This window comes from Carlito syrichta, unplaced genomic scaffold (assembly GCF_000164805.1).
Source record: "Carlito syrichta isolate Samal-C Ts95f unplaced genomic scaffold, Tarsius_syrichta-2.0.1 Scaffold303838, whole genome shotgun sequence".
NCBI classification, from domain to species: Eukaryota; Metazoa; Chordata; class Mammalia; order Primates; family Tarsiidae; genus Carlito; species Carlito syrichta.
The window spans coordinates 328,973-401,061 of NW_007247934.1; the positions used below are offsets into that span (position 1 = coordinate 328,973).

The 72,089-nt window shown below is 34.5% G+C and overlaps 1 protein-coding gene across 1 annotated transcript; it reads right to left on the minus strand.

The window, feature by feature from the left end:
* Positions 1-25,730: 25,730 nt before the first annotated feature.
* LOC103261615 (bifunctional heparan sulfate N-deacetylase/N-sulfotransferase 4) lies at positions 25,731-57,437 on the minus strand. Its single transcript, XM_008059209.1, has 8 exons — positions 57,261-57,437; positions 45,339-45,435; positions 40,919-41,042; positions 38,829-39,003; positions 32,112-32,282; positions 31,009-31,118; positions 27,693-27,795; positions 25,731-25,850 (listed from the first exon to the last, which is right to left on the minus strand). The coding sequence occupies exons 1-8, from the start codon at positions 57,429-57,431 to the stop codon at positions 25,731-25,733; spliced, it is 1,071 nt and encodes a 356-aa protein (XP_008057400.1). The 5' UTR covers positions 57,432-57,437.
* Between the last annotated feature and the right edge of the window lie 14,652 nt (positions 57,438-72,089).

The window sequence follows — 72,089 nt, forward strand, 5'->3', positions numbered from 1 at the left end:
CCCACACATACACACAAAAAAATATAGTGATGCTAACATGCAAGCTAACCAACCACCTTATTGGTGTGCTTTTCCTGTATACAAAGATATGATTTACAGAGAGAAGAAAAGAGAAGAAAAGGAAGAGAAAAAAAGGAACAATACAGTAGGAATAGAATTAATTCATTAAACTAACAGAATCAATGAGGCACGCTCTGAGACATTTCGTTTATGTCCAATGTCCTTTCAGGTCTGATTTCTAGTTTTATTTTCAAGCTAGTAAATTAGTTTGCAGTTAGGGTCAGTTGCCCCTGGTCTGCTGTGAAGGACAGTTCAGATCACCCTCCGTTCACCACTCTGGCCTATGTCTTTTTCAAGCTTGTTTCTCCTGTTTCGTTGTTGTTACCTTGAAGCACCAGCAGGTGGTGCTATCTCAGCTGCTTGCCCCAGAGGGGGTTGGCCGGACAGGAACCGGCAGAGGCGGGAGATGGAAGCCTGCCTCAGGGCACAGGCAGGAGACTCACGGCGGGCAGGACTCTCAGTTGCAGGAGAGGTGGTAGCGATCTCAGCAGATCTTCCCTTAAAGGGGCTTCAAGGACTGAAGTCGTGGATCTCCTCTGGCCCGGGTGGTGCGATGGGCTACCGGTGGCAGTGGCGGAGGTGGCGTCTGTGCTGCAGTGGCTGTCCAGTCCGCTGCGATGCCCCAGCGGTGGCAGCAGCCAAGCTCCGTATGAAGAGCAGGCTGCAATGTTGGGGTCCGCAGCCCCCGGGCGAGAGCCAGAGACCCACTGCAGTTCTCCTTTGCAGAGGGTTGCACAGACCAGGTTGCCCCATTGCCATCTTGCCAGAAGTCGATTTTGGTATTTATTTGTATCCATAATTACTTAAAACAAAAATTTCACCTTATTTCTATTTCCCTAGGAGTTGGTTTAAGTAAAGGTTTCATTGCTGCTGGTATATTGATACCAAAAAAATTAAGCTGAATTGGAAAATTTTGGTTAACGATATTTTTGATATATAAAAACTGCATTTTGAGAAAAATTAGTGCAGTTTCCATTCTAATAGTTTTTTTTATTTTAAGCAAATCAATGTCCGATATTTTCCTTCTTGTAACTAGCTTCCATGCTGCTTTTTGTAGGTACTATTATATTATTAAACGAATTTTGTATCTTTTAAAATTTGTTGGGTTAAAACATTAAACATTGTGATTTCAAAGTGTAAAACACTTGATACTTACATAGCTAATAATTGCATAGAATAACAGTTTGTAAGCATAAAAACAGCTTATTTAATGTGACAGCTGAACCCTGTAATTTGGGTCACATTTTTGTATGGTGGACACCAAAATGGTGGGATATTGTAGACCAGAATTCACAAGTGGTACCAATCCCTGTGGATTTTAATGTTTTAATGTTTGTGGTACCACTGTAGTTTGAAAACAAATGTCTTTTAACTGATCACTTGGTATACCAAATTAGAGAAATTTTGGGATCCCCAAAATAATAACATCCAATCTTCTCTTCATGTTGTGTATATAGACACTCTTGTGCTAGTTTTAAAGAAACCTATCTGAACTTATAAAATAGCCACTTATTTCATTAAGTTGAATTTTTAAAAGCATTTTGTTCACTCTTGCCTTCTTTAATTCCTTCCTCATTCCCTTTTTCTACTGTCTGGGTTAAGGTACTTATTTCTCTATAGAAACCTGTATATAGTTTTATCAGAATTTTAACATTTCACATTGAAAATGACTAGTTATTTGTTCTTTTTCCTTTATTTGACTATAAACAACTTGAAGATAGAAGCTGTGTATTTTTCATCAATGTCTACTAGTCTTTAAATATTTCACAACTCTATAAAATCTGTTAGGTTTATGAATGACACTGGTGTATGTAGTTACAGCTGAATGTCAGTTGCACTAAAAGTCTTTAGTCAATTTTAAACACTTCTGGCTTCAACTTGGGGAGAGTCTTATATACAAGAATGCTTTGATTAAACGGGGAATATTTTAGAATATTTGACATTATACTACACATTTAAATTAATAATATGAAAACAATCAGGTGGATATTGATTGGCCCTGGCATGGGTGGGTTAATCTTATAATTTTCATTCCTATGATTTTGGCCCAAGTTCCAAGGTTCCAAGAGGTATGTGTGTGTGTGTGTGTGTGTGTGTGTGTGTAAGATCATATATACAGTTTTAACGTGTACATTTAGTTTTTCTAACTAGTCAAGCATTATGATATGTTTTAAAAGCAGATCAATTTATTTTATTTTGTTCTTTTTTATATTCTGTATGACAAATCAATAAAAATATATTTACAAAATAAATTATTAAGTTATTATGGTAATAGTAATACAGCAATTAGGTACTGTTGAATAAGTCATAGTAAGTCATAATAAGAGTACATTTTTATTGTCTGCTATCCTATTATTTGAAATCATGATTTGTGAATTGAAATGCTACTTTAACACTTCTTCCCAGGTATAGCAATAATTTCATTCAATAACATTTAATCTTACATGTATCAGTGTCTTCTTGTTAGATAAAAATAAGCTATAAAATGTAAATTTGAACTTAGATTTCTCAATTCATTTAAAATAATTTAGTTTAGCAAATATTTGTTGAAAACTTGATGTTGTTTTTAGCACTGTTCTATATGCTGAGCAGCTCTCAGTCCAGGCTTACTATACATAAGCATTTCTAAACTCTGCCACTGTTACTGAAAAATTTGTTTGTGTTATCTGGCAATCTACAGAATTTATTTTTCTATATCTAAGATAAATATATTTATCTACAGATATATTATCTTAGTATTGTATTGACACAATACTAAGTGGTCCCAAGCTTTGTAGTATACAAAATTATTTCATAGAATTTTGTAGGTAGATTAGGTAGATGATAGAGTAACCTCACAAGTTCCTCCAGTAATGGTCTTAATGAATTCACTCACACTCCACAAATCCTTCATATATGTTTCTTTTTTATTCACACATATGTTTTACAAGTTTTAGGTTTTCTTCCTAATTACTACATTTTGATAAAGTTTGCTACAAATAACAATGATAAATTTAACAAACCTAAATTACATTAAGGTTAAACATTTTAAATGATTAAATAAGTGTACTTCAGGAAGTTTGTGATAGGATCACACATCTTCTAAGGAATGAACCCATATGAAGTTAAATTGTCTAAATTTAGTGTGTTTTGTTAATTTGGTGAACTATGTTCAACCTTTTTGAAATCTTAAAGATACAATAAACATGAGATATGGCTATGTGAGGGAAGAAGAAAGAATTAAGAATTTTTGATTTTAATATTTTCCACTTAAGAAACATAAAGAGATCAAATACTTTGAATTAATTGTTTAAATAAAACTAGAAAACCTCAAGAAAATACAGAGAAACAATTTAATAAAATCAGGAAAACAATAAATATCCAAAATGAGAAATTTAATGGAGTGATTGAAATTATACACACACAAAAAATCAGAAATTCTGAAACTGAAAAGTACAATGAATGAAATAAAAAATACAATGAAAAATATCAATAGTAAAATTGATCAAGCAGTAAAAAAATCTGTGAACTGAAAATATACAATCAGAAAAGAAAAAAATGAGTAAAAAGTAATGAAGTAGAATAATGGGATTTCTGAAGGAGCACCTAAACCAAAAATATCCAAGTTATAGGAGTTCAAGAAAGAGGAGAGAGAGATAAAGAAGTGGACACGTTATTTTTAGACATAATGGAAAAAAAAACTTCCAAAGTCTTTGGAAAAATATAAATATCCAGGGACAAGAAAGACAAAGACCTTTCTAATAAGGTTAAATCTAAATTAGGCCACATCAAGATATATTGTAATCAAACTGTCAAAAATCAAAGTTAAGAGTCTCAAATTAGCAAGAGATCAGAAACAAATCACATCTAAGGGAATTCCAGTAAGGCTGGCAGCAGACTTCTCAGCAGAAATTTCTTGGTATAGTCATTATGGAGAACAGTATAAAGATTTCTCAAAAAATTAAAAATAGAACTACCATATGATCCAACAATCTCAAGACTGTGTGTTATATCCAAAAGAAAATAAAATTAGTATTTCAAAGAAATGTGGAAGCATTATTACAATAGCCAAGATATGGAATCAGCCCAAGTGTCCATCAACATATGAGTGGATAAAGAAAATGTATATCAACATTATGGAATACTATTCAGCTGTAAAAATGAAGGTAATCTTGCCATTTGCAACAACATGGATGAACCCCAAAGAAATCACGTTAAGTGAAATAAGTCAGGCACAGAAACAAATACTGCACTGTCCACTATTATGTGAAATTTTAAAAATTTGAACTCATAGAAGTAGGGAGAAGAATGGTGGTTTCTAGGAGTCAGGTATATGTGGGCGAGGGGTGTTGGAGAGATGTTGGTTAAAGGATATAAAATTTTAGAAGCAAATTCAAGAACTTGTGCAATATGGCAATATAGTTAATATCAATTTAATGTATATTAAAAATGGATTAGAATAGATTTTAAGTGTTCATTTCACAAAACTAATAAGTGTATGAAGTAATGTAAGTGTTAATTAGCTCTACTGAGACATTCCACGATGTATGTATATTTCAAGTGTATTATGTTTTACATATAGTATATATAATATATTTTCCATATATTAAAACATCATTATATATGACAGCTATATATAATTTTCTTGTACATTAAAAAATAATTTAATTATAAGAAAATAACAAAATCAACTGGAAAACAATGAAAACTTTAGGAAAAACCCCACAAAATACCAAAACACAAAATAATTAAAAGTTTTCCATAGCTTTTCTATGGGAACAATAATTTTCTCACCCTTTAGAAAACTTTACACTTTAGAAACTTACACTTTAGAAATTACACCGTGGAAAACATCCCTCATGCATGATATGACCTAAATTATAAAATACATGGAGAAAATTTGAAACCAATATTATGACATCTCTAAAATCTTATTTTATACATGTATAAAATAACATCTATAATCTTATTTTATAATATAAGCTGATACATAAAAGAAGATTTAAGTAAAAGACAATACTTGTGATAACAAGGCTGACTAATTTTATGATATTTTTTTGTTAATGCAATCCCGCATAAAACAACAGTAGGATTAACATGTTTATATACTTGATATAATGATAGTTAAATTCTGTTGGAGAATAAACAAACAAGAAGAGAAGAGAACCCTTTTGAAGAACAAAAATAATTCCAATAATGTAAACTAAAAACTATAGTGGTCAACACAATTTGATATTGGCATAGTAGATATTTAAGTCAAAGTGAATAAATGGCTTAGCTGTATAATTTAGTATTTGATAAAAATGACACTATAAACAAATTGAGGGAATAAAGAAGATAAATTTAGACAATGGTATTACCTGATTTGTAAATTATGTGATAATGTGGAAAAAAACCCAACATTTTTTCCTGCAGTAACAAGTAGTGAAAGACATATTAACATTTAATATAGCCACTTTCCAAAAAAAGTCTAATACATGTAGTCATAGAATAATACATTTGAAATAATTTTATTAATATGTTGGAAGCTAATTTGTCTAATGAAATTGATATTCTCTGTAATCACACAGTTGTAGATTATTATCAATATACACAAATATATCCTAAGTTTAAAATGTGTTTCTAATCATATATCGATCAGTTAGTAATATATAACACATAGACAGACAAAATTTTTTAGCTATGCATTTGGTCGTCATGGACAAAAAACAATTTTTGTTACATATTTTAGCTTCTTTAGTACTAGGAAGAGCAATATTTAGCATAATATTATGCACATATTGTGTTAAGTTTTCCCTATTATTTACTTTCTCCAAATTTCTTGTTCACTTTAGAGCGCTAAAATAATATTTGTGATGAAAATAATATGTCAATTGTCCAAACTTATTTGTTTAAAAATGATTTAAATATACTAAGAAGGAAAACATAATTTTTCTTAGTTTTTCACTTGTATTTTTCCCTTGTTTATATTATAAAATTTTTTTGAAAGCAGGATTTACAGAGAGGACAGAAAAACTCCCACAGTGGAGGGAACCCAAGGGGGTTGCCCCCCAATTTTTTTAAACAAAATTATTTATTGCTCAATTTTTACTTGATAAGTTATATATAAGAAATAACTATCACCTAAATAAATGAAAACTGTCAGGTGCTTAATCATATAAGTTCTGTGCTTAAACATTTATCTTTTTTTTTTTTAACTTGTTTTAATATTGAATTCAACAATTTGGCTTCATTTTTCTTCTTTCTATGAATCTGAAACCAAGAACTATGAAGCAGAACTCCAGTCTTTGGAAAAAAAAAATACTGTCAGTGTGACAGAGAGGAAGTACCAGTTCACCAACTCAATCCAATTTAGTTTCTTTCTAACAAGGTAAACAACAACAATGAAATAACCCCCTTCTAGAATTTAATAACTGAAAATATAAAGCATCTTATTTTATAGCCCTATTGTTCTTTCTTTGGGCCCTTGGAGATGTGAGTAACATCCCCTATTTTCTGGATGCCGCTTACTCTACAAGGTCTGCCCTGACTTGAAGAATTAGGCTGATTTATTTGACCTTTCTTATTTTTTCTTGGCTTAATCATAATACAGTCTTTCTCAAACAGGTACCTAAATGCAGCCTTTTAACATGCCCCACATGCAAATCCAGTACTTCTTTTCTTGGCTTATCTGTGAATCCTTGATTTTCTGTGATTCTAGTGGGATAAAGCCTAGAAGTCTCTGCCTTTAAAAAATGTTGTAAAGGAAAATTGGAAACAATGCAATTGGCACCCTTGTTGGAGCAGTGACTAGGTCTGCAATAAATCTCTAGAACTTATTGCCTCAGCTTCGAAGCTTTGAAACAGGCCAATTTACTTTCCTTTCTGTAGGGTCTAATTCATTAGACTCCTGCTATAAAACTTTTATTGGAGAACTTGAATCATAAAGTCAACCAGAAAGAAAGGATTTGGTGATAAGTGGTATAAGTGTCATAATGTGAAGAATAAAATGCTACAGACAAAATAAAAGTATTTATTTACTGCTTTTAGAAGTGAAACAGCTTGAAAAAGACAAGACTGCATTCCCAGTGATGATAAATTTCTGTTTTGCAAACTTTACAATGGTTTGGCAAAGTGGCATGCTTGCTGTACTAGAGACATGGGTATATTTGTACTACTATAATACAAACACATGCATAAATATACAGGCATGCATTTATGTGTGAATGGGTACATATGTGTACATTTCATCATACACACATACACACAGGCATACTATATATTTAATATAATACATATGTGCGTTCTGACTGGGGCAGAAGACTTGATTTGGAAATGAGGAAATTACTTCTTTTAAAGAAGTTTGAGATAGATATTAGCCTCTTGCTCACATGCTTCTTCCTTAGCCCATAAATTTGATTAATACATTTATCTGAATTATAAATAAATAAATACATTAAATAAAAGAAAACTCCCTACACAAAGAGACAACAAACCAACCAACAAAACATTAGTTGCCATTTTCTATCAAGTGCTGTATTCTTTCTCTCTTCTTTTGATAAAATGCTATATTCTTTCTTTTCTTTCACTATTAACCATCATATCCTTTAGAAGCAGAAGGAAACAAAAAGCTGAGATTTTAGATTTTCTTTATGAATTTCCTGGAAAATTTTAAATATTCTTGAACACCTAAATTATGTGAAAGTTACCTCTGTAAGCATTTTACTCCAATTACCCTATTTATTAGAAAAAAATTTCCTATTAAGAGAAACTTGCCTTTATATAAATTCTGCTATCTTTTGTGACAGGTTCTTGAGACCAGTATATTCTCAAAACCTTTCTACGTCTTTATTTATCTCATCTACACCCAAGCTCTTGTTAAAAACATTTCTAGTTTCTTCAAGTGTTCTTCATTCGTGTATGTAGTTTTCCTTCACTATCCTGGTTTCTTTTTTAAGTGCATCTTTTACTAATATTTGTTGAGAGCCTCATACTTGTAGTTAGTCTTCAGTCAAACATAAAATGAAATAAAAACTCCAGATATTTGAAGCCTCAAAAATTTAAAAAATCTGAATTCTGCTCAACTTCAGTGATAAGAAATTGAAAGAAGCCTTCAGTTATAAAGGCCTATTACGATTCAACCCTTTGACAAAGATAAGACTGAATATGACTTTTCCATTAAAGCCTGATGACTTTATGGTAGCTGTCATTAAATTGAGGGAATGGAGAGAGAGAGAGGAAAGAGGAGAGGGAAGAGGGGAGAGGGGAGAGAGGAGAAAGGAGAGAGGAGATAGAAATAATATGGTTGGTGCTGGAGACCAGCTCCAGGAGAGAGTCAGGGCCTGAATGGGGAGAATCAGGAATGGTGGAGAAGAGCAACAGGAGTCACCTTTGTGGGTAGAGTTCAAGACTCTGCCAATTTTTATTCTATTCTTACATGCTTATATAGTTTTTTTACTGACCCTTGTACCCACAAAAATGCAACACATGTTACACATTAAATGCTTACATCATGTTTTTTCTTTTTGTTTATGGGGAAGTTGACCTTTACAAGTTTCATTTTGTTCCTTCCTGCTACCGGTGGTGTTATTTACATCTGGATCAACAGACAGGAACTGAACAACAGCTGCCAAAACTTATTAACTATGCCTTCTAACCTCTAAGTCTTTTATTTTTGCTAATCTATCTCCTTTCTATAATACAACTTAGTGGCACTATATTGGCTTATTCTTAAATTTTATATAATTCATTTATCTTTACTTTTTATATTTACTCTTCTCTATCTATTACAAATTTATATTTACTAAATTTCACCTTTATTCTACCTTATTAATCTTAACTATTTTGCCTATTTTCTTATAACATGCCGTAATTCAAAAACCTAAATCTAATCTTATACTTATATACACTTTTACTTCTATCTATACTATTAATATGTATTTAATATATTTTATACCTATTTCTAATTTTATTTACTCTATTCTTTTAATCTAATTACCTAAACCTTATTCAAATCTTCAACTAATTTATTATCTTATTTCTCTTCTTTCTTTAATTATTCTATAATCCCTTTAAAATCTAAAATCATGTCTGCAGCTTGTTTTTCTGAAATGCCGTTCAAAAACATTCTCTTACGTCTCAAGGGGGAGTATTTTGCTCATTTTTCCTACATTAAGTTTCGATACATAGTTTCACAGTTTTCTCAACATCCTGGCACGTCCTGATTAACGTGCTATTTGTTACAAGGGAAGTGTCTGTTAGGCCTATGCACGCATTCCTTTAAGACTAAAGGGGCCCGTCAAGAGGATCCATGGGGCTCTGAATCCATCATGGCCGCTTCCCGCTGGGGCTCTGCTCCCAGCCAGCATTTTCCCCATATTCAGGTAACTTCCATTTTGCCTTATTAGGGGTTGTGGCTTCCAGCAGGTTGGGGCAAGAAAATGATGGAATAAAGCAGAGAGGATCATCCATGCTGTGGGACTGATTACTGGCCAATACTACGAATGAAGGCAACTAGAGTAGATACCTACTCATTTTTTGAGGTAATTATATGGGCAGAAAAAATTATAAATCCAGACTGTAGGAAAAAATACTCCTCAAGGGTAGAGATGAAAGTTACTATTAGTTCCAAGTTATCAAAACTCCAGTATACCAAATGATCAAGGGAGTGTCTTCCAGAGAAGATCAAAATTTAGGCTATAATCAAGAGAAAAATTTCCACTGACAGGAACTTCCTGTTGTAGCAGCAGAAATTACTATCTGTTGACAAGTGTGTGTCTGCCCTTCTTCCTGTTTCCAAATGACAGTCCCTGGTCCATGACGGTTCATCTGTCTGTGATTAGAAAAGATGACTTGTACATGGATTGCTAGGCCACAGAGAGCCATATCTGGAACTGAAAGAGAGGTTGACACATGACTCAGAATTTTCTATGTCAAGCTGAATGAAGTTACCAGATAGGACTTTGTGTTGTTTTCCTTTGGGAAGGGGTGAATGTGTTCTGTGTGGGAGGAAGAATGCAATGGGTATTTGGTGGCTAGAAAGGTGGACTAGGACAGAAAATGTCTAGCTATTCAGCAAACCTATTTATCTTTCCTTTTGGCATAGAGCTGGACTACATTCCCAACCTTCCTTCAGTAAAATTTGCCCTTGTAATCAAATCTTGTCAATGCAATAAGTGCTAGAGTACTATGTTTCATTCTGAGACCCATAAAATACTCCTCAATGACTCTGATTCTTGATTTTCCTGTTTTGCAGACTGAAAGTCCAGTGACTAGAGTTACAATAACAGCCATATTTGTGTTTGAAAACAACAGAGCCTAGAGCAGCTTGGGTTCTTAAAAACAACATGGAACAAAATTTCCTCCTTTCCCATTGCCCCTCTCTACTGATTGGGTTTTATATGAATGCAAAATAAACTTCGATTGTGTTAAGATATAATCCTCAAAATTTGTCTTCTACAGCATATTAGCTTGGAAAGATTTTATTAAAACAGTGTACTTAACTAGTTGGTTTTTGGACTTAACACAACTTCGTGATGAATCCAGATCACAGTATTGCCTAAGATTGACATTCCTTCCAAATTTTCTATATGCAATTAGAAAATTTTTAAAAATCTCTTTGGAGGGTACAAATAGTTTTGGTCTGGGTTTTAAGTGTTCCTACCACCCTTGCCAGTGCACATTTTACCCAATAGGTGATTGTTTTTGCTCCTTCACCCCTTTCCTTCCTTCCCCTCCTGCATCTTCAGTGTCCATTGTACAATTTTCTATGTCTTTGCATATCTTTAGTTTAGTTCTCACTTATAATGAGAACATGTGGTGTTTGGCTTTCTGTTCCTGAGTTATTTCACTTAGGATGATGTGCTCCAATTCTATTCAAGTTGCAAAAGACATTATTTCTTTTTTTTATAGCTGAATAGTATTCCGTACTGTATATTAACCCCATTTTTATTATTCACTGATTGGTTGATGAGCATTTAGATTGATTCCACATCTTTGCAATTGTGAATTGTGTTGCAATGAACATGAGGGTGCAGGTGTTATGTAATGACTTCTGTTCCTTTAGACAGATACCTAGTAGTGGGATTGCTAGATCAAAAAGTAGATCTACTTTTAGTTGTTTGAGAAATGTCCATATTGCCTTCCATAGACACTGTACTAATTTAAGCTCCCGTTAACGGTGTATAAGTGTTCCCTTTTCTCAGCATCCATGACAACATCTATTGTTTTTGATTTTTTAATAATGGCTATTCTGATCGGTGTAAGGTGGTATCTCACTGTGGGTTTAACTTGCATGTCCCTGATGATGAGGTTGTTGAACATTTTTTCAATATATTTGTTGGCTCTTTGTATATCTTCATTTGAGAGATATCTGTACATATCATTTGCCCACTTTTTAATGGTGTTGTTTGCTTGTTTCTTGATGATTTGTTTGAGTTCTTTGTAGATCCTGGTTATTATTATTTTATCACATGTATAGTCTGTAAATACCTTCTCCCATTCTGTAGGTTGCCTATGTGCTCAGCTGATTATTTCTTTTGCTGTGCTTTTTGGTTTAATTAAGTACCAGTTATTTATTTTTGTTTGTTGCATTTGCTATTGGTGTTTTAGCCATAAATTCTTTGCCTAGGTTAATATATAGAAGAGTTTTGTGATTTTCTTCTAGAATTTTTATGGTTTCAGGTCTGATTTTTAAGTTTTAATCCATTTTGAGTGAATTTTTGTATATGGGGAGAGATAGGAATAAAGTTTCATTTTACTGCATGTAGCTATCCAATTTTCCCAGCACCATTTGTTAAATAGGATGTCCTTTCCCAAATATATGTTTTTGTCTGCTTTGTCAAAGATGAGTTGGTTGTAGGTATTAGGGTTTATTTCTAGATTCTCTATTCTGTTCCATTCATCCATGTGTCTGTTTTTGTAACATTACCATGCTGGTTTGGTTGCTACAACCTTGTAATATAAATTGAAGTCAGGTAATGTGATGCCTCCAGCTTTGTTCTTTTTGTTTAGGATTGCTTTGGCTATCCTGGTTCATTTTTGGTTTCATATGAATTTTAGGATTGCTTCTTCTTAATTCTGTGCATAACCATGTAGATAGTTTGATAGGATTGCATTGGATATTAGATTACTTTGGGTAATATGGTCATTTTAACAATATTCATTTGTACAACCCATGAACACAGAATGTTTCTCCACCTTTTTGTGTCCTCTACAATTTATCTTATCAGAGTTTTGTAATCCTTTTTGTAGTGCTCTTTCACCTCCTTGGTTAAGTATATTACTAGGTATTTTAGCTTTGGGGCTGGTATTGTAAATGGAATTAACTTCTTGGTCACTACTGGTGTGTGGCAGTGCTACTAATTTGTATGTGTTGATTTTATATCCTGAAACTTTCAAATTCATTTATCAAATCCAGGAGGAGTCTTTAGGATTCTCTAGGTATAAGATCATGTTGTCAGCATATAGAGATAGTTTGATTTCTTCTTTTCCAATTTGGATACTCTTTCTTTCTTTCTTTCTTTCTTTCTTTCTTTCTTTCTTTCTTTCTTTCTTTCTTTCTTTCTTTCTTTCTTTCTTTCTTTTTTTGCCTGATTGCTCTGGCTGTAACTTCCAGTAATATACTGAAGAAAAGTTGTGAAAGATATTCTTACCTCGTTCCAGTTCTGAGGGGGAATGTGTTCAACTTTTCTCCATTCAGGATGATATTAACTACGGGTTTGTCATATATAGCTCTTATTATTTTGAGAATGTTCTCTCTATGCCTATTTTGCTGAGGGCTTTTATCATGAACAATAGCTATATTTTATCAAATTCCTTCTTGGATCTATTGAAATGATCATATTATTATTTTTTAAAATTCTGTTTATGTAAGGGATTGAGTTTATTGACTTTAATATGTTGAACCACCCTTTTATCCCTGGAATGAAACCCAATTGATCATGTATTATTATTATTATTATGCTGTTGAATTCGGTTTGCTAATATGAAGAGGCCCCTCCAAAACCGGTATGGTCTTTTGAGGGTGTTGAAGAGCTGTGTTGATTTTTTTTTACATCGGAATTGTTTTCCTGGTTTGTTCTTATTTGGGTAGACTATTTCTTCTTATCTGATTTTGACAGGGAGCTGATGTAAGGACTGTAGTCTTCCCTTGGTTATATGTAACATTGGTGTTATGAGTTTCTCAATTGCCAGCTGTAACTGCCCTGTACTGGGAAACTGGACTGACTCACAGCATACTGAATGGCCATAGTTGCTTGGAAAGTGGTGTTTTCTGGGGTTTAGGATCAGGTTTTCCCCAAAGCAGAGGTATTATTTCTGATGTGGTGGACTCATAATGTTGACCTCTGGCGACTAGGTGGTTCTTGTGGAATAAAGCCAGCTGCTGGCCGGGCTCAGTGGCTCAGCCTGTAATCCCATGCTTTGGGAGGCTGAGGTGAGTGCATTGCCTGAGCCTGCGGGTTTGAGATCCGCCTGGGCAACTTGGCGAGACCTCATCTCTACAATAAATCAAAAATTAGCTGGGCGTGGTAGCGCGCGCCTGTAGTCCCGGTCACTCTGGGCTTTCTCCTTGGTGTTTATTGCTTCATGATATGTCCAGCTAACCTAGGTGGAGGGGGGAGCTCTGGGGACTACCCAAGTTCTTTGTCCGTTATGAGCCTTCAAGGGAGTGTGAGGGGTTGGAGGAGGAGCTTGAGAACCCCACAACACTGCACTTTTGGCTACCCTAGTGGGCATTAGGAGGGAATTCAAGGCCACTGGAGTAACAAGGCCACTGGAGTAACACTGTTGTGCAGGGCAGGAACAGAAGGGTTTACACTGGGAGTAAGAGATTGCTGTGGCAAGAGTTCTACCCGACTTCCCACCTTGGCCTTAGGCAGTTCATCTTGTGAATGTCAAAGTAAAGCCAGTCATAGGCCCTCAGTGTTCTCAAGGAAGCCTGCCCCAGCCAGGAACTCTCTTCAGTGGAGGAGTTTGCCTTTGGGGCTTGTCACCTCCCATGATGACTAGAAAATGGCTATACCACCTGCAAGTGTTGGTCTGGAAAATGATGGCTGGCACAGCTTAAGGCTTTCTTTTTTCCTATACCACTCCAGGTGGGCTTTGACAGAGCACAACTGTGGGTAAGGAATTTTCTTGTGAGGGACTAGAGTCCTACAAAGCTCAGAGAGCCTTACAAGTCCATGGCAGGAGCACAAAACTCCTAAATTTCCCTCACTCACCTTCTCCCCTGTTTCTGGAGGCTGCTGGTGGACTGTGGTGGTACAGGCAAGAGTCTAGCTAGTTCCAACCTACGTCAGTGGATTTTTCTCTTCTTTGCATTCTGAGATTATCATCATGTTTTTAATGAGTTGTGAGGTATGCTGTTGGTCTTGTTATTCACTGGGTGCTGAGGAAAATCTCTCTATCTTAGTTTACTCCGTAGAAGAAACACAATCTAGCTGCCTCATGTCTGCCATCTTAATCCATAAGCAATTTTCTTAATGATAAATTCCAGGTAAGGCCCATAAATCCCAATGCCTTCAGTCTCTAGACAACTGCAAGTAGGAAGATAGGAGACAGGACATCCAACTAGAACTAGAAAGAACTTGCTCTTCCTAAAGGCAATACAATAATTCCAGGCTAGTGTAATCTAAAGACTACAATGTTGGGACCTTTAATTTATCTTTATCTGAATATTTTAATGAAAAATATATTGGATGAAACTGAAGAGTCACTTAAAATTTCTATTTTATTTATTTATTTATAGACATTTATTCATGACTCATGCTCTTTGAATATGATATGTCAACTGTTTGCTGAGTTACTAAACTTCATTACTTTGTGGTAAATATTTCTTTTGTTGGTTCATCAAGATATCAAGAGAACTGTTGGCTGATGACTGCTGAATTCTAGAACGATGTTTTACATATATCTAGATATGTAAAACCTCAAAAGTTTGAAATATCTGAATTCTTCTAAACCTCAAAAAGTATAGTCTGAAGACCACGGGCATCAGAATTACATGAGAAATTTGGACATCCTATCTCACCTCAACTTACTGACTCAGATTTCTGAAGAGATAAAACTATGAATCTGCATTCTTTTTTTTTTAACTTGGAAAATATAGTTTATTTAGAAAGTAAATTGGAGAGAGGGAGAGAGAAAGAGAGGAGATTCACCTCCCCAAGGTAGAGGAGAAGGCTAAAGCTGGGAAACATGGCCTCGTCATAGCTCAAAGAGCACACCAGAGTTTACCAAAGCAAAGGTCGAATCTGCATTCTTGACCAGCAAGTCTTATTATTTAGTTCCCCTGATGTATTATATTTTTCTGATCTAGGATTCTAGTATATAAAAGTAGATGATGTTTGCTCTAAAGTGATGACTTCTTTAGTTGAAAAGTTTCCAGTCTATTTTTTGTTGGTAAAAGATTACATAGTGACTATTTTAGGCTTTGCAGGCCACCTACAATTTCTGACTCATATCCTTCTTATTTTAAGAATTTTTTTACCATCTTTTAAAAAATATATAATCATTTTCAGTTCATGGATTGTATGTATAAAGAGGGGCCCTGACCCTCGGACCATGATATGTTGAGACAAATCTTTCTCTTCAACATGCCTGTATACTTTTTCTTAAATGAAAAGTTCCTGACTTGTACTTCATGAAATTCTAACCCTAAAGGATGTTGTATAAACCAACAATATGCATAAATAATTTGTGGATATATTATACACTATTTCATCATCACGGAGATTCACAAAATGCATCAATATAGTATACATTAGTATATCCAGATTAAAGATGTCTGGTCAGTTACTTTAGTTTTTAGCAATACTTCTCCAATATGAAAGAAGTATTTGCTTTCTCCACAAAATTCCTATTAATGTCTTGAGAAATAGTTTTCATGGAATACTTTTGGGAAATTTTAAACACTCTATTCCAGAATCTTAGAATCTTGCCCATGAGTAAATATTAAGTTCAGTGATCTGTAGTTTACAGAATACACTTTTAAAACCATTTTTGAAAGAAAAGTACGTTGATATTTTCTAATCTCCAGCCTTCTAGAACTTCTTTATTTTCCATTATTTCTCAATAATAGTATCTGAACAGTTATATGCTAGTGTCATAAATATAAGGATCTACTTTGCATGTTCTCTCGGTGTTCCATTCTTTTCAGGAGACTTGAATTTAATGAGAACGATTCAGTTTTTTATTAAAACTTTTTTTTATTCATTCACCTTAGATTTCATTTTCACTTATTACTGCTCTATCTTTAGATTCTTATCCTCAGTTTTTATACAGTAGGAAATGAGACTCAGAAGAATTCCATAATTTAGTCAAGCACATAAAAATAGTTGACAGAAGCAGAATTGAAAAATACTTATATGCTGCATGTGATCATCTTGTTATTGCCCTATTATTATCTATAACTACCTTGTGGTTGCAGAGTCTTATGTCTTAGAATATGTTAATTTTAATGTACTTAATTGTACATAGAGCCAATACTTTTAGAACATAATCTTAAAAAGATGTATTGTGTGCCAATAAATAGAAATGCAAAAAGTTAATAATAGTAAACACTCTTATATGGCTGTTACGTGCTAGCTACTGTTCAAGGTGTTTTTATATTCTATAACTTACACAGTCTTCTCAGTAACCCCGAAGGGATAGGTACTGTTGTAATTTGCAATGGTTAAGGTCAGAAAACTAGCACAGTGAGGGTAAGCAATATGCCTGAGAAACACCACACGATCAGTAGTGTGTGATAGTTCAGAATTTGAACTATCACTCTGGCTTAAAAGGTCCATTCATTGCACTATACAGCACAGTACCTCTAATCGAAAGCATTTTAAATAGCTTAATAGATTTTGTCATGGAAAGCACAAAGGATTGATGCAAGTTGGTTCATTTTACAGTAGTACAAAAACTGCTTAATGATCGCATTATTTATTTTGATTCAAGGTAGTCAAGGAATGCATTGGTTGGAATTTTTATCTCTTGTATATGTGTCACTTGTGACAAAGGCATCATAACTTCTTGTTATTTAAGTCTATTGCCATAATTCTTTTTAGCTTTGTCATGCTATTGAAATGGGATTCACGTGTCCTCAGGGTCTCATCTACTGGGAACACTATTAATCTCTTTAAGATTTAATTATAGGTTTATGTATGCTTAATTTTATTGGCAGACTAAAAGCTTCTGTGTAAAAACTCAATGGGAATTCCAGGCAACTTCCTGGGAACATGCAAGAGAGAATTACAGTTGACCTGGACATGAGAGTTTAGTGCATAGACTGCTACCTGGAAGTGCAAAGAGAAAAACATATCTTCAGCTTCACTCGGTAGTATGTAGAGTGAAGAGAGCTTATTTTATGTAACCTAGACAAATCTAAGTCTGCTGGTTTTGAATCTCAAATGCCAAGTGGGTTACAATAAGCCCATCGCCCTCAGCAATCCCCATCACATACTACTGTGTCTTTGACTTATGATCTATTTTCATCAGCAAGCAAAATAGTAGGAAAAAATAAGTATTCAATGCAACATTTCCTCTCCTGATTTGTATGTCTGTGTTTCATGTATAAAGTGTTGTCTCTTGCTCTAGATCAAAAGCAATTGAAGTATTTTTCTGAAAACATTGTTGACAGTTATACAACTAACTGATTTTTCTCTCTTTCACCAACATATGTGATCTGGAAATGGTCATTGATAGCCATCATAATGCAGTCGTGATTTTCTTCTGTTCTTGCTCATAGATTCCTGGTTTCTCTTTTCTGCTGTGTAATTTTACCCTACTGTTAGGGTTTTATTCTTGGTATATTATTTAGATTTCTGGAGACTTGTAAAATTTAAGGAAATGAGAATGGAGTCGTAAATAATTAAAAGTATTCTAGAAATAATTTTGTTTATACGGATATGTCTGATTATGTGGAGATATTTTAATTCCACTTGAATTCAAATGAGAAAGTGATGAAGCTGTTTGTCACGACAATTTTACCTATCTTTTTTCTTGACAGTGTTTACATAGACATTTTAAACATGTCATTAAACAGTTAGCATTATGCTTTCTGTCAGTAGGGAAAAAAAAATCTGAAACTCAAGAGCTTCAGTGGTTAAATGTAAAGGCAACATAGTCTCTATCCCCTTAAATTCTAAACCATGTATCTTCACCACACTAATTGCATTGTAGACAGACAACTCTTTGCTTTGTTCTGATTATAAACAATTTGTAGGAAGCCATACTATGAGATATTTAAACTACTATCAAAGAGCAACAGCCAATGTAGTTCAAATTCTTGATGTGTTTAAGGATGCTTAAATTTGTTTATTTGGTTAAGTGGAAGCATGGTCTCGATAAACCAGAATAGGTGACTTAGGTATCCACATGTGAGATTATTCTGAATAACAGTCAATACCCATAAGCCCAAACATCCTTGTGAATGTAAATCTTGGTCCTATGAATGAAAGAATGACTTTTTTGTTTTTGTTTTAGAGTCAGTGTTTCACTCTGTCACCCAGATTGTAGCGTAGTGGGGTGACCATGGCTCATTGTGCTGAGGTGATTCTCCCACCTCAGTCTCCTAAGTAACTAGGAAACAGGTGTGTGCCGCCATGCCCCGATAATATTTTTTAAACAACTTTGTAGAGAGGTTTTACTATTGCCCAAGATGGTCTTGAACTCTCAGCCTCAAGTGATCCTCCCACCTCAGTCTCCCAGATCACTTGGATTACATGAACCACTGAGCCCAGCAAAAGAATGACATTATGAGGTTTATGCTTACCAATTGAATTTCATTTTTCACCTATGTAAAGATGTAAGATCATTTAACAACTACTTTATTTATTTTGTTCCAGATATTGCGTTATGCATGAGTGATACACAAATGAAAATATATTGCTCCTTTTGATTGTGTACAGTTTAGCATGTAGACAGACTTGTAAAAAATTAAAGTACAATGTAGGTGCAATAATAATGGTGTAATTTAAAAAGAGCAAATCACTTTCTGGGTTTATAGCTTAAATATGTTGCCATTAATATCCACATATTCATAGTCTAATTCCAAGAAACCTGAGAGATTTCTGAAATTACTTTAAGCTGGCGATTCATTCAACTCTTGTAAAGTTGAGAGGCCTGTTTTCTGTGTTTTAGATACAAAGAAATTGAGAAAAAGAAAGCAGACGGTTGACAGTGTTATTTTGTTAGTGAATCAGCAACACCAATTTATACAAGAAATTGGCTGAGGAAGAGACAAAAAAGTACTCTAGGCAGCAGCATATATAAAGGACCTGGGGATGTAAAAATCATAGTAATTGGTGAATTGCAAATGGCTTATGGTTACTAGAAATTTGAATACAAGTTTTTAAAATATTGTACAAAAAGAATGGTTTGGTAGACCTCTGATCATAAATAATCTCTTAGAATACATTGTGGAGTTTGCAAACATTTAAGTTTGGGGAGCATTTGGAGGATTTTAAGGTAAGGAGAGGTATAGTCAATTCTACTTAAAAGCTGTGTGGACTACCCCATCAATAGTGTAATGTACAGTGAACTGAAAGCTCCACTTCAGAGACTATGGCAATAGGGGAGATGCGTGCCTATAGTAAAACAGTGGTGAGAGGTGTGATGTGAGACGTAAAGTTAGGTCTTAAATATTATGCCTTGACAGACTTAGAATAGTCTAGCCATAGGTTCCTTTTTCCACTCTTTTCCTGTAGATCAGGTTTTCTAGCCAAAAATTGTCCTGACCAGATGGACCAAGTACAATTCCTGCTTGTCCCTGAATAATGGGTTTTGGTTCTCTGCCAACCTGAAGAATTCAGATCAATCATATCTTCCTGTGGGAACTAAGATGGAAAGCACTCTCTTGATACTCTGAAACCTGCCTCCCATAGCCCGTGGTTGTTCACTCTGTTCCCAAATAGAACCTCCCTCGTAATCCTGCAAGACATGTGAACTTCTCCCTGGACTGTGAGTACAGGTGACTAATGAACTACTTTTGATCTTATCTGCCCTGTGTTGGGTACTTTGTGTTCAGCCTTCTCTAATTCTGGGAGGGAAATCCTCTACAACCAATGGTGGGAAAAGAGGAGATAGAAACAAGTTGATGTGGAGAGTAGAGGTTAGCGCTGTGCTGTCCTGTATAGCAGCCTTTAGCCACATTTGACTACTGAACACTTAAAATGTGGTACCACGTCCAATTTGTTATGTACTGTAAGGGCAAAATAAAAATTGGATTTTGAAGACTCAGTATTAGCAAAAGAATGTAAATATTTCCGCAATAATTTTATATTGATGCAATATTTCAAATATATCATATAACATAAAGTATTAAAATTAGTTTTTAAAAATAGCTTTTTAAAATGGTTACCTGAAAACTCAAAACTGCATATATGGCTTCCATTTGTAATTCACATTATAATTCTACTGTAACAACACTAGTTTAGTGAAAGCTAGTCAGGAAAGAGTAAGCATAACTTGGGGACATGGAAGAGAGATATTCCTAAAAGGGAAGAGAGCGGTCCCTAAAAGGACTAAAAACTTGCTCTGATTGGATGTAGTCATTACAAAGCAAGAGAATTGAGGAGGAGAAGAGACTTTACCTGGAAAGTGGATGAGTTATTTTGGGTGTGTTCATTTGAAATGTTAGGCAGATATTTAAAGGAACAGTGTGAGGTGGGTAATAGGTCTCAAATTTATGAATACATTTGAAACTGAAGATACAGATTTGGAAGTCATTAGTTCTGGCATCTAAAGTCATCAGTAAGATTTCTAGAGTTGGAATTAGAGCAAAATGAGAAGACTGATGATATTTGTTAAAATAGGAAACATGATTAAATAAATTGGTTCTGCTCAACACATTTCAGTATAGTTCAATAAGCTTTTATTGGTTACCTACTTTGTGCCAGGCTTTGGCGATATATGAGACTTTAGACATATTAAAAACAATACATGGTTTTGAATGAAAATTAATTACTTATATAAATATCTTATTTCAAGCCTGACATATTGTGTGTTTTCAATTCTAAAAATGAAGAAAACAATGCTTGATATTAATAAATATAAAAGGAAATATATTTAAATATAATGCATTACTTTTATTTGTGCAAAGAAGATCTTGCGAAGAATTCCAATAAATTTTTTGGTAATTTTTAAAGCTATCTAGAAATCAATAATACTGATTCTTTATTATATATGTGTATGCTTCCATTATGTATGCCTTCATATGAGATGATGAGAATTTCCCATTTTGACCAAATAAGAATATATGCTTAAAACGTCTATGTTTTATTATTGAACGGAGCAGAAAAAAACATATTTTTGTTCGATGAATGAAGAGAGAATGATTTGGATATTACATGATATTTTCATAATTAATATATTGCAGCACAACTATATCAGGCATTGTGCTAAGTTATTTAAATATATTCTCACTTAAAGCCTACAAAAACCCAGTGAGCAATTACCTTGCTGTCTCTTATTTTACAGAAGAGGAAACTGTGGGTCAGGGAAGTTGCACAAGTTGTTCAAAGCCACACAGCTAGTGAGAGGTAGATCTGGGATGAGAATTCGAATATCCTATCCCATTCTCATAACTTTGGGTTATCAATAAATGTTTGAAATTCAGGGAATATATATAAATTGAACAAAGGTAAAGGAAAGAAAATGAATCAGTTCTCAGTTAAAGCTTTGGATTTTAGAGGAGAAACAACATGACTCCAGAGGCTATATCTTTAATCTCAAGAGGCTAGACCCAATGATACGTCATGGATGTACCACAGCAGCTATTTTAACAGTTTTAGTAAATACAGAGTTCTTTTTCTGCTTTCTGCATCCACCTCACTGGCTCACACAGAATAGATAATTTGAGTGATCAAAACCTTGTTGAAGTTTCTCAGACACCACATATCTGCATATGCATTTGCATATACACATATATATATTGTATACACATATATATATTGTATACACATATATATATGTATATATATACATTCATGGCTAAGCTGTGTTCCTATAGTTGAAAAAAATCCTACTTGCAAGACTAATAGATTTCTTTCTTTTTGAAATCATTGGTCAGCATTCTTTTTGAGGTACAAACATTAAACTAATAATTGATGTTTTCTAGGCACCAGAAACCAAGCTTTTAATATATTATTCCACTACACATTTGTTATGTTGTCTATAATTAGAAATAAATCAGTACCCATGATTAGTGTGTCACATTACATTGAAATAGTAAAATAAAAGAACACAAAACTACATAGGGCAAGTGTAAAATGGACTTGTTAAAAATAAAACATATAAAATGTTTAGGCTTTAAAGCTATTTGCTAAGAAAAACAGTGATAAAAAGAGTATAAATTTTTCTCACTAGCATTCTTCCTTGTTGCCTATTTAATGCTCTTTGGATTATTATTAAATACAAACAAAATTCAGTTTTAAATGAGTTTTTGATATACTTTTTAGAAACTGTTACTTGATAAACAAATACATTTTGATGAAGACTTACAACCAAATATTGTTTCTACCTTTATCAATGTGAAGTAATCAATACTTGTATTTATAAGTTAGGCAACAAGAGTAAAGAAAAGATGGAAAGGAGAAGAAATTAGCTTTCTTAAAGGTTTTAGGAAATTCTTTAAAATGAAAAAAATGTCATTCAAGATGACAAAAAGGATGTGTAGCATTCGAAGCTATTTATTATTTTATAACAATGATTTATTCCTTTCAGAAATATTTTTTTACTTTATGACTCACCATGTGGCATTTATTGTGGCTTTTGTCAACCTACTGTCTTTGTATATATGTACTAACTATTGAAGAGAACAACTTGGCACCTTGTTTGGGAGATTCATTTACTACTTGTTTCATCGCTTTACCTAATGTTTGTGTTGCCTCACATTCATTGGTGGAAATTAAAAGAAATTTTAAGCTAACAGTCTTACTTTTTTTTTATGAACTAAAAATTTCTATTTCTCTAACTGCATTGTAATTACTTCTGAATGACTTAAATGAAATTAATAACTGCTAGCAAATATATATACATATATATAAAATTCAAGACCATGAGATAAAATGTATTCACATTTTTAAAGAATAACATATGTTAAATCTTGAGTCCATAATTCTGAAGTATCCAGTAGGTAAAATTGGAAAAAGCAAAATATTTTTTAAAACTTAACTTTTTCCTGATGTATCATAATCTCACAGCTTAGAGTTCCTTTGAGCAGTTTATTACAAACAAAAAAATCATAAATAAATTATGTATATTTTTATCACCAAACTTAAGAAAAAATGTATACACTGACTAAAATAACCAAATAAAAAAGATTAGTTTGACAGAAATTCTTTTAAACTAACACTATATACATTATTTTGAAAAAATTTTAAAAATGCAGAAAATGAGTTACATTTTCAAACACTTGGCGATGAGTTAGAGAACATTGGATTGTGTAAATTTTATTTGACATGAAAAAATGTTTCCTCCATTCTATAATTGTTACTTTATTCCATTTGAAAAAAAAGTTAAGCTCTATTTTCACAAATAATTAGAATATAAACTGGAAGAAACTAGTGAACAAGGCAATCAAATATTTGATCCCTAAATACAATTACTGTGATTTTTGTGTGCTTAATGGAATGCTGTGAAGCACATGCTCACCTAAGTAACAACAAAGTTGGGAATTTGAGTATCATAGCTAACAGAAAGGTACAAGAAAAGTAATTGTGATTTATACTAACTCATATCCAAGAAAAATCCTACATTTCTTGAGAAAGATCAAGAGCCTCTTGATATAATGAGAATTATAACAGGAAAACAAAGATCTTAGTGAAGTATAAATGCAAAACTAGATTCTGAAATAAAGTATGTAAAAAATCTTGTTTTTCTTTCAGAACATTCAATTTTGGCTTGCTTGCTTAAAACATCAAAAAACAAACAGAAACCCAGATCTTCAGTTTGCTATTAAATTATTGCAAGCATAATTTCTCAAATTATAGGAGAAAGTAGTATTATCTACAGTCTATAGAAAAATTACTCTGGAGGAAGAATGGATTTATGAGTAATGTTACCAAAGTCAGTTTGATTTACTGTTCTGTTGAAATTTTACCTTCATATATCACTGAAAAGTTTAACAAAGTATTAATATACCATATTGACAAATGGAATAAAAATCCAACTAGCATGACAATAACCTCCAAATAAAAGAGGAACCAATAACTCTAAAACAGAAAGAGCATCACATCTCTAGAAATTAATATTTGGATAGCATGATTTAAAAATTGAGTTTAAACTAGATAATTGGTGATATTTGAAGAGGTAAATTTTATATTATATATATATATTTAAATAGGCATTAGAAACATAATCTTCTACAATAGTAGATTTACTGGTATATATGAAAAATCCATGCCTTAAAAAGATTGACATATGCTACAGAGAAGGCACACTGCCTCACTATATATGCAGACACATCTTGGTGTTGTCATTCTATGTTTTATCAATAAAGTTTTTTTTCTAACTTAGATATTGAAAAATATATAAATACTACAGCATTGACTAAATCTAATCTAGGAAATACCTAGATTTTTAGTATGGTAAGATTCTGAACCCACTTAAAGATGCCCTTAGCCATAATAGTGATATTATGCAGATTCACACTCTCTTTCCTTTTCCCCAAAACTCTAGCAGATTTTGTTGGGATCATAAGTCAAATTCACTGTGAATGGCATGTCCTGCTAGATAAAACAGTAATATCAGTGAATAGGAAACTTTTCAGATTGTCCCCTCAGGCAAGAGGAAAACAAACAAAAACATGGGAGGCTATAACTACAACTTCTTCAGCAAGTCGAGGGGATTCATAAGGAGGAATAACAACAGAAGAAAATATATGTGGGTTAAATATAATAAAGACTAATTATTCAAAAATAAGGATATGAGATTATATAGCTTCTTCTCATAAAAAAGGAAAATTGCATTTAAATTCTGAATGGGAAAATGTTAGCCCTTAATTCAGATGTGTAACTACTAAACTCATCTCCAGATACCTCAGTCCTTGTCTTTTCCTCAACTTTTTTTTTTTTTTTTTTTTGAGTCGGAGTCTCACTCTGTCGCCCAGACTGGAGTGCAGTGGCTGCTCCCAGCCACCGCAGCCTCGACCTGCCGGGCTCCAGCAATCCTTCCACCTAAGCCTTCCAAGCAGCTGGAACTACAGGCGCGCGCTGCCACACGCGGCTAATTTTTGATTTATTGTAGAGATGAGGTCTCGCCAAGTTGCCCGGGCGGGTCTCGAACCCGTGGGCTTAGGCAATCCACTCACCTCGGCCTCTCAAAGCACTGGGATTACAGGCTGAGCCACTGAGCCCGGCTTCCTCAACATTTTAATCGGTCACTTGTGCATAATCTGGATTTTCAGTCATACATGGAGTTTCTGAAACCTTATGGTTAACAGAGAAACTGGGCTGTGTTATGATCCCCACACTAGAAACTGAAAAATGCCACAAACCCCCACAGTATTTCCCAAAAGCATACACAGGAATTGATGCTAGTAATTGTCAATGCGTGCATATATAACAATTTTCATTTTATGAAAAAAGATTGAAGGACATTTATTCACATAGATCTCTGTTGACAATCACAAGTGCATTAAGGGAATAAAAGTTGTAGGGGTATTTTTTGTTTTAATTAAATAGTAAAAGTAAGTATCTTGAGAGCCTTGGTTCTTGTCTCCAGTGCTATCTCACTTTCTGCAGCTCCTGTCTCAGCCATGACGGCAGAGGCTGCCCCAGTCTGTGTAGCAGTTTGGACAGTTCCACATTATGATCTCGGTAGTAATTAGAGAGAAAAGTTCTAGACTGGAAAGCAAAAAGAAAAAGAAGAGTTGAAAGAAGGTATTAGTTTCATAAAATAGGATTATATCATCTACATTTCCTACAAAATTCTATTACAATGTGGGTGTCTACAAAATATTTGTCTTTTGTATTTTTCCTTAAGTATCAGTTATTTTTACCTTTTGAAAAGATTTGGTAACCGTGTAGCTGTAAAATAAAAATAGATACAGGCATATCCTATGTGGCTTACCTGCCATTACAACATATATTTATTGCGGGATTTATGAAGTCTACACAGAAAGAGAAATTGATGATAGGAGTATAATACTAGAGACAAATGAGGTAGAGACCTCACAGGGAACCAAATCTGCAGAAATGCGCCAGATAAAAATCATACATATCCTTTAAAAATTGGCCCATAGGATAAAAATGAAAAGTGAACATAAAATAATCTAAACACTTAAAGTCATGATTCCAAAAAAATAGTTTGCAATGTCACACAAAAATTTCCTATATTTATTTAAGACTAAAATAGATCTTTTAATCATTAAGAATTTTCTGTTTCAAAAATATTATAAGATTTCTGAAGCTTGATTTTTAAAAAATAATTCTTATATGTCTAGTCAAGTTGTAGAGCTTTATTAGATAAATGCTTAAAAATTATAAAATATATCAATGATTCTAGATTTATGTTTATTTTTTATTTCCACAGATTTCTGAAAAACAGAACATTTATAATTGAGCTCTCTTTCTTGATGCTGCTTACCTCATATTATAACCCAATTACCATAATTCTATCTCTTTAATAAAATTAGAGATTAATACTTTCCCTGTGCAGGAATAGGTAACAGTGACTCATACATTGTTTTCCATCTGGTCAAAGTTCCATCATCTCTCTTAAGTGCTCCTCAATATTATAACACAAATAGGTCTTTTCTTCATAAAACTCCCTTAGCAACTTTTGTGTATACTGTGGAAATGGATTTAAGACAACTACATTTCATGTTGGACTATTCACCAGGTATTTCATTATGTTACTTCCCTTAAACCAGATTGTAAACACTTCAATTTTGGAATAAGATGTTTATAGTAGTAGTGGGAACACTACATTGATTTCTTGGCAGATTAAAGTGATTTCTGAAGCTCTTTTAAAATTATTGAGTTCAAAGGTGTAGTTTAAGGACCTTCTGGTACTTCTATTTCCATAGTAACATGAATTACTTGTTTCATCCCTTTGCCCACTTTGCCATAGGAGAAATACTTATGAGAGGCTGGCTGAGCTGATTACTGGCTGGTTTCCCAACACTAGTCTACGACATAAGGCATTTCTCTCCATATTCTTACATTTACTGAGATAGTTTTCTGCCTTTTCATAGTCTAGTTTGGCATTGTTTTGTCCATCCCATTATAAGTCAGTGACCATAACTAATTTGTTTGTCTTAAAACAAATCTGGGTTCATAATTGTTTTATTCTTGTAGTCACCACTGCTTTTCTCAGTACCATGCATGGTATCAGCATTGAAGGTATGTGCTGAATAAATAATAATAATACTTTATTTTATAAATATAAATTACATGTTTAATAAAAATTTACTTAAGTGCTTCATACATTTGGAAAGGAGTTACTTTTCAATGGGTATTTATGTTTTAATTGCATTGAAACAGCAGTTTCTAGAGAGATATATTAATCCTTTGGATCTGTGTCTGTATCTATCTGTATCATCTATCTATATCATCTTCTAAATACTTACAAATATTAATTGCAAAGAAAGAGCAGAGAAAGGAAGCAAGTTTCTTATTACTAATTTTGAAGCTGCTATATGCACAGATTTTGCCAGAGTAAGTCAAAGATTAAGAAAATATTACCTCTGGATCCATGGGTGGATATTTTCTGCCTTTGCTTTTTCCAAGGCATTTGGTCTTTCCTCCTTCCAGTAGTTGACACCAAAAACCCTTTTGGGGATCAAAGCTACAATAGATAAATATATAATCATTATGAATTGTACACAGAATTTTCAGTGAGAGAGCCTTACCTATGGATAAAGAAAATATACTTTTGTATGTCCATTGGTTTGAATCAATTCAACTCATTTCTAAGATATTACTTATGAATGTGATTTCCCTGTCAAAATATATTAACAACGTTATGTAAATCATTGGACGCTATGCATTAAGGGGGTTGGGTGCAATGCAGTTGTACTTCTCTGAATAGAAACATAAATTATACCTTTCAATTGGGAAAAGTACTGTATCTTTTACAGTTCAAAATGTTTACACTTTTTTAGGATATTGGAAGTATAATAATAAAGCAGAAGATTAGACAAGTCCTTATTTCTTTTGTTGAAGGCAGATGATCTGTTGGATAATTCAGGTTGCTATCCTCAAAGAAAATTCTAATGTTTTACTTTAACAGCTGCACTGAGTTACTAAAGAAAGGCTGTGTGATCTCATTGTTTTATTAAAAGCCAAATGTGTGAGAATTATTGTTTAGGACTAAGAAGATAAGAAAAATGAAAGAATGAACTAAATAAGAAGGAAAATTTTAAATTCATTGCTATGGGATTGCTGCATGCATAAAACATTGGAAAGGCTTGCACTCTGTTTTACTCAGCAGATGTTTTAGAAGGATGAAGCATAATTGACTGGGATGTAAAGTTAATTAGTTGCAGAATATTTTGTTGCCCTGGGCCGATTCCTATAATACTGGTGCACCTGCAATTTGCCTCTGCACATATGTGAATTCATTTAAGGGGAGAAAGTTCTCTTCACAGTTCCCTGCCCAACCTATTATTGGAGACCTGATTCTCGCAGTCCAAGTTGTCCTAGTACATATTATCAATTAAAATTAAATACATCACTAGTTAAATGGATAAAAGGAAGACAGAGTCATTTCCAACCTGGACTTTTCAATCTACTCTTTGCCTATCACAGTCCTTTCTCTAGTTTTCATTAATTTCCCAAGAGGAAAAATAATTCCGCATGTTGTGTAAAATGAGATAGAGAAGTCGGCATAACGGTGCCCCTAAACATCATTTTCTGCCTCAGGATGAGAATATTTAACTGCATTAAGGTAAAATACAGTCCTGGAAACAAAGCCAAGATATTTATACACATGCTGAGAGCATCTCCTGTGCTCTCAGGTAGCGCAGAGGCCTCAGGATGGGCTGTGGTCTCCCCTTGCTCTCCATAGCAGCTGTTGTGAGGCAGAGCTTAATACAATCTGAGAAAGGAGAGCTATCCAGAATATTGAAAGTCATTTTTAAAGATAGCTTTGTCATAACCTTGAATCCACATTATTTTGCTGTCCTGAATTCATTTACTGCATTGGCAACTTTATATGACTTAAGTCTAACAAAGGACATTTATCCTTTCTAAGTTACATCAATTTGTTGTTTTATGGCTTTATTTTAGTGGGCATGAAATTGTGATATTAAGATGCAAAGGCTTTCTCAATACAACTATGAGACTACTTTTAGGACATGGGTTAGCTAGCATTTGAGAGTTTTTTATTCTACTGAACATGTCTATTGTTATTAATTTTTGTGGTGTGTGTGATATATTAAAAACCATAAATTTTGTACTTGTTTGTAATCTCTCCTTCAAAAATATGATTTTACAGGTTTAATAAACTGTAAGTGACTTTGTAGTGAACTGGATAAAAACATTATCTAAACTACTGCTGAGAGACCAGAGAAGATAAGCTAACATCAGTAACTATTAATACAAAGCATATTGTAGGATGCTTTGTCTACTTAATTAACAGGGATATGTCTCATGTTGTTGTTATTTCCATGTGTAGGTAAAAACTTCATTAGGGTTGTTTTAGTGGATAAGGAACAACCCAATCTGATTACTGCTTTTCCGGTCCCTCTGTTAGCCTCTCTAATTGTCTAATTGCTGATTCTAATCCGCTGTGAACTGGGAAATTATATAATCAAGCTTGTTAGAATTTTGTCTAAAATTTAACAGGCTTTATATCAGACCATGTGGAGGAGTCTTTTATGAGTAAAATACATGTCCTTTTAAGGCATATTTTGTGTGCTTGGAGGTTTTGTTTTTTGTTTGTTATTTTGTCTCTTTACATTTTTTCCTCCACTTTTAATTACCCAAATATTTTTCCAAGATGACAACAACAATATCTCCCATCCAACATTGTCTTCTACATAATGACTTTGCCCCTCCCCACCAAGAGGTGAGGTCTCATTTCTCTCCCCTGGGATTTTAACTGGCTTTAGTGAGTATTGAAACCAATAAAATGCAGTGCAAGTGATGCTGTGTGATTTGCAGGTCTAGGTCAAAAAGGCCACAGCTCTCTTGGATAACTTGACCCCGTGACTTATTCTCTCACTCTTGGAACCCAGTCACTATACTGTGAGAAAGCCACAACCCTGAGGAAGCCACATGGAGTCTTCAACCCACTGCTCTTAGCCTTCGAGCCACTCAGTTTAGGAGCCTGAGGTAAAAGGGAAGCCTTCAGATAATTTCAGTCCCCAGTCATTGAGTCATATCCGGATATTTGTCTTCCCAGTTGTGGCCCCACATATTATGAGCACTGACAAGATATCCAGGCTGTGTCCTAATTCCCAACCTACAAATTCCATGAACATAATAAAATAGATGACATCTATTTTATGGGTTTGGTGATGGTTTGTTACGCAACAATAGATAACTGGAACATTATACATGATTGTATTTGGTTATAAATAATTTAATAAAACAGAAAAAAATAATAAGTAAAATATGGAATAATTTAATAAATACAGAATAAAACATGAGCATGCTCCTTTCCCAATTCTGCCATAAAAACTACATTCATTTACAACCTGTAAATTACTTGGAAGAAGACGCTATAACTTTTTTCCCTTTGTAATCTAAATTTCTAGGACATTTCCTGCACAGAGGAGGCATGTAAAACATTTACTTAACCAAACTGATAATTGTGAAAAGCTCACAAAAAGGTAGAGTTTGCCATATTATAAGATAAACTTTGCAAAATAAAGTATTTCTGGTAATCAAAAGATAGCCACTACATGAGTAATGTGGATATTCCTTTGGCTGCTTTTGAGTAGCATAATGATGTATAAATTTATAGCTAGTGTTAATTATGTTATATGCATGCCTACCAGTGATGATTTATGATAGCAAATACTGGAAATGCAATCAAGTATGAGAATAGACTCACGTTAGTGCTTCAGAGTAGTTATAATGAGGTGTCACTCCCAGAAACTTCTGAACTTCATCCATCACGGTAGCTGGGTCAGCTCTCAACTGCTGTCCATCAATAATTAGCAACTGTAAAGTCAAAAATAGTCACTTTATGAAGAACAAAACTAAATTGAATAGACTGAGCTGTCTCCCTTGACCTGGTATAGCATTAATAAATTAGGTCAGTGTAAATAGGAAGCAAATATGCACTACTTAGAATACAATTTTTAATGCTTATTATTCTTGTGTCCTTTCAAATAAATAATAATTAAAGTTTCCCACAGGTATCATTTCTTGTGAATGATTGTGTTATAGCCCTTAGCTTACTTTTCTGTAAATCAGAAAAAATAACACTTTCTTGATTTAGTAGAAACACAATTCTCCATCTGTAGTGTAACTGAATAATTATCCAGTCTACCAAATTTCCATATGTTAACCTGGGAGCCAAGGGCTTAGAAATAGTGTTTATCCTCTTGAAAATCACCCACCTCAACTTACAAACCAAGACAGGAGGCAGGAGGGAAATGTTTTATTGGCCTTAGATATTAGAACTGTCAGAAGAATGTTGAAAAAAGGCTAAAGCTCACCTGCTGGGACTTTAATTGTTCTCTGAGCTGAAATGCAGAGTACAAAGGATATTGGAGCTTTTTTCAAACTCTTATTTCATGTCCTATGCCATGTTCCTGGAGTTGTTATAATGCTTCCACTTCACATTTTTGCAGTCTAAATCAGGACCACCTTTTTCTTTCCTTATAAGGGTCCCACAAAACAGACAACACGCAGGTATCTGCACTTGGTGTTCCATAAAGTTATTGTCTAACTCACTACTCTACTAGTAGTTGAGAATTGTTGCCTGTGAATGACATGATGTCTCCTATGTGAGGATTTATCACTTTGAGGACAGATATAACAATTTAATATTTTTAATGAGATTAAAAATGTAAAAATGCACATTTCATCCTTACTTATTGTCTCTGATTATAAATCACTACCTGTGGCAATGTTAATTCACGTTTTCTGTTTGTCAGTGCAACAAAATCATGGTATAATATACAGAAAAATATAATCTGAGAACATTACCTGTGAAGTAGCAAAGTAAGTTAGCCATCTTTCTATGTGGACTGCATACCAACCAGGTACTAAGCATCTTCTCTGCAAAGTTTTTAAGTCTGATGGGGCCCAATGTCCGGTTGTAATAACTTCATAGAAATTAAACCTCAGGGCAGCTGGATCTTCATGTGATCGTTGGTGCTTTAACAAGAAAATCGATTGTAAACTTAGTTTTTAAAAAAATGCCTGGTTGTGTGTGTGGGTGGATGTGTGTGGATGTCCACATGCCTGTGGGTAATTGAAATGTGTATGTGCATCTCATTCATTTCCCCAAACAATAAAAATTGATTATTTTAGAATGAAAATATGGTAAAAATTGCTTATATTGCAACAGGTATTTTCCATATGGCTTCTTTTAAAGTGTTTTAAAGTATAGGCCTTCACTATATATCAAATGGCATGCAGATAAGCTTGTGGTTATCTTCATTTCTAAAATGTTTAGGTTAAAGGCAGAGACAGAGTGCCAGAGTTTTCTTCATGGATCTGATTAAAAGTGAAAAGAAGTCAGGGACCAGATAAATCAAGTCTGATGAAAAGAGATTTAGATGGGTAAGAGTAGGCTTACATGTTACTAGGCCCATTGTTTCATTACAGTCACTCCTGCAGACGCCAACCTTTCGCCAGCATCCCTGTGTAGGAGGTGCTGTGGGTACTAAGAAAGTTCATATCTGTTCCTTTTTTTTTTTTTTTTGAGTTGGAGTCTCACTCTGTTGCCCAGACTGGAGTGCAGTGGCCGCTCCCGGCCACCGCAAACTTGACCTGCTGGGCTCTGGCGATCCTTCCGCCTCAGCCTTCCAAGTAGCCAGAATTATAGGCATGCGCTACCACGCCCGGCTGATTTTTTGATGTATTGTAGAGATGAGGTCTCGCCTGCCCAGGCGGGTCTCGAACCCGCGGGCTCAGGCAATCTACTCACCTCAGCCTCCCAAAGGCACAGGATTACAGGCTGAGCCACCGAGCCCGGCTACATATCTGTTTCTAATGCTTGTTTAGGTATCACGTTCATGCTGATGTCACCCACAGTCCTTTCCTTTTGCTTTTTCCTGGGTTTCTACCTAAACCTGCTAATTCTCAAATACTGCTTCAATCCTGCTTTTTAATACTAAATCCTCTGAGTCCTTCACACCAAATCATCATTGGTCAAGCAGGAAAGAGCCCAGCTCAATGATAAATTTAGTAGCCAATACAACTTCACAAGCATTTACTAAGTTTCTTTCTAAAACAAAGATCTGAGACAGATTCTAGAGATAAAAAGATATAAGTAAGACATAATCACTATTTTCAAAGAAATCAAATCTAATGTGGGAGACAATAGATCAATCGATTGTAATAGAGTCGTATATTTGAATAGAGGTAGAAGTTACCTCCTGTGACAGACCCATAAATGATTGAGTGAAGGTGGATGAGCTGTGTGTAGAAAAGTATTGCATGAAATCTAAGTTAACTTGAATAAAATTCAGTACTAAAATCTAGTATAGGGTGAGGGCAGAAGTAGACTGGCACCTGTTACAACTGTGTAACAAAAGGCCTTTTGTGTGAGTGATGAGCCTCACATATGAGTTAGAAGAAAAATAACTAGAAAAGTAAAGAGGATTAGGAGTTGGGGAATGGCTACAGAGTAACCAGTAAGTGGCAGAAACTTTTGAAGTCCTCTCATTATTCTATGTTTATGACATGGGCAAACACATTGAAAGAATCCCCCCACCAAAAAAAAGTCACTGAAGTCAAATGCAGCCTCTCACAAGAACGTTAGCTGGGGCACTGATGCTGATGGGTTCCTAGAACACTTACCTAGTAAGAGAAGCCTGTACTACAAGGGGCCAGCCCTCCAAAAGATAATTCTGGGTGTTTTGGGGTCTCCCCTAATATATGTATATTTAATGCCTATAGAACTGAATAACAAGGTAAATAAGACTAAAAGGAAATATTTAATGAGTGTAGTGAGATTAGTAATTTTTATGTTTTCTTCCTTATTTTTCTGCCACTGTAATTTCTTGCATGTATATGTACTTATGCTGAGAATATAGAGATTTACTCATTTAGTCAGCAAAATGTGTAGAGATTATATAATTTGAATAAAGAATGGGAAACATAATATGTGAATATTTAATACAGTCATGCTAACATTTCTATTTTAGGCAGTGAACATATGAAACTGGGCTTAATCTGTTTTATACTGACTTACACTAGCTTAGCACCAACTTTTCTTTATATTCCTGCAGCTAAGTAGATTAGCATAAAAATATGACCAGGAAGTCACAAAGGGACATATTTTATGGAAAAATACCACTATAGCTCCTTTGTGAGGTCGATTATACAAATGTGGGGTAGAAATTACAGTGGCAGGTGACATTTGTAGGAGTTTCTGAATTACACCTGCTGAGCTTTGGATTTATGGTATTTACTGACTAGACAGGACTAGCTAAGTAATAGGCTACATTATTTTGAAATGTGGAGCAGTTTGGGGTCCTACTTTCAGCAATACAGCAATAAAAAGTATTATCAGAAAAAATAATTCCTTTCAAACCTGTATGTATGTTCAAAGAATTTACTTTAAGAAGCAGGTCTTAAGAAGAAGAAGAATCTTTACCCACATCATAAAGATTCTCTTTTATTTAACTGGCTTAATCTGTGTGAAAAAAAAATTCATGTATATCTGTTCTAAGTGATGACCAAGTTTCCTGCTAGAAAAATGTTCAATGTTTCTCGCAAATATTTGAATGTACAACTTTTAATTAAGGTTTAACGTCTCAATGTTTTTGGTACACTTGTAAAAATAAGTTTATTTTGCTTTGCAATATGAGTTTTCATAAGGTGAGAAATAAATATTTGCACATCTTGTGGGAAATGCTGACTCATGGATTCTGTTGGTGATTTATGAATTTTGCTTCTAATCTGTGTTTCATTTGGCTCCCCAATTACTCACAATCCAATTGTGATGGCATGTTTTTCTGTCTGTCAGTATTTGTTTTCAATAATACATACTCATTTATTAAAAAAATTAAAACTCATAAGAATATGACCAGAAATTCACAAAAGGACAAATTTTATAGAAAAATAATACTATAGCTTCTCTGTGAGGTCCATTATAAAACAAATTTGGGGTGGAAATTACAGTGGCAGAAAAATAAGGAAGAAAACATAAAAATTACTTATCTTACTACACTCATTAAGGATTTCCTTTTAGTCTTATTTACGTTAGTATTAAATTCTAAAGGTATTAAATATGCACATATGAGGGGACACCCTAAAAACTCAGAATCATCTTTTGGAGGACTGGGCCCTTGTACAGGCTTCCTTTGCTAGGTAAGTGTTCTAGGAACCCATTGGCATCAGTGTCCCAGTTAATGGTGTTGTGAGAGGCTACATTCTGCTTCAGTGACTTTTTTTTTTGTTGAGATTTTTTCAATATGTTTGCTCATGTCATGATGGGTGATTTATGAGCCCACCTGACCACACTGTGCCGAGTGTTCAGTAGTTATGATAATAAATAGCATGAACCCCCGTGTTCCACCCTCTCTATTCACTCAATCTCCCCTGAGAGCCTTTTCCCCCCCTTGGATGAAAAAAGATCTTATAGGGAAGTGTTTTGCCAGTGTGGAAGAGGAGAACCAAAAAATAGAAAAAAAGCACTAAAAGGCATCAAAATTGACGAGGAACCCGCGGGCTCAGGCAATTCACTCACTCCAGCCTCCCAAAGGCGTGGGATTGCAGGCTGAGTCACCGAACCCGGCAGCATTTTCTTTAATTGTGTACATAGACATTAGCAACAGTAATTTTTGCATTGTGATTTTACCACTAATAAAAATGTTATCTTTATATCACATTATAGGTGTTTTAGATATATCAAAATGTTGTTTTAGATTCAATATTAGGACTTTTCATTTAACAATTTAATAAAGAAAACTTTGTTACTGATTGAAAATTTATTTTGATAATTATATTTCAATATAGCTGCTTCTTTTGTAATCCGATGTATTTACTTTTATGTTTTTAAAATATAAATTTGAAATGATGGCCATAGGCTTCAACAGACTGCTGGAAGACTCACAGATAAGAAAAGTGAAGATATTTAGAAATAGAAGGAGTGGCCGGGCTCGGTGGCTCAGCCTGTAATCCCGCGCCTTTGGGAGGCTGAGGTGAGTGGATGGCCTGAGCCCGCGGGTTCGAGACCCGCCTGGGCAGCGAGACCTCATCTCTACAATAAATCAAAAAATCAGCCGGGCGTGGTAGCGCGTGCCTGTAATTCCAGCTACTGGGAAGGCTGAGGCGGAAGGATCGCCGGAGCCCGGCAGGTCGAGGCTGCGGTGGTCAAGAGCGGCCACTGCACTCCAGTCTGGGCGACCGAGTGAGACTCCAACTGAAAAAAAAAAAAAAAAAAAAAAAAAGAAATAGAAGGAGTGCTTTCCCCAGTCCCACCATCTGAGCTATTTCCTGTAGCCAGTCTTTCCTGGGTCTTCACAGGATTGATTACCATTTCTTTCTTCTGGGACTTTAATGTCTCTTTTTCTTTGGAAATGTTCCACCTTAATTCAAATCACCACCACCACAGAGCACGTTTTCCTTGACTCCACCTTAGCTTGTACGTAGTAAGCTTCTGTCCTGTTTTTCTCCTTCAAAATCATAATTCTGGGTCTTTTGTAAGTGCTGCCGCTCTGTCTTCATCCCCATTGACTTATTCCTCTGCCTGACTTCGCTTTTTTCACTCTGTGGCTAAGAGCTCCATTGCCCTCCATGTCTTCCGTTTTGCCTAACGGTCTGACTTCTGAGCAACTGCTTGACACTGCTGTCACCCTTCTGTTTGGCAGCACTCCTTTCCCTTGGATTTGCTGTCACTACACTCCTGGAGTTTTTTTTTCTTCTATTCTGGCTGTATTTTCTTGTTTCTCTTGCTGCCTCATCCAACTTTGAACTTTTCATCTCTAAATTCTCTCCTTAGGTGATTATAACATTTTGTGGCTCTGGCATCACATCTCTGACCCTCAGATTTGTCTCCAGCCCAGGTCTCTCCCCAGAGTGCCAGTGGACTCTACTCTTTCTTTCAGTTATGGTAAGGTGCCATTTGTCATGATCATAACCCATGCGTTTTAGCCCTCTATCTCACACCCCACCCTGATACCTCCTGTATCCTTCTTCAGGGATTCTTTCATCATGGGAATATATGACCATTATCTAGTTGCCCAGATGGGGAATTTAATTCATCCTTGACGCTGCTTCTTCATCAAATTCTGCTGGTTTTAATCCCTAATCATCTCTTGATACTTACTCTTCACTCAATTTCTACTTACCATCTTTGTCTACACTCCCTCCACATGTCAGCAGAACTGTTCCAGTAGCCTCTAATTTAATTTCTCTGAATAGTCATTTGCCCTATTCCAACCCATTCTTCAAATACTGGATAATAATGTCTTCTAAAAGGAAACCTGAGGGTCACATCCCGGCTACTGTATTTCAATGACTTTCAACTGCTTGAAACCAGCAGTCACGAGGTTCTAGCCCCAGTGTACCTCTCAGCCTCATCTCACACAGGTCTTTCTACCTGGGGATTTTCCATAAACCACATGGAATTTCCTTTAGCTTTTTAAATGTGCTGTGGTTCTTTATACCCAATGCACTTTGCATGTGCTGTTTCCTCTTCCCCACCCACATTATATCCTGCTTTGATTAATAGCTGCTCATTCTTCAGTTTTGTCTTATGTTCGTTTTTCTAGAGAATACTTACATAATACCTTTACATACTTCCTTACAGCACATTCACAATGTCTAACTATGTATCTTTGTGATTAATTGATTAATATCCATCCACACATTGGAATAACACTGTTTAATGACTATTTTATTAATTAAACCATAGTTAAATGTTGTTGTAGGATATTTCATTTCTGCATGACACAAATCTATATTATTGGGCATTTACCTTTCCTCTTGTTGTTACTCTTATAGATGGTGCCACAAAGTACATAAATAGTTGTCCATCCCTTTGACGTTTTCCTCATATTCAATTCCAGAATAGGAATCATAGCACCAAAGGATCTTTAAATTCATTTTGGTAACTGTTACCAAAAGAGTTTTCAGGAACTATCCCAATTGTACCTTTTTTTGGAACGTTTAAGAACTTTTATCATCACTCTCTTGCCAGCATGGGAAAACATCACAATTTTTGTCAAGGTATTTAAAAAAGAGTATCATTTGGATTTATATTTTGTTGATACTTAATTGGGTTGAACATTTTTTTCAGATAAATTGTTGGGCAGCTGCATTTTTTGTGCATGATTGTTTAGCTGTGATGTTTTCTCATTTTGCTGTGATTATTTATTAACAATTTGAAGGAATTTCTTATAAAATAAGGACACGAAGCCATTTGCATGTTTTTGTTAAAGATGCTGTAGATACTGACTTTTAATTTTGTTAATTTTGGATAGATCAACATTTTACATGTTTATATGGTTTGGGTAATCTTTTAATTCTTTAATGTGTGCTATTTCCTTATTATCTTATGCTTGAAAGTCCTTGCCCAACTTGTTATGAGCTAAATATTCATATATTATTACTCATGGATTTTTTGAGGGAGTTAAGTGTTCCTGTACTTGACTCTTCAATGTTTGTGGGCTCCCCTTTGGTGATTCACCATTGCTTATATTCAAACTACTACCAAATACTTTTAGAATAATTTTTTACTGCTCATACCTGGTACCATGAGTAAGCTCTGTCTGAGGGGTCAATGAGGATGGTGATGATTTTGGCTTTGGGGAGGAGAGATGCAGCTCGCTTGGGAGCTTCCTCTGAATGGAAGTAATTAGCACTCTTTTCAAACAGAAAGTCATTTGTAATGTTGGATGGTGTAGGAAAAAAGTCCATATACCTGAAGGTAGAGAAAGGCAATTAATTAATCTGGGTTTTTTTCCACACACTGAACATAAAATAATTTGAACATTTTTATACTCATTTATACCGATTTCTAATTATTGTGATGTTTTAGTTTAAATTGTAAATATTCCATATATCTAGAATGTGAAAACAATACAATATATTACTTTAAATAAATGGCCCATTTTGTGCAGGGAAGGAGTGAGATGAAATAGGTAGGCTGATGAGGAACAAAGGGAAAATACAGTAGATTTGGGCTGATGTTCTATGCCGTCAAAAATCAAATCCAGAAATAGGAAGTTGGTCCCTGGCAAATAGCAAACTGCACCATCCTGTTTAGCTGATATTTTAAAATAGTAAGTTTATGTTTGCAAATTTGGATGCAGAAGTTCCTAAGGTGAGATTAAATTTCACAAACCAGACAAACCAGAAAGATGTGTAAGTTAGAAGAACTATAAAACACCAAATGTTTTAGAGCATAGCTGTTCTCCTCCTTCTTAACTTCTGCATAATTTTTAGTATATGTAGCAATGTGAACACATTACAGTCTATCTAGGGTAATTAAGGGAATATTTCCTGCCAGTTGATCCTGTGGTGCCTCGGTAGGTTCACTCCTCCATATGCTGTCGGAACGTTCCTCTGTGTGTGGATTATGGAATCAATATGTTCTGAGGTTAATTCAGTGCAAGGCTTTAATTATGTGTGTAACCCTCCTTACAGCTCATCACTTCTCTAACCCTCAAATGTTCTAGAAATAAATAATGAGAGCAATTAAGTATTCATATAAGACACTTATTTTCCTCTTTGACATTTGTTATTATGTTTCCCAAATGTGGAGTGGTGAGAGTCTCATCTATATTCCCGCTCAACAATTTGTGTTCCATCTGAGCTCACAGATCAGAGAAAATTGCTGTTCTGCTTTTAATAACTTGTATGCAACTCCAAAACTTATTAACTTTTTAAAGCTAAAGTAGGACAGGAACATCCTAGATGCAGAGTGAGAGTGGACACATCTCTCCCCAAAATGAGAAGCCCAATATGTTCACTAGTATTGCCCCTGCCCAGTCCCAGTCCTCACTGTGTCTAAAACAAACAGATTCTTCACTGAGGACATGTTCATGCATGATAATGACATACAAAGTTACATGCTGCAGATGTATGTAGTGAGGGAAATTTTCCTCAGGTGGGATTTGCTTTATATGCCTGGTAACTGGAAATTGAATTAGGGACCATATTCTTGGAAAATTGGTATAAAATAGAAAAAAATCACTAGAGAGAAGATCATTTCCAATATCAGAATTATTCTATTTTAGCTTATGAAAAACATGTGATTTTTATTTTTTTCATATTTTATAAGTGCTAATTAATATTTGTGCATGTGTGTGGCTAAAATTGATATGGTTTTGGCAGTGTTTTGTTAATATTTGCATGCCAAATATCAGCCTACATTATGATATCACATATATAGTTTGCGTAGTTAACAAAGATACATGTCACAGAGTACAAAATAAAACAATTTACTGATTTAATTTTTTCCTCAATCATCATTGTGAAGACAAATTATGTGTCCGGTAAAAAGAATTTTAGGCACAGTCAAATAATAGTGTGCATAAAGAGAATTTTAAATATTCTTATGAATAATTCTGATGAAATATATCCCATAATGTTCTTTATTCAATCATACTAATTTACCAGAAAAATATTATCATTATTGCACTGTCCAAATCAAATTATAAGCAACACTGATTAAACATATCATCATTATAAATTAATTTCTAATTCACTGTGGTAGAATTGAGCATAACAAATTTATTCTGTAATTATGCAGATGCTATGCATTCATCTATAATTGCTCTGCAGTGATTGAGCATGTGTTAATAATGGAATTTATTTTTTGTTATTTTTCTTACCAGTCAATTCCCTTGTGATAGTTGTTGCCATTAAAGAATTGAACTTCTTCAAACGTTTTGGGACTGGGGAGATTGCTTATGATGGAAGGGTGCATTAGAAGAAATAAATAAAGTGCAGTCGTTCCTATTACAAAAAAGAAGATAAAGGTTATGTGCTAATAAGAAAAGAGACAAATTAGCATTTTTAGGGCATTTTTTTTGCCCAACAATAATATTCAAATAATCAACTCTTTTCAGTTTCAAAATTGTTTTTCTTAAAATTAATTAGGCTCATTCCATGTGGCAATGATCGAAGAGTGCTTTTACTCGTCTGCTTGATTCTACTAACCTAAATTTCTGGTTTATATTAGTTATAGTCAAAGTAGAGTACACCAATGATCCAGCAAGGGAAACACTTCAGAAATCATGCAATTTCCCCCTGGAGTCGGGTGAGTGGTTAAAACAAGAAGGGCACAGGCACTTCTATCTCTATCTTTATAATCAGGCACAGTACCCAAACTGATGGGTCTTCAATTACTATTGAATTTCATATCAATTAAATAAAACTATCTAACAGAGGTAGATGTATTCCTCTGTGTATGGCCAGGAAGTAGCTCTTGATAAGAAAAACATGTGCTTCCCTCAATAAACTCGAAGTCCTTGCGTGGACTTGAGTAAAGCACCGTAGTAATTGTGATATAGTGTGACAGTTACCATAATGAGAGAAGTACAGAGTGCTTTTTTAACATATGAGAAAATGGGTGATTTAGATTTGCAAAGTCAGTGAGGGCTTTGGAAGAAGTATATTCTAAACTGTTCCTTAAAAACAGAAGTGTGACATGGCAAGGTTGAAAGAGAAGGGCAAGATTCTAGAAAGATGGCCAGTTCAATGTCTTCCCCTGGCAAAATAGGACAATTGAGTCTGATGACTGAGGCATTAGGCTGGACACACTAGTGGATAGAACCCACTTGTGTGCGCATGGCAGTAGACTCAATGTAATCTCAACTGTATTTCCCTAAGAGCAAGACCAGAGACCAGACATTATGGCAATAAAGACTCATAAGGGTCATCCTAACTCTCATAAATCAAGACTTCTGTTTTTGAAAAAGTAAGCCCTTTTGTGAGACCTTGGACCAAGGAAGGATTGTTAGATTTCCTAGCCCTAGGAGAGACTGGAGATGACTTACACAGGTGGACTGACAGAGAGATACTATAGCTGGAGGAACTGGAAGTAGAGAAGGCAGCAGGGAATTAGCATTTTATTCACACTGACCTTAAGCTCATATGAACAAAGGCTGCTGTGATTTGAGTACTAATGAGATTGCCACCTGTTTAGATACTCACAGTTTTATGGGACCGCCAAGAGGTATTAGCAGCTAAAGGAAATAAAATAACAACAGATCTAAGGGGACTATCCACCCTGGATGGAAGACACCACACTTAGAATGACTCCTACTGAAATAAGATGGCAAAATCAGTAAGTGCCCTTATGGGGATGCAGTTAGGAATTTTAAAAATAATACATATGAAATCAAATTATACAAACTCAATTAAAATTGAAGCTGAGGGAGACCGAATGAAATTAGAATCCTGGAGGTTAGACAGAAGAAATACCTCAAACATACTGAAAAATACAGATATAATCATTAAGAGGGAAAGGAGGAATCTTGAGGAGCTGATCTGATTTGCTCCTAAAAATAGAAGGAGCTCAAAAAGGAGAAAATGTGAGAAGAAAAACAAAAATATTCTAGAGAGAAGAAATGAATTAGCAATAGAATAGTAGCTGGGTGCAAATATGAAATTCAGAAGTGTTCTTTCTAATACTTTTAAATATGACTTTCATAAAAATACTTAAATGATGATGAGAATGAACTGAGACAGAGAGAGAGAGAGAGAGAGAGAGAGAGAGAGAGATTTTTTTTGAAACACACAAGAGGGCTGAGAAAGTGGTAGTTTAATATTCCTGAGGTGTCGAATGTGGCAGGAAACAGATAAAGAGGTATTTTTGAATTATTGCGAAATATCCAAAATTAGATACTTTATGTTCTCAACTCAGTAGTATGTAGAAATGTTTAATAACCCTGGTGGTCACACAGAATTGTATACAGATCTCCCCTGGTCTATAGAAACTCAAAGGCTTTATGTTCTGAACTCTATACCTTCATGTCACCAGGGGCTGCTGGGACATCAAGACACATCTGACAGGAAGGAGAAAGCACCTCAGCTAGGGACAGAATATATGAGACTTGATGCTCATATAACCAACCATAAAATCTGGGCCCATTATCTCAAAATATATGTTTTAAAATTATCACCTATGTTTTAAACTATCCTTGACATTCATTTTTACTTAATTTTTTAAATATAAATATTTTGTGGAAGAAGAGGAAAAGGCCTATTCTATTTTATATACAATCAACTTCTCTTTAGTTGTAATGTATAGGGTAAGCCAGCCAAATCATGAGAAATTAATATTGACACCGAGAACACCAATCTTTTGAATGATTAAAGCCAATGAATTATGCTCTTACAATTATTATGCTAAATTTAACTCTAGAATAAATCCTCTTTTATACAAAAAGTAATACAAAAAGTTGACTCTGAATGATGAGGAATGTACAGAAAGGCTATGACTGGAGTCTTGAGTGCCTTAAGTCTGTGGCTACCATGATCTCTACCTATTTCTTTTCTAACCACCCTTATTTCTCAAGCCACATTCATCCCACGGGTATGCCTTCGAGGATTCAGCAATGGTGAAGTAGAATATCATGTCCTTCCAGTCTTTATCTACTACTGAGTAAATAGGAATTTGAGAACCACTTTTATATCTCATGATTATTGCAAGAGATGCATGCACTACGTCTTTGAAAGACAGCTTTGCATTAACTGCAGATTGTTAGTGTTTATCTGTGATGCTCCACTTTTTCTGTGCCATCCCCCCAGATTTACAGTTTCTGATAGCAGTGGGAGTTTTGCCAACCGAAGCAATAAGGAGAACAAAATATGACTTCAGACTTCTATGATTGGATTTTAAGAATTTTTCCAACCATTTTCATATTAGAATAACATTGTCATAGCCTATAAAATATTATTATCATCCAGTTTGCTTTAACTTCCTATTTGTTTTTTTTGGGGGAAATAGCTTTATCATTCCCATACTGGTAGGTCAAATATTAAAATCTAAAGTTATGACTTATTTTCTTTATAAATGCAAACAATAAAGAAGAAAAATAGATTTATAGTTACTAACCTGTAATCTTCTAGCAGAACTAAAAAATAATAATATTCAATGACAAATGATAGGGGATATTTCTTTAAATTGAATTTTAAACATAACTTTACAATACAGGGATGTTTTATTTCTTTAGTAGTCATTCCAGAGTTAGAACTGCTGTAAGGGAGTTGGTAGAAAATTAATGCACATTTTAAACAACAAAAATGATATATCTGAATATCTATGCTGCCTTTTCCCCTCCCAGCACATGTTAACTTACTGTTGTAATACAATTTATATTCTTAGAGGAAGAAAAGATTTCAGCGACCAATATCTAATAGTCTTGAAATTTTGCCCACAACCTTTAAAATGATCTACTTACTTGTATTACAAATATCTTAATCTGGGCAAGACTTATTTATTGAGACTGTTTGTTTTGTGTTATGGTTTGTGCACCCACTGATGAAAATGCTTCTCCTAGCCAGAGTAGTGAATTCAAAATACAGCAACTCAATAAAAACTTTAATTAATCAGGGCATGAGCAAAGTATATAAAACTGTCACATACTGAAGAAAGTATAAAATATTCTAATTGAAAGTGTCATCTCATTGGTGAAATACTTTCACTCTCTTTTACTACATTTTTATACAGTTGTCCTTCAGAACATGAGAAAATACTAAGGAAAAAAATGCCTGATAAGCTTCAAATGTATCAGAAAATAAATCCAAACCCCATTAATACCTAATGATTAATTTAAAAGAAAACAAACCACACATGCAAAATATTTGAAAGCAGTGATAGCAGCACTTCTGAAAAATGTCAATTCAAGACTGATGTGCCATGTAAAATTGTTTGAATCAGGCCAAAGCATGTTTTAATAATTTAATTCAGGAATTAATTAGGCAAAGTCACAAAAAATAAAAATTAAAGATCAGCTACAACAACTGTGAAACAAAGTTTTCAAGCATTTGACCTGTTTGTGGATTTGTTTTTAAGCCTGTATTAAAGAAGTTAGTGCTTAAGTCTTAATCAGTAGGTAACATTAGGGTCCTTTTGAGGTTTGTGGTATAAGGGTTATTCCTATGGATGAAAAGCCATTAAAATAATAAACTTGCATGGATATTTAACTATTTCACAAGGCAAAATCTAACCCTGAAATCCCTTATAACGGTGTATGTCATAAAATAATTTTAAAGAATATAAATAGCACAACTGACTGTCCTTACCTGTCTTTTGTGGCCCAATTACCAGGAATTTTGGTAAGTGGTCACAAGTTTTCTCTCTGGACCAGATGTCTTTGTGTCGTTTATCATCACATGGATTCTGCAAGAAGGAAGAATAAGGAATATTATGGTGTAAGAAATGTCAGGCTCTGTTTCCCAATAATTGATCACAAGATGGAATCAGATTCTTGCCTAATACCCCAGAACTAGGAGTTAGACTGCACTTTGGTTTTCTGATTTCCAAACTGTTTCCTTATAAAGTGATTGTGATTAGCATCTTCTTTAATTCAAGGCTGGATCTCAACATCAAGTCAATCCTGATGTCGTCATCTTTTGATGTTTGGCTAGGCTCTTATCCTTGAGATACTACTTCATTTGTATATTTATTTTTTATATCTGTGTATCAGAGATCTTAACTTGACTTAACTTGGTTTGATCATAGTTTCTTATATATCTGTGCTCTTTCCTAATGGTTTCTATTTTATTAACCCCTGGAGGCTAGAATACCAACCTTGAACTCCAGACTTGACCAACTTTTTCTTTTCATTACATTCTATGTGCTGTTCTCTGCTGATCTAGCTACTCCCATAGTTTGGTCACACTCACAAGCTGATAACATTTAGATAGATATTTCTAGCCTTTACCCCACTTCTGAGTGCCACACCCATATTTTACTTTGCATATGTTTCATTTCTATATAGATATGGTGAAGAAATTTCAGACCCAGCAATTCCAACAAACTCATTGGTCCAATTTTATTCCCATCTAGCATTCATCTCTGGATTCAGTCTTCATTCCCTACTATTTGGCTGACCCAAATTTATTATTAAAATTATTACACTTTTGAGAAATAAAAGGGTCTTTACATAAAAATTACATAAATTTTTGTAGTATTTATTAACTGTCAAATTGATTTTATTATATTGTGAACTACACAATAATTATGTTCAAAACTACTTTCAAAAATAAAATTCTTACTAAAAAACATAGATCTTGGGCATTAAAACAATTCTATCCTTATATTTCTTATCTAAATATTTAAAATGACATATGATAAAAGATTGTTTGTATTTATGTACTTTAATCAAAATTTTTTTTTTTTTTGAGTTGGAGTCTCACTCTGTCGCCCAGACTGGAGTGCAGTGGCACACTTCCGGCCACTGCTGCTTTGACCTGCTGGGCTCTGGCGATCCTTCTGCCTCAACCTTCCAAGTAGCTGGAACTACAGGCACATGCTACCGTGCCCGGTTAATTTTTTGATTTACTGTAGAGACGAGGTCTTGCCAAGTTGTCCGGGAGGGTCTCGAACTGGTGGGTCAGGCAATCCACTTGCCTCGACCTCCCAAAGTGCTGGAATTACAGGCTGAGCCACCGGGCCCGGCCTAATCAATTCTTTAGAGACATCTTTCTCTAGTCCATGTCACCAAAGTTCCTCTAAAGAATTATTGTTTTCAATATGATCTTATTATGTTTTGTTTTCCCATAAGATTGTCTGCAATATTGCTCAACGTTGCATTTCATGGTTGATAAATTTGAAAATGTTGATGCTTTCAATTGACTCTTCTCTGTAGGTCACTATATTTTTAACTGAATAAATATTTTCTCTATTGAGTTGAAGCAAGCTTATTTTCATTCTGTTTTTTTTATATAGAAATGTCTAAATACTAGAAATCAAATATTTTCAGTTATACTCCATTTAGAATATTTTTCTTTGACAAATATTTTTTACATAATACTTGTCACATGAGTTATCTCTAATTATGATCCTTTTAACCATTTTGCCAAATATAGGTGCTGTAAAATCAGACTTCTCAGTATCATTCCATTCTAGTGCAGAATATAAGCTTGTCCAATTAAAAAAAAGAAAACCTATCATGAAATTCTTACCACAGTTGAACTTACAAAACTCTGCTAAAGAATGTCAAAATTAAACTATTTGATTTGAACTCTCATTACTTAATTTGTTTATCCTCCCTTTTACTGTTAGAACATTGTTTAAAAAAGAGTGAAAAAGAAGTTAAATTAGAAAAAAATTAATTTTTTGTTAACATGTTATTTTAACACACTTTAAAATATGTTTGAAAAATTTTTTTCAAGATAATATTTTAAAATCTTTTGTCAAAACTAATATTCTAAAAGCCAATTATTCTGTGTCTTTTTACAAGGGGGGACCCTAAAAATCAGAATTTAATTAAAAATTGTGCATTTATTCTTACATGTTTAAACTTAAGTCACCTTCAAAGTACTCTCTGTTTGAGGTAATACACCTAGCGAGGTACTTTTTCAATTGATCAAAACAGTTTTTGAACTCATCAGTTTTGATGCCTGCCATTGTTTTGTTTCACCACCTTCATATCAGCAAGATGTTTCACTCTGAGGAATTTTTTCATCCAGAAAGAAAATAAAAGTTACTCTGGGAGTGATTGAGTGAATGGGGAAAGTAGGGCATGGAGGTCATGCTGTTTTTGGTTAAAAATTGCTGAACACTCAGCATGGTATAGGCAGTCGCACTCATAAATCACCCACCACGAAATGGGCAAACACGTTAAAAGAATCTCCAAAAATAAAATTTCACTGAAGCCCAATACAGCATCTCACATGACACTAGCTGGTACACCAATGCCAACAAGTTCCTAGGATACTTACTTGGTGGGGTTAGTCTGTACAACAAGTGACTATCCTTCAAAACATAATTTCAGTTTTTTTGGTTCCCCCCTCATAGACGAAATGGACCAGGATCATGCTGGCATTCTGTACAACCGAACACTGACCCAGTATATTAATGACATGATGTTAACTGAACCTGACAAATAACAAGTGGAATTACTCTGGCTGCCTTGAGAAGACACATGAACTTCAGAGGATGGAAGACAAACATACAAATTCTTAGAATACTACCACCCTTGAAATTTTTAGAGGTACAGACATCCATAATACTCTGGGACATCCTGTCCATAGTAAAGGCTGAGCTGTACCTTGGAACTCCAATTGCTAAGAAGGAAGCCCAGTGCTTGATAGGCCTCTTTGGGTTTCAGGAGCAACATATTATTGCACTAGGGAATATTTCTCTGAGTCATTAATGGATGATACAGACACAGAAAGCTGCTAGCTTTGAGTGGGTCCCAGAGCAAGAAGGGAGTATGCAGGAAGTAAGGCTAAGGTAAAAACCACCCTCACACTTGGGACATATATTCTGGCAGGCCCATGGTACTATGGCATCCATGATATGAAAGACTGCCAAGTGGAATTGCTCTACTAGAGAACCCTATATAATCCTTATTCAATGCCTTTATGCATATACTAGCTGCCTGGGTTCCTGCAAATCATACAATCAATAATTCATTTGCTCAAATGATCGATTATTTAGCACCAGTGTTTAGAGTCGAAGTCTTATTTGTGAGATCTCTACTGGTTCTATATGCTTAAGTTGGCCATTTACCTTCTTTATTGTAGTGCCCACATCTTTCCCATTCTAATTTCTACTTGCAAAACTAGTGAAAATAAATGTTCATAGAAATAGGTAGATTTACTATAAGTCTGGAAAAGTGTTGTCTTTGTCTCTATTATACAAAGAATACATGATACACATGTGTCTTTTTTGGTAGACAATGACACTAGTGAATATCTAGTTGTACTTTCCCAGGAAGTTATACTGACAGAATCAAACTATCAAATAAAATTATCTGGATGGTAAGATGTCACAATACTTGTTGTTCTCAAATTTTTATTAGTAACGATTCAATTCATATGACTTTAGTTTTTCCTGTAAGTGTCTCATAGTCTATGACATTTGTATGCCTCAATCGAGGCAGGTTATCTTTCTTTGTAACTGCACTCCTTCTGTGCTGTGCTATTTTAGGGCTTTGCAGATGTACATTTCTGCTTTCACCTCTTTTCCAGGTGTATTTTCCCTTTAGTCTGTTAATAATAACGTTATGAACAAGGTGTTTGCATTTCCTATTTTATATTCTGGAAATGTTTTTTTAGACTTTTGCTACTCTGACTTTTCTTATATTGTCTGAATATTTGAATACCAGCAAACATAATATCTAACTTTTATTGATCACCTTCTATATGCTAGGCACTTGCTTGACATAGATTATTTTTAATCCTCAAAGCAACCTGGCAAGACAGATATTAATATCGCTTCTTTGTAGCTGAGGAAGCTGAGATGCAAGGTGTTTTATTTAGGCCTTGTCAAGGTCACTCAGCAAGTTAGTTTCAGATTTGGAATCCAAATCTGGGATAGTCTCTTCAGTTAAACAGCGTGTGCGTGTGTGTGTGTGTGTGTGTGTGTGTGTGTGTGTGTGTGTGTGTGTGAAGATTTTGGCAACGATTATGAAGTTTATATTGTATTAGCAAGAAAAAGCTAAGCATTCCACTGTACTTTCATAGTTGTCCTATAGCTATTTTTTTATTTTAAAAGCCAGAAAATTACAAAGCTATTATCCCTTTTCATTCTCTAATCTAATTCTTCCCTGTATAACTGAAAGTGCAATGTGCAGTAGCTTACTGTTTTCAGTATCTAGCACTATAAATATATTTAATATAAACTTTGAAAGAGGAGTTCAATTATAATTGCCCTAGGAAGCTTATGGTGACAGTGTCAGTCCACTGAAAATGTATGTGACTCAGCTCTTGCACAGATATAAGTAATACAGGTGGTTTTTACTTTTAAGTAGATACAAATAACGCAGGCAGAGGATTCCCTGAAGCAAGGGACAAGACTCAGTAAGGGCAATAAATCCTGATTAAATTATATTACTTAGAAGGGTGGGCACACCTGGATTTTTTTCCCCTCCACATAAGTAAAAATTGCAAATTTACAATAAAACTTAAAAACATGGAGTTTTGAAAAAGTTAACTACTTACCTTATTTTAGGTCCATGTTTAAATAGACTACATGAAAATATCCTTTTTTCTTATCCTATATAGTTATTCCAAGTTTACATTGTCTTTTTTTGCTACTAAAAATTTGCTTTGTGCATCACTTCTCCATATCCTTCATGACAAGGATATCATGGAATGATCAATTCAACACTTATTAGCCCCATCTGGATCAAGTGCCTGCTCCGTATAGTAGGACATAGCTAGACTTTAGTAGTTAAAACTTTAAAAATACCCAGTGCTCATGATAGAATAATTATTTTATTAATTACAAATATTTCAGAAGTGATCCTTTTTACTTCCTCTATGCTGATCTTCTCGTTGTTTAAAGAAGACTGATATTAAAAAATATTCCTTTTCCTTCTAATCTGCCTGTGTCATTTGAAAATTTCTTATGATTATCACGTTTTGTTTGTACATGTCTATAAAAATCCTTTTCCAGGTCTGTACTGGACATGCTGGTGACCCTCAAGTTTTTGTCTTTCAATGTCATTTAAGCCTAATATGATTTATGTGAACTGATGAGGGAGTTTAATAGCTTAGGGATGTTTATTCTCTGTGCTTCAATCAGTAAATCTTTATGGAAAAACTGATAGGGACATCATCTTTACCAAGACTTTGATTCTCCTTGTGCTCCAAGTAAAATTCACACAGTCCCTCAGCTCCTTGGGAAAGTCCTTTCTGTCTGCATGAACTGATCCATAATGAATATGCTCTCCACATAACTTGTATGACATTTAATAGACAGATTTTTTTTTTCTCAGACTTTCTACCAAAGTACCCTGAATGGCAGAGGAGTATAGTGTCAACCTGCAGGGGTTAGACTGGAAGGGAAGGGTCCACGATTCTGTATGAGTCTGGGTGATTGTTTTAAGAGCACTGATTTAAGCCCAAAGTGTCTCAAATTTATCCTAAACATCTATATATTCTTCACTACTTCATATGCCTGTTTATTTAAATAAGCTAATGCTATTGGTATTTTCTCATGAAATTTTCTAATAGTAAAAATGACCCCAGAAGAAGGTGGCATATTTACTCTGTAGCTCTATCTTTAACAGATAACTGCACATTCCTCCATGTAGGAGTTATTATTTGTGTTTTAATGAATATTGTGGTAGGTAATTGATAGCCAATTCAATAAAGAAACTGCACTTTTAAACTTTTATTAAACGGCTGGTCTCACATAGTGTTATTCACTCATAGTATGACACTGATATTATCAGATGTTTCTGTAAGGTACACAACAAGTTCAGCTTCCTTTTTTGTTGTTACACTTGGATTAGGTGCTCAAATATATTTTTAAATCCTGATTTAATTCAAAAAGTTAAAAAGTATTATAACTTTATTTAATTTTTAGGGAGCTATTCTATCTGTAAGTAGTTTTTTCCATAACTGAACTTCAGTAAGTGGTTTGTGTGGGGAATTTGATACTTGACAAGAACATGTGTGCAAGTGATTGACAGGAAAAGAAAAACCTAAGACTTTCATCACCATTTTTGAATGTCAGAATGTCTGACGGCCTCATATAATCAAAACAGTGCCTCACTGTTAATTAATGAATTAATATCATGAGGAATTATTTCCATCTCCCGGGGGGGGGAGGTTGGGAGCATTGCTGAAAGGTTTAAATTACATACTACTGCTGACTTAGAAAGAAAACCATAATGTGCTAGTATATAAATTTTAAATTTTTAAATTTTTAATTTTGATTAGGAAAAGATATTGAAGATGATAATAAAGTCTGTGTTCTGTCATCTGTGAAGTGATTAAAAACCATACTGGCTTTATTTTACAGGAAAGATTAAAAGTGAAATGTTTTGTTTGAGTTGGACTCTTACTCCATTGCCCAGGCTGTAGTGCAGTGACACACTCACAGCCACCCCAGCGTCGACCTGCTGGACTTCAGCGATCCTTCTGCCTCAGCCTTCCAAGTAGCCAGAACTACAGGCGTTCACTACTGCACCCAGCTAATTTTTTATTTATTGTAGAGTCGAGGTCTCACCAACTTGCCTGGGCTGGTCTCAAACCCGCGGGCTCAGGCAATCCACTTGTTTTGGGCTTTCAAAGTGCTGGGATTACAGGCTGAGTCACTGAGCCTGGCCACAATTTTGGAAAAATATACAACTATAGAACTCCTATTTCCCCAGCTGTGGGGTAATTAGTCACAGATTACTCGTTCCTTAGTCTCAGCTTCACCCACTTTTTCTTTGAAGGTCTCTCTTTTCGTGACCATGAAGCTATTTGGATCTTCCTTCTCACATAGGTAGATTATTGTCCTAACTTCATCTTTTCCCTGCTCTTACCTGTCCTGAAAAAAAGGTTCCTGATGTCATTTTAATTAACCAACATTTTTTATCACTTCACTCTCATCTTCAGAGACTATATCTTGTTGTTCTTTATTGCCTAACAAATTCAAATTACACAGTCAACTTTCAAAGTTTTCCCCACTGACTTGTATGTGCTTTCCAAGGTTATTTATCATTACACCCCTACTTTCATGTAAGAAACAAGCATGCTATTTTTATTGTTCTTTGCACAGACATGCTATTTTTCATAATTCTGTCATGATATTTTGAAGACAGCAGCTACTGTATTATGCTAAGTTCTAGGTTCCAAATATAAGTCAACATAGACTCACCCATTAAGGTTCACATGAAAGAGTATATGGTGTTCACAAATACTCTGTGGCTGGGCTTGGTGGCTCAGCCTGTAATCCCAGCACTTTGGAAGGCCAAGATGAGTGGATTGCCTGAGCCTGCGGGTTTGAGACCAACCCAGGTAAGTTGGTGAGACCTTGTCTCTACAATAAATCCAGAATTACCTGGGCATGGTAGTTCACGCCTATAGTTCTGGCTACTTGGAAGGCTGAGGCGGAAGGATCGCTGAGGCCCAGCAGGTCGACGCTGGGGTGGCCGTGAGTGTGACACTGGACTACAGCCTGGGCAGTGGAGTGAGATTCCAACTCAAACAAAACAAAAATAAAACAAAACAAAAAAGCAACTGCTGGTAGGTACAATAACTGTATTATAAATAAGATATAGTGTGGTAAGGAGAGGAACATATATGAACACAAATTTATAACATTGTTTTGTTCACATAAGAAGAAATTGTGTTTTGTAAGTTTAATGAAGACCAAGATCTTCCTTTTGATTATGTAGCTACTTCAAAAGTATAGACTGAAAGCATTCACACTTGAAAGTAGATGTGTTTTTTAAACATAAAACTACCATCTTGTGGTCCAATTTACACTGGAGTAGGAGTAAGAAAACTGGGCTTTAGTCCTGACTTGTCTCTAATAAGCCAAGTGACTTAGAACAAGGCATTTCACTTCACTGGTGTCAACCATTTCCTTTTTAAGATGAATAGGTTGGACTAGCTGTCCCTAACTTCTTATTGTGCTCTTATAGTCTATAATTCTTTGTGTCAGCATTCCTTCATTCATTCACGACACTCATAATAATAGAACGTGTGTATGCCACCAGATCTTGATTTGTTTGTCACAGACATTCAAATCTCATCATTTCTAAACTGGAGCTGGATGCCTCGACAGCTGGAATGAACAAAGGTGCTAACCACTTAAGGTTAGTGCACTGTGATTTACTTTCCCACTTATTTAACCCTGGAGACACTGGCATGGAAAGAGAGAAACTGCAGCTTTTTGAGCATTCTCCCAGGCACACAGGCAAGCAGGAATACACATCATGCTTGGCATGTTTGTTGATAGTAGGACTCCAGAGTGACTGAGTGAAGATTGAGACTGAGCTAACCTGACAGTTTGAGAGCTTAAAAGCATCGATTGGTGAACGTCCAAGAATCTGACCTTCTAACTGTCTCCATGTTGTGGTTTTGGTTCCTATAATGAGAGTTAAAAAAGAAAAGAAAAAAAAAAAGAAACTCTATTCTTTCACACTCTGTAGTAATTATTCTACCCAAACAATAAGATGCATGAATTAATAGGTACCTGTGTATATTATTGTAAGTCTTGCACATCAGGGGCTAAAGTGACAATCGTCTAAAGATCGCATTCTATGTGTGTCCTCAACACCCATCCCCATATTAATCAGCTTTGGAAGAATCAACTTCCAGGGGGAGAGGAACACAAATGTATTTTGTGCTGTTCTGATCAGTTTACACATTGGCAAATATTCATATTACACTTTTTAATTAGGTGACAAAGCAGCTTCACGTATATGATAGTTGGTGCTAATGAAAATTTACATGAGAAACCAAAGGAAATTAAATAGATGTGAAGATCACCATTTTGCACTTTTTTCTTTCTATTTGTGGTAATAAAAAGTGTGAATTGAAAATATAAAGGAAAATAACAGTTGACTTACTTTTAAACATAAAACAAACCAAATAAGAAGTCATGTACATACATACAAAAAGATACCTTAGCATTTCATTTTGACAATTTGTAACAATGACAGAGACACATGATATTTATCTATCCTAACTGTCTAGGGTTGTGATGAATGGACTATAAAACATTTACCTATTAAAGCTGGTTTGTTAAGTTTTCTTTTTACAGAACTATATCCTATTGTATGAAAGAAATGACAATGCTTACAGTTTTTTGGCTAGAAATGAATATGAAAAGAAGAGATAACCATCAGGGAAAATAACTCAGGAAGTATTAGGTACTTTATTGTTACTTCCCAATTACAGTTTTTTGGACATTGCTTATGATTGGCAAGGTTCACTAAATTTGCTGCAATAAGTCCACTATTCTCAAAATCTCATGTACCTGAATAATTCCCTCTTGAACTTAAGGAGTCTTCTGTTTTCTAATTTTTGTTTTCCTTCTTAAATATATTTGCGAACATATGACACTTTAGCAAAACAATGCAATTTTATTTAAATTTTCAGTGAAAAGAAATCATATGAATAATATAATTCACATGACAACAAGAAAGTCTTTCAGTATAAAACATTTGCTCTTGAATGTCATTTAAATACTCTTACAAAAGAGCTATGTTTTGAGAATATATATGAAAATTCCTAAATTATATAAACAATGATAAAGATTTTTCAACTCTGCAAAATCTTCTCTGATTTATTCTCTTTTTAAAGAACTTTCTTTCTTTCTTCTTCTTCTTTTTTTTTTTTTTTTGGTTTATTGTAGAGATGAGGTCTTGCCAGGTTGCCCAGGCTGGTCTCGAACCTGTGGTCTCAGGCAATCCTCTCACCTTGGCCTCCCAAAGTGCTGGGATTATAGGTGTGAGACACTACACCCAGCCTATTAAGAATTTTCTAAAAATTGACCCCTATGATACTACTTACAATGAAAATTGTCAGCATATTTCCTGCGTCTGTAAAGAAGATATAATTTTCTACAGAATAATCCCATTTTTTACTTCTAATTTTCATTTATATGCCTAATCAGCCAGCACGGTATCTTATATTTAACAAATTTTAAATCAATATTTAGCATCATACTGTTGACTAAATCATATTGAACTGATATATTTTTATTATTATTTAGTCTTTAAGAAAAGTGTCACTAATATTCAAATAATATCAATAAATACAATTCTTCATTTTAAAAAGTTTAAACGATATCCAAAAAACACACTCATCATTAAAAAAGGAAGAGTAGAGCTTGAAGCCATTGACTGATTCTTCCTCTGGCAGCTGTCTGAAACTTTTATTAATTTGGCTGCTTTTCATTGTTACTGTACTATACATTATAGACATCCCATATAAAAAAAGTGTGAGGAAAGAATTGATTCATCATCAATGACTTATCAATTCTATAAAAGTGTGTGAGCTCCTTTGAGCAACCACTTTTGTAATTCAATGTCTATTTTGTGTGACTCTATACACTCACAATAATTATGTTTCTATTTATCTATCTAACCTAAATACCAAACGCGTAGATGATCAAGCAACTCACTGGAAGGGCAAATAGAATGTGTAGTTCAACGTAAACATGAATGATGAAGAGCTGCTGATTAAATAATTTTATTTGTTTTAGAACACATTTGGAAACATATGATAGTAGATAAGAATAAGGATAAATTACCCCCCACCAGCTTTGAGAAAAAAAATGTATTTTATTTTTCTTTGCCTACCTAGATCACCTAGCTTTGCCTTATATATCATAGATGCTCAGTGAACACTCAGATGAAATTTTGACTGTATAGACGCCAAGCAGCATGTAACATGATTTACTAGATAAAGAGAAACAAATGGTCTTGGGGAGAGGAAGAGAGGACAGTAAAAAGTCTGTTTCACAGTGATTTCTCATTAATGATGATGCTACTTTCTCTACTGACTGCTTAGCAGGAGATCATCTGATCTGCTCTCTGCAGCCAGCTTATTGATTGTGTGGGTCAATGTGATCCGATGCATAAAGAACCAAGAAAATGGGAGGCAGCATTTTCCTAGATAACTGCTGAGAAGCAGATAGTTTACATATGATGCATCCCGACTAAGTGGCCCCACACGAAGTTCAACTATTAGTAAAAGTTCAAAACCTGACAATTCTCTCTTTTGTCAATAGATCTGATCTTAGAGAAAAATTAGATTTTTTAAAAAGTGAAGATACACTAAAAAGAGGCTAAATCTCTATAAGCACAAAATAAAAATTGCTTTTTCTTTCTTATACACACTGTGTTATACATACATATATCAATGTCTAGTTATAGGGCCTTAGATTACAGTGACTCTTGGTTTTTATTTCTCTAGCTATCCAGTGACTAACCATTTTACGGCTAGTTAGTGCTCACACTACATGAAAGTCAAAATGATTGGTTTGAAGATGACACCAACAATCAAACCACATCCTCAAAGCAAAAATTTTAAACCAACCAACCAAACAAACAAAAATCCACAAAAAGAAGCAAAACATGCAATTGTTTAATCTATAAAATAAATAAAAATATTGTCGAGGAAGGGAATAAAACTATTGCATAACAGAGCAGTTTGTGTTAAACACCAGTTTTCATACATCCAGCGGAGCGCCTAACACAAATCAGGCTCTCACAAATTGCTAGTTTCTTTCCTTCCTCCCCAGGAGAGAATGTTACATGTTACCTGCCACAGAGGGTCTTTCTGCTCAGGGAAGAGCTCAAAGTACTTGTGGGCCAGTTGCACTGGAGGCAGAGTTTGCAATTTCAGGTTGGTCCAGCTCTGCACAAAATTGGCCAAGTTCACAAAGGTATATAACCCTAGGCGGTCATTTCCATAGTTTGATAAATGGGTCATGAAAATGCTGATCTGAAAAATAAATAAAAAGGCCCACAAAATATCATATGCTTAAGCTCAAAAGTGGTAGTACAAGCTCCAGACAAGATGCTCAACCTGACGCTCATCTAACCTTGAAATTTCGTGAGTACAGTTATCTTTTTACATGAAAAGCCACACATATTTATTTTCTATATCAACATTACACACATTCAATTTTAACACTAAAATTAAAATTGAGATTGGTACTTCCTCACTGTTTAGAAGGAGCATCACATTTCATATAAGTTTTTTTTCCCTCTCTTTCTTATGGAATCAATATCATCAAAGTCCCAAATCTAGTAATTTCCAGACTAGTGAAAAATATTATTAAACCCGCTCTAAAATTCAACAATTGTTCCAGTTTTTTTCTAGAATGAATACGTATGAAGGTTGAAACGAAATCAGACTCAACAAAACTTGCTTTTTTTTGATGGTCTAATGAAGAATTTTTATTGCAATTTAAAAAATGTTAAAAACAGAAACCGGCCGGGCTCGGTGGCTGAGCCTGTAATCCCGTGCTTTGGGAGGCCGAGGTGAGTGGACTGCCTGAGCCCGCGGGTTCGAGACCCGCCTGGGCAACTTGGCGAGCCCTCATCTCTACAATAAATCAAAAAATTAGTCGGTGTGGTAGCGCGTCCTGTAGTTCCAGCTACTTGGAAGGCTGAGGCGGAAGGATCGCCAGAGCCCAGCAGGTCGATGCTGCAGTGGCCGGGAACGTGCCACTGCACTCCAGTTGGGGTGACAGAGTGAGACTTCAACTAAAAAAAACCCAAAAAACCCAAAAAACAGAACCCAATTGCATTTAGCTAAAACCTCTTTCATAGTCATTAATCCTTTCAATTTTTTTTATATCTCCATATTAACTCTAAAAAATATCATGACATTCCAGTGTTGTTCTTTTTTGGATCAGAGACTAGGGAAAAGTGAAATTAGATTGATTGCTCTTAAAAGAGCAACCAAAAATTTTAATGTGATTACAGACAATCTAAAATTTAGCACATTGGGCATTGAAGCAGGAATTTGAAAAAATATGAAATAAAGAAAAAACGATATAATTTTGATCTAAATTTTAAATTGTTTATACAACTCATAGAAAGTTTATTATTTGTGCCCAAAACAATATTTTGTACATGTTCCTCAATATCATACTATTTCAAATATAGGTATTTTAAAAATTTATTTTAATATTTACTATATCAATCTATGACTATTTTACAATTGAAATATTGTGATTAAGTACTTTATTAACTTAACTAGAAATATTATGGTAATATAATGCTGTCTATAATAATAGAAAATATAACATCTGAAATTGAACAGAAAAATAATATAGAAGAAAACTCGTGTCCCATGGCTAATGTTTTGTATGGATGTCCAGTGACTCTGTTTTAAGAGTTTAGGTTCCTTGGTGTGGCTATGTGGATTATTGAAAATACAAATGGGGTTGAAGTAACCATTCCAATATTATTTTTATTATTTTCAATTCAACCTGTTTAGATATTAACCATGCAAAAAATGTTATATATGGACCTTCTGTTCCCATGATCTAATGTGTCACAAAATAGCTGCAAATGCTCAAAGAGAGGAGGAGGGTTTTTTTTTTTTCCTTCAAAAATAATAGAGCATTACTTTGTATGAGAATTTAAAAAAATACTCTGGCAAGCCTTATAAGTTAAAGATAACAGATTCATTGTGTGAATGACCTTTTTACTTTGGGAAAAAAAATTCTCTGTTATTACTAGAATATGGAAAAGAATTCTCCTAGAAACCTATTACAATTATCAGAGTTAATCCACATAATAGTTGAAGGTAGATAAGAGAATGTGGCCTTACTGTCCTTAAATACATAAAATAATACCTAAAATTCCATAGTGCCTATTATGCACTAAACAGCATTCTAAGCAATTTACATATATGAAATAATTAAATCCTCACAACGCTCTTACAAGGTAGGCACTGTTATTGCTTCCTTTTGCAGATGAAAAAGCAGAGGCACAGAAAAGTTAAGGAACTTGTCCAAGTTCCACAACTAGTCAGTGACAAAGCAAGAATTCAAACCCAGACAGTCAGATTCCAACACCTGACATGTTATATACCTGATATCTTCACCCAAGCATTTTCATATATTCAGTTTGACGTCCATCTTGTTTTTCTCTTTTAGCCTTTTTTTTTTTTTTAAAATAAGACAAAACATATTTCTATAGAAGAGGTAGAAAAACTATGTAAATATTATCTTGGCAACTTAAATTTTTTCTTTTGTAAAAATTGAAATGACAAAAGATATATTGTTTTGTGATCTTAAATGAAAGCTTTTAAAACAATGAATTACAGTATTTGAAAAGAATATTGTTGATAGACTGTAAATTTATCTTTGAAGACAGTATTACTCCTATAATATTTCTAGTCCATTTTTCCCTTGGGTATATTCAAATCTTTTTATCCTAAAGCTTAAAAAAGAGAAAGATTATTAGAGAAATTCTTTATATAGTTTTTTTTAAGGTAGAAATTTAAATTAAACCCTTAAATGTTAATTGATATAATGGTCTTTCTTCAGACTGGAATAATTTGAACAAGCTCAGGTATATATGTCATGGGCCAATGTTACACTGGAAAATCTCTCACGCAATTTTTTTTCTTACATCTCCTATAGGAAGTGCCCTCTTGATAAGACTTAATTACAGAGTTTCTAGAACATAACATGTTATCAGTAGTTGATGACCATATAATTGCAATTGTTGTCGTGAGAACTTCTTCGTAATCACCACAAAATAGTATGCATTTGATCTCAATAAGCATGCATTTATCTCATGTCACTACTATAATTAAGAAATAAGACTGTAAGTAGTGTGCTTCAGGATAATTATAGTTTCCCAAGACTGAAATTATTATGAAAAACCAGGCAGCAGGCTGAGTGCCTGAAAAAATATAATAATGTCCTAGAAATCTATCCACCTGCCCTCTAGTGTTATTATTTTAAGAGAGAATTTTAAGGCACCTGTGAGCATCTAAAACCTGTAAGAAATATAAATAAAATACTACTTTGAGTATACTGTAAATATCATTTTATATTATATTATAAATATTATAAGGGAAGATGCATATTATAATTTTATTAGGATAACAACACAGGTTTTCAAAAGATTTTTGCAGTAGACTAGTTCGAAGTCATTTTTTCCAGAATTTCCTTAGGAGGATAAGCCATGTTTTATGAAAAAAGCATAAATCTGAATGCAGGACAAATGGAAAATCTGTTTTCGGAAGAAAGCAGGGTCTGGAGATATGTGGTTCTAAGCTGAGGCATGCTGTTGCATTTACATTTTCCTTTATCGAGAGTAAAAGCAAGCACCCTGGCCACGTTGGTTGCAATCACTGTCGTATGGGGCAGCATGTGCACATGCCTTACTGGTTAGAAACAAATTAGTGCTGGTATATGGTCAATTGACTGCACTTTAAGAAAAACAATCCTGCAAGCACAGCTTAACTGTGCATATCTGGCTTGCTAAAAGCACCTATTGTGCAGAGCATTTTAGTTTTAGTATTTCTGACTTCTTAAAAAAAGCCTATTTCAAAGAGTGTAAAGATATAAGACAAATTAAAAATGGATGTAGTTGAGGAATAAATAAGAAAATTCAAAGAATACATGATATGAGAATAATTAATTTTTACAGACACAATAAAATGCTACTATTTTTTGCATGACACTATACATCCTTCTGCTTATCCATTTCTTTATGTATTTATTTTGATTGTTATTTTCTTATTGTATACTAAGAATAATCTTGTTCAATATTGTACTTCCCCAAAGTATCATCTAGAGAAAGTATGAATGTGCTACAGAGTAAAAATTGTTTATATGTGCAACCCACTCTACCTTGAAATATAGCAGCTCAGAGATATGCATTGATGCAGATAAGCAGAGCTTTACCTTTCATATGACAAATACAGATAAGGACATCTTGTTCAATGGATAAACTGGAGAACAAACTATTCAATAAGTGCTATTATCAGTAGGTCAATTGCAGCAGACCTTCCAAGGGTGCCAAAAAGGTCTGGATGCCATTTCTTCTATTATCAAGTACTCTGGGCTGCCTTCATCTTGTATTTGGCACTTCTACATATGTTCCTCCCTCAACTCGTTCATGCTGTCAATTCCATTATAATCAAATATTAAAAAGCCTAAATTATTTTTCTTATCTGTTGTAAAAATATACAAGCAAGCTTATAGGTACTCTCATAGTCTAATTATTTTTTAGAAACAAAAGAACTTTTTCCAGCTTTATTTTGTTTTAAGTTTATTTTAGAATTGTGGGATACATGTAAAGATTTGCTAATAAGTAAATTATATGAAGGCAAGGTTTGGGCTTTTATCATGCCCTCTCCCCTCTTGGTAGTCAACATAATACCCAATGGGTGGTTGTATGCCTTTTATGGCTCCCTTCCCTCCCTTGTTTAGCAGTGCCCAGCATCTGTTGTTCCTGCCTTTGTGCTCGCTTGTCCAATGTTTAGTGCCCACTTATGAGTGATAACATGTGGCATTCAGTTTCTTTTGTTTCTGTGATAGTTCACTAAGAATTATAGTCTCCAGTATATCCAGGTTGCTGCAAAGGACCAGCAATAAGTAGGCTGAGGACCAAATAAAAAACACAGTTCCATCCACAACACACACACACACACACACACACACACACATACACACACACCACACACATAAACCTTTGGCATTCATCTAACCAAAGAGGTGAAAGATCTTTACAATAAAGCTACAAAACACTGTTCCAAGAAATCAAAGACTACACAACCGAATGGAAGAACATCCTATGCTTATGGATTAGAAGAATCACTATGTTCAAGATGTCCATTCTACTCAAGATAATATATAATCTATAGAATCTACAGATTCAATGCACCTCCTATCAAACCATAGCATTTTTTTTCACAGATCTAGAAAAGACAGTATAGAAATTCATATGAAAGCAAAACAAAACAAACAAACAAACAAAAACAACCAAAAGGAGTCTTAAGAGCTAAAACAATCTTCAACAAAAAGATACAAATCTAGAGGCACCACACTTCCAGCATAGTTGGGCAGCATGGTTGGTTCCATGTTTTTGTTATTGTAAATAATGCTGCAGTAAACATGTGAGTGCAGATATCTTTTTCATAGAGTGATTTGAGTTCCTCCAGCTATATTCCCAGTAGGGGGATTGCATGGTCATATGGAAGGTTGATTTTTAGATCTTTTAGGAATCACTAAAGTGTTTTCCACAGAGGTTGTACTAATTTATACTCCCACCAACAGCGTAGAAGTGTTCCCTTTACTCCGCATCCTCTCAAGCATCTGTTGTTTTTTAAATTATTGATGATGGCCATCCTGACTGGAGTTAGGTGGTATCTCAGTGTGGTTTTAACTTGCGTTTCTTTGATGACTAGGCTGAAAGTTTTTTCATGTTTCTGTTGGCTGCTCATATGTCTTCTTTTGAGAAGTGTCTATTCATATCTTTTGCCCACTTTGTAATGGGGCTGTTTTTTTCTTTTTAACAGGTTTGATTTCCTTGTAGATCTTAGCTGTTAGGCCTTTTTCAGATATACAGTTGGCAAATATTTTTTCCCAGAGTGTAGGCTGTTTCCCTGCTCCCCCGATGGTTTCTTTGGCTTTGCTGAAGCTTGTCAGTTTGATGAGATCTCATTTGTTTATCTAATCTCTTATGGCATGGGCACTTGGGGTTTTGATCAGGAATTGGTTTCCAGTTCCAATTTCCATAAGGATGTCTCCTGCAATTTATAAGGTTCTTTAAGTTTGATGTTTTAAGTTTAGGTCTTTGATCCATTTAGAGTTGATTTTTGTGTGTGGGGATAGGTAGGGGTCTTGTTTGAATCTTTGCATGTGGTCAGTCGGTTTTCCCTGCACCATTTACTGAATAGGTTCTCCTCTCCCCAGTGGTTGATGGTGGAGGTTTTGTCAAAGATAAGTTGATTGAGAAATTGAAGTTTTGTTTCTGGTATCTCTATCCTGTTCCATTGGTCTATATACCAGCTCTTGTACCAATACTAAGCTGTTTTGATTACTGTAGCTTTATAATAAAGTTTAAAGTCTGGGAGTGTGATGCCTTCCACTTTGTTTTTTGTGTGAGGACTGATTTGGCCATTCATGGTGATTTATGTTTCCACATGAACTCTTATATTGTTGTTTCCAGGTCTGAGAAGAATGCTGCTGGTAATTTAATGGGTATTGCATTAATTCTGTAGATTGCCTTGGGTAGGGTACATGGGGCAATGCAGAGCAATGCAGAGCAACATGGTCCCAGGACAGAGAAGATGACTTCGGTCGGCATCTCCTCATTGGCAGTGGGACTTGGTTCCAGATTTCCAAGGCCTGCCTTCTCCATGGTTCCTGGGGCTCATGCCTGTCTGCTGTCACAGATGATGGCATGGGCCAGGTTCCAGGTGGTGAGGAGCAGATATTCTCTGCTGCCTCCTCTCAAGAGAGCCCCAAGAACGCAGATGATCCTGTGCACTGGGGGCTCCAATCTCAGGGCGGTGATGGGTCACCTCCAGAGGAGAGCCCCGAGTCTCCCCTCAGATGGACTTTCACTCAACCACCGGCACACACCCACTCACGCAGAAAGTCTTTATGGACACTTGGTTTTGCAGAGACTCTCACACGCTCCTGTTCTGTCGCCATCTTGTCTCCTGCTCTGCTAAAAAGTATTTGCACAGCAAAAGAAACAATCAAGAGAGTAAAGCGACAATCCACAGAATTAGCAAAAGAAAATTGCAAGCTATGCATCCAACGAAGAAATACCTTTTTGATAGCCAGGTGGCCAGACATAATATACATAAAATTTGGGAAGGCATATCTATAGAATAAATCAATTTAATGATGTTTCTATAGTTCAAGGAAAAAGGTTTTAAATATGATAATGTATAAATCTTGATGATAGGAAATATAATTTAACTTTACGGATAATCTTTAACTATGAGTAAAAACTGTCATAAAGACAAACAAATGTTAGTAAATAAATGTATACAAGTAGCTATCCTCCTGAGTTTTTAACTGCAAATTGTACAATTAATTGTTTTTATAACATTTACTTTTGCTTCTTTATGAAGCTGCTAATATCCAAAATATAAGAAAAGAAAAAAAAAAGGGAGAATAAAATTAAAAACTTCATTTTATTTATAAAATGAAACATCAGCACTCTTCTAGGTTGAGTTAAAATATTTTCACTGCCAATACCAAAATAGTTTCTTTGCTTTTCCTACTTGTATGACAAACACAATGTCATTATAAATTGTATGGTCATGAATATCAATAGCCAGAATACATTATACAGTATCTTAAATTGAAATTTAAAATCATTTTTAGAGCATACATTTTTAGTTAAAGTACACATTAAATATTTGGGTATTTAGTTCTGTGCCTTACAGTGGTTTTAAAAATCAAATCATTTGCAGAATAGTTAGATACATGGGTAATAGGAAAAAAGACCCAGTAGCAAACACAAAATGAAACAACAGCTTTGCAGAGCAAAAAGAGAGGCACCTGCTTTAAGGCAGCTTGCTCATGCTTGTGCCTCAGCACAGCATTTTTCAAGATAAGCATTAAATATTAGCAGTTAGTTCCTATTTTTGCCTCTGTGGTTCTGACAGTATGCTCCTTTCAGAATAGTTCATTGTGTTTAAAAATATGCCCATTAGCTTGTTAAATTATTGATTATGCTTTTAGTTCTCATAAAAGGTGAAGATAAATGGAATACAAGGGAAGGCGTCCCTGATGGCCCTTCTGATGGGCTTTGACTTTGTACTCATATTTTTCTTATAAAAGGTAATTTTGTGTCTTTATTTTATTCTAAATATAGGCTGGAATCACACAGGGAAACTGAGAGTCAGACTATTCCTAACATTACCAACATGAATGCCGAAAACACTTCTTGATTTAAACACATGTGATACAACTATTAGTAATAATGGTAGGTAACCCAGTCTTGGACAGCTCTTTGATCCCGGGCAACTAATAACTGGATAAATGCTAACATCTATATTCTTAGATGAAAAACTAAAGAAAGTTTGTCCAAACCTAATATGATTATATTATTCTTTCATTCAGTCTAAAGACTGGCATTACCTTGGCATCCACTATTTAGATATACCATTCTGCTTTTCAAAAATTAAACATTCCAATGAATGGCCAATTAAAACTTGATATTTTCTTAGCATATTATACTGTTAAATATTAATTTACTTATACACCTTTACAAAGTGGTTTTGTATTCCTTTTTGTTGTCTTACTTGGTAAGGTACCATTAAACCATCATATTTAGAAAAATGAAAAGGAGGATCAAGAGGTTCAAGAGACCTGTCTGAGGTTATACAGGGAATTTCAGTAAATCTAGCATTCAAAGTAGTCAACAAGTACATCGCACACTTAATATGAGACCTACCCGTTTAACAAATTTAATTTTAATTAAATTAAAATTAAAATTTGTTCAAAGAGTAGGTCTCATATTAAGTACTCTACACACACACACACACACACACACATACACACACACACACACACACAAAGTTGGGCATGTGAATCCAGAATCAGTGCTCTTTCATAACCCAAGTTCATCAAACCTCCTATTTTCTTCCTCTCCTTCTATCACTTGCTACCTAGTACATTTTATTAGTAATGCTTTTATATTTCAACCTACATTTTAAACAAAGTTTTCCTAGAATTGATTAAATGTAAAAATTCATTTACATGGTTTTAATTTTCTGGAAATGAAAATAAAAATTAATATCTTAATCTTTATATCCTGACACACAAATATATCAGCTGATTTTTGGCTTTGAACATTTCAAGAGAGTGAACATAGAAGAAAGAAATAATTATCTTATTTCAAAAAATTTTATTTCTTTTGCAGTACGAAAAATAGATATCAAAGTTTTCCATAATGGAACATGAGAACATGTTTCTTTTTTTTTTGAGTTGGAGTCTCACTCTGTCGCCCAGACTGGAGTGCAGTGGCCACTCCCGGCCACCACCGCCTCGACCTGCTGGACTCCGGCGATCTTTCCGCCTCTGCATTCCAAGTAGCTGGAACTACAGGCGTGCGCTACCATGCTCGGCTCATTTTGATTTATTGTAGAGATGAGGTCTCGCTAAGTTGCCCAGGTGGGTCTTGAACCCGCGGGCTCAGGCAATCCACTCACCTCAGCCTCCCAAAAGCGTGGGATTACATCTGAGCCACCCAGCCTGGCTTGAGAACTTGTTTCTTGGTAGAAATAGAAAGTAACTCCAAACTCCCATCTCAGAAAGCATTTTGTTGATGTAGACATGTCTTTCAAGGAGTATTCCTCTAAGAACTACTCTTAAAAGAAGAAAGAAGAGAGAGAGGAGAGAAAAAAGGTAAAAGAAAGGAAGAAGAAAAAAAGAAGGAAGAAAGGAAAGAAAACAGAAAGTAAAAGAAAGAAAGGGGAAAAGGAAGGAAAAGAGGTGAAGAAAAGCTTTGGAATTAAACATATCTCCCCATTTGTAGGTGAGACGGACAGAAATAAACTAGCCTGTTAAGAATGGTTTAGTTCATCATGTCTTTAAATTTCCACTCAGACTAAACTCCAGTTATTGATTGTTCTACTCAGGCTACTCCTAAACAGAGGGGCTCTTTTGCTCCATGTGACTTTTGATGTGGTTTTATGTAAGATGCACATAACCATAAGAATTTATAATTAATCATCACTGTTCCTAGTTGATATTTTAACATCCCATTCCCTTAACTATTAAAAGGGAGGTTTTTCTTAGGTGTGAAAAAAATATTTTTTTGTTTTTTAATATAAAGTATGCTTAATAAAGAAAATAATGATATTTAAAAAGTTAAAATTAAAAAGAAATAGTGATTAACATATCCTAGAAGCCTTTATTGCATAAGGCTAAAAACACAGAAAGATAACTTTGGGTTGCTGTAATAAGTCATATTATTTTGATTTGCACATAATACACATATGAAATATAAATGTGAAATTTAAAATCAGAATGCATGGGTTTGAGAACTGGCCTTTGATTAGTGTGCAATTAACATCTCTGAATCTCAGAATTCTCTACTGCTATATGAAATCAACACCTATTACAGGTTTGTTGTGATGTTTACAGGAGTGAGATGTACCAAAAAAATTTATAAAATGAAAAATATTGTATGAATGTTATCATTATGCATACTCAATTAAAATAAATTTAGAATAACTAATACATCAATTATAATTTAAGTTACTTGAGTTGTATATATCTCTGAGATAATGTTTTTGTAGGCAAAGTCAGTGTTTCTTATCCATATATACCATGGCTTTTGAAAATTAATATAATTTCTAGTTAGACCAGAAAATGCTGAAAATGACTAAGTTTGATACCTAATACATAAAGCTCTTTTGTAGCCTTCATGTTATTTTTAAAAGTGTTATTTTAAATTAACAAATAATAATTGTATATATTTATGAGTTACAATGTGATGTTTTGATATTCTATACATTATGGAATGATTTAATTAAGCTTATTAATCAGCTCAAATACTTACCATTACCTTGTGGTGAGAACATTTAAAATCGTTTTTTAGTTATTTTGAAATATATGATGCATTATGGTTCACAATAGTCACTGTGCTGTGCAATAGAACACCAAAATTTAATCCTAATAAGTACAAGTTTTATCCATCTGCATCATCTCTGACAGACACAGTTAAAAATCAATATAGGAAGAGGTTGTTAAATAAAATCCTTTAAAAAGTGCAATGAGCAGACTTTGAAGGTAGACACCACTCAAGGGTAGTGTGATGAGCTGATGTCTTGCTTTGTCCCACCGCACGCACCTAAATCACAGAGCACTCCCCAGTCCTCCAGTCCTCTCCCCTATTCCCTTCTTTTCAGGGCACTCACTTCCTGACATATTATGTATTTGCTTGTTATTTATTGTCCAGTCCCTCGCTCCCACGTTAGACTGTAACCTCCTTGAATACAGGGACTCTGCTGCTTTTGTTCACTGTTGTATCTTCAATGTTAATAAAGCCCTAGCACATAATAGCTGCATAACAAATATTTATTAAACAAACAAATAAATCCTCAGTAAGATACACTCTTCCAAGTAGAAAATATAGAGTAACTTGACTGCTTTTCAATTATTCCCCAAAGTTTAAAGACATGGGGGAAAAGACAAAACGCTCTTTCCTAAAATCCTGAAAACAGCTGGCATTTAATAGGATATGATGAATTGCTAAATTACATTTTTATTTGTGTTTTCCACTTCCATTATCAGTTAAATTCAACTGAAGTTCCATTCTGCATCTGATAATTTACCAGTGTCCCAGTTTTTCCATCATAATATTTGGTTAGTGCATTATTAACAAATCAGAACTGTTTTGATTCAAGACCCACTAGAGTGTAAACACTGATCTTCCTGAATAGAGAAGTTGGGCAGTGGCTTTGTCAAAGCACCAGTAAATAGGGCAGCTGCTCTAATAGAGAACAGAAGGCTCCTGCTATATTTCAGTGAGCAGAGGCTTTACTCTCCATTTTTCTTGCACATTAATAGAGGCTTAAGTTATTAAAATGCAACACATGCTTGCAAGCATATAGTTATTGCATATGTGTGTTTTGTTTTTCTTTAGCAAGCAAGTCAGAACAGGGATTTTAGATGTCATACCTTTGAGAATACCCTGATTTTCAACAAAGATCCTGCAGCTTGACATGATGGGAGACAACTAAAGCTGCTCTCCATCAGAGTTACTTAGTATTTCTCTCTTTTTAAGAGATCAAATCTCCTTTTCAACCATGTTGTAGTAATGCCACATAAAGGTCATTGAAGTGCAAAATTCATAACCCCACGACTTATCATGGGCAGTTCAGTCACTGAGTGAAGAAAATATGTCTATTAGTAGTCAGTATAAGCTTCACTAACAGCCTCAAATGGAATTCAACAGTTTTCGGTGAAAAAAGAAATGTCATCTTTGGTTATTCAAGCAATCAGGCAGTTGACAAATATTTATTAAATGCTTACTAAGTGCTTGGTAGTCTTTTAGGAACTGGAGATATAAGAGTGAATAAATTATGCATGGTATTATCTAAAGAAGCTTAGGGTCAAATGGAAATATAGAAAACAGTGTAGATTGTAATACAATGTAAAATGGAAATAGAATTCATTCTACAATACTATACAGTGCTGGAGTCAGGGCTCTAGTCTGGGACTTGCAGAAGACTTCTAGAAAAAGAAACACTGTAACTGAGATCTGAAGGATGAGTAGGGACACTCCAGGTGAGGCAGTATGTTGGAGCATCAGTGGGACTGAGGTTATGTGTTAGACAGAGAGAACTGCACATGTGAAAAGCAGTTGGTAAGGGTGCCTTCTAGAAGCTAAAAGTTGTACAATGTGGTCCTTGCAAGAAAAAGAAAGAGACCAGTCTATACACATCTTTTAAATTCTTAAGAATTTGGACTTACAGCTTAAAAGCAGTGAGAAACCACTGAAGGATTTTGAGTATGGAGGGGACATAGTCAGATATTTACTTTACAAATACATATATCCTGACTGCATTAGGAAGAAGAGGGAAGACTGGAGGTTGGGAGTCATTCAGAATGCTGTTAAAGACATATAATTGAGAACTGATGACTACCTGAACAATAGCTATGGGAAAGCAAAGCAATTAATCAGATTCAGAATATATTAAGACTGAATCTGTAATGATCTGTGTTTAAATAGATGTTAGGGGTGAAAAAAAAGAAATATCAAAGATGTACTTAGGTTTCTGGCTTAGGTGCCTGGATAGATATTGGAACAACTTTACCTTACAGAGAACAATGAAGGAATGAATAGAACAAAAGATTGAGAGAAACAAAAACACTTAAAACGGTGGCTATATGGAACCAGACAGAGAGCTGATAGGGAAGTGCAGAAACATGCTGTAGCTGCTCTGAGAGTACAGGTGAGCCCATATGTATTTATACAGACTGTAATCTATTTCCCATCATTGCACCAAAAAGAAACTGGCTTTAGGTCTGGAGGGAGCAGGTGGTTGAAATCTTCTAGAATTAGGTATTCACTAAATGAATGGAATGGAAGAACAGTGGCATAAAAACGTTTTAGTAATAATTGGAAGACAGAGATCAAAATTATCTTTCAATGTGCTTTCTTGAAGTTAGTAACACTTTCAATATTCAAAGATATATTTTAAACAACATAATTTATGGCTACAGGCTGTTCATATTGAAAAATATGTTTACTTATTATGTCTCTTAAAATTAAGCATATTTTAAAGATTTTACCAAAGAGCACTGGGAAGCACTGACAATTACTTGTTTTTGATGTTGGTGGGTTGTTTTTTTGCTTGTTTGTTTTTTACTCTAGAGAATTCACTTGCCTTCTACTTGCTCAAATATCAAGGAAGTAACCTGATAAAGTGACACCAATGAAGGGGGATATATGTAATGTTTTCTTTTAAAAGAAGAACACAAGGATTATTGTTTTTATATTTATATTAACTTTCCTTCCTCTTCTACTCTTGAAACATTCTAGTGAGGAAATCAAGTAAGATCTTTGCAAAAACAAAAAAAGCAGAGTTTCTAGTCTAGGTTTCATATTAAATGATATAGAAGGAATTTTTTTTTTTTGGCTTCTCTCTTGATCAGCCTTAGCTTTTTATGGTAGAATGCATGAATATCTTGCAGACCCAAGTGACATCAGAGAAAATATCTTGGCCTGAGTTAGCTTGTACCTAATCACAAACAAGACTTCCCTTAAAGGAAGGGATTCCAAAGAGCAAGAGGCATTACGATGTGTAGGCTTCAATGGAGCTAAGGGAGGTGGTAAAAGATGTTGAGCATCATTGTGCTCAAGGATGAGTACCAAACATCACTGCTATGGCTCCTGAAGAATCACACAACACCCCCAGAAGTGCAGCATTCAAATATCTATCACACTAGAAGCATTCTTAATGTGTTGGCGTTAAATGAATCAGTGGTTTACAAGTAGATCAATATGGCAAGGAAAGAATGAGTGAGCTTGAAGAGAAATAAAGAGAAGTTTTCCAAATTGAAGTACAATAAAAAAAAGAGCAAAACATTCAAAATCTGTGGAACAATATAAAAAAGTACAATAAGTGCACATTATCAGAGTAAGAAGAGAGACTGGAGCAGAGGAAAAAGGAAAGTAATACTAGTTGAGAAATTTCTAAAATTATGTCAGGTAACAGATTACAAATCCAGGAAGCTCAGAGAATACCAAACAGGATAAATATTAAAAAAAATACTCAAATAAACAAGAGTGGACAAATCTAACTCATAAATACACAAGAATAAGAATTATAGTGAGTATTTTAAAAATCATGTAAACAACAAGAGAGTGAAGTAAAATACTTAAGATATTAAAAGCTAAAAAAACGTCAGTCTAGAACTCTATATCTGACAAAGATATCATTCAAAAGTGAGGGAGAAATAAGAACACTCAAAGAGAAACAAAAACCAAGGAAATTATTTGCCAACAAAACTACCCTGCAAAAAAATGTTGAAAAAGTTCTTTAGGCAGAAAAAAAGAGATATAGTTCAGGAACTTGGGTTGATTTAAAGAAAAAAAGTGTTTATAGGAATAAATAAAAGTACACTTGTATTTGCAA

What these genes read in the sequence shown, in the direction of transcription:
- LOC103261615 (XM_008059209.1), bottom strand. Translation starts at nt 57,431, where the DNA reads ATGACCCATTTATCAAACTATGGAAATGACCGCCTAGGGTTATATACC. An exon ending in AGAAAGACCCTCTGTGGCAG is followed by an intron (nt 45,436 to 57,260) that starts GTAACATGTAAC and finishes TCCTTCTTGCAG; the next exon opens with AATCCATGTGATGATAAACG. An exon ending in GAGCTTACTCATGGTACCAG is followed by an intron (nt 32,283 to 38,828) that starts GTATGAGCAGTA and finishes TTCTTGTTAAAG; the next exon opens with CACCAACGATCACATGAAGA.